This window comes from Schistocerca gregaria, chromosome 4, assembly GCF_023897955.1.
Source record: "Schistocerca gregaria isolate iqSchGreg1 chromosome 4, iqSchGreg1.2, whole genome shotgun sequence".
Lineage (NCBI taxonomy): Eukaryota > Metazoa > Arthropoda > Insecta > Orthoptera > Acrididae > Schistocerca > Schistocerca gregaria.
The window spans coordinates 710411027-710483115 of NC_064923.1; positions in this window are offsets into that span (position 1 = coordinate 710411027).

Consider the following 72089-nt stretch of genomic DNA (forward strand, 5'->3'; position numbering starts at 1 on the left):
GATTATAGACTTGAAAAGGAATGCATCTGATGGTAAGCAATGGACTCCTGCAAAACTGCTTCGCGTTTGTAATCGTCATTTGATCGGTGGTGTTCCTACAAAAGAGCCTGACAGTACAGGATGTGAACAAACGTGAACATGTCACCAAGTTTAACTTGGCTTGTCGTTGCAAGAAATGATGTTACTGCCACACACAAAAAGAGAAAAGGGAATACAGCAGGAAAGAATTAATCTGCAGCAAACTACAACGATGTACTTCTTTCTGAATCTAAATCATTCCAATCAAGTACTCAGACAGAGTACAGTAATCTAAATCCTTCTAATAGCATAGGCATTTTCTTTTATAGTTTCAAAGGTATCTTTGAGGTGAATGCTGATACTGATAGTGTTTAAGGAAACCAAACAGCTAAGTTCACCAGTATTCCTTACATCCCCCGTCTCTGCCTTCCTGGAGGAAGAAGTGTACCCAGCGCATCTGCGCATTAAGTAAATTCTGTGTCCAAATATGAGAAGGTATTCTAAATGTCCGCATAATATGTATCCCAGGCGGAACATGTAAACCAATCCGGCACTCACCTAGTGGGACGTGGAAAACCGCCTAAAAACCACATCCAAGTTCGCCAGCACACCGACCACTTCTTAATTTGCCAGGAGGATTCGATTCGGGTCTGGCGTAAACTCCGTGTCCCGGAAGCAGTAGCGTTAGCATGCATAGTTGTGAGGTGGCAGTTGAAACAAATCTGCAACGATAAGGGGGTGGGAAAATAGTGTAAAGACTGTGGCGTAAAGAATGGTTGTAGTGTTCAAGCCGAGTTATTAAATCGTAACTTGTTGCAAGGTTACATATGTATAAAAATAATTCTGAAAAAACACTCACTGTAGCAGATGGTACACGACTCAAAATAATTATGTTTTACTGGAAGGATGAACAGCGGTAAATCTAGAAGAAACTGATTTTTGTTGTTGTAGAACGATTTCAGCTATAAAATAGTCATAATCAGTGCATAGAACACCGGGTAAAGTGACACTGATATTTTATGTACTGATGATATTCTGGGTTGACATCGACCTGCAATAAAATTCAGATTTGCTCGCAACTGATCACTTTTCATCGTTCTTGGAAAACCAATGGTTGCTGCACGTTGGTATCTTATGAAATCCAACATGAATCACATTTTAGTTTCATTGTTACCCTGTGTTCACCGTAACTGCACATTAAGCAAAGAGGATGTGCTCCCCTCTCTTTAATGGAAATGACACCAGCAGTTTGCTTTTCTGCTCTTGTGGCGTTTTTTAAATATCCTTGGGCAGCAATGTCGGCTAATTTCAATGTTATTTTGTACTAGAAGTGGTTGATTTTGCCTAAAAGAATCTACGATGCACAGCATTATGCCGAATTCATGTAAAAAACGATATACAAACGAAATTCCTGTATTACACAATTATAATAAACATAATTATTTACACGGCTAACTTTGAGTTTAATCGCAAAAGGTTGCTGATTAGAGCTAGTTTGTGTTAAAAACTGCACTGCGGGACGCTTCCTTCCCCAGTAGTAAATATTCCTTAAAAAACATCACTGTTTTGAATGTCTGTACCTTTCTTTATAATGGAACACCTGAAGTACGACGAGTCACATTTTACGTTACCGAAACCAACACAACTGAGGCATGTAATATCTAACACCTTAACTAAGACGTGGACCGGAATAAAGCTGGCTCTTGGTCTCTCATTCATTAAGGTAGATAATCTTGGAGGGCCCGTTTCCGCAGAAGACTGTGAGGCTATTATGTTGCCACCGCTATGTATCTCACACTGATAAAGTTACATAAAGAGAAATACAGACAGCCGTTTTCATTCACCCAGTACCTGAATGGAATAGAAAAGAAAATAGATAAAACTGCCATGCACTCAACAATGGCTTGGGGAATGTACCTTTACATCTAGAGGTGATTAATTGACATTCGTTCCTCTATAACAAAAGATCGAAACTTCCTGACTGCATTTCGATTAATGTTACAGGTGGTTAGACCTTACCATTTAAAGAGCTTGACGCACCTCAAAAGAATGTTGGTAAGCTTTGAACGTCAAATTTATATCAGCACATACGTCAAGCTTTATGGACATCTAAGCCTCGCCATAAAACAATTGATGAATCCAAAATCTACCGAGAAACTTTTGGAAGATGTTCATGGATGTTTCCTGAGTGTTTTTTTTTTTTTGGCTGAAACCTCTGTTTTCTGATGGCCCTTTGTAGAGAAATTCCATTTCGTTGGATTCATTAACCCTATTTAGAGTATCTCTGTATGTATTTCACTGCAGTTGCCGTCGGCACGGGCTGTCTGTCTGGATTGCAAACAAACTTGTTCTGTTTTCTAGCAGTACCTACTGTTCAAAACAGTAATGCCCACTTTACTCTTCTTGTCTCTCAAGACTATATTCTGTATTTTGCGGGTCTGTTTCTGGCTTGTTTCGCCGGTAGTTAACGCTGATACACATAAGTACGGAAAAGCTTACTGATGAATTGTTGGTCGCTAAGCACTTCGTATATTGCATCGCTGATTACAATGGAACGACGATATTCTGAGCTGTTCCGCAGCGACGGCAAACCCATAACACCATTTTTAAATACAGAGGTTGTTGCTGCCCTGTGTTTCTATCTAAACCCGTGGGAATTACATATTACAAGCTTTTTCGTCGTTCTGGGAGTATTTTTATTGATCACAGAAATTGTTGTAATAGATCGAAAAAATCATAGTAACCGACCACTGTTGCACTATACCAAAATACCTGGAATACGAAACATCTACTGATATTCCCTCGTTGGGGATCTGGCCAATCATGTTTATCATGTTCGTGTTACTCAGGAACGTTTGTAATCGCTATTGATTCTGTGACAGGTGCTAACCACATATTGTAGCACATCAATGTACACATCGATTGTTACATCATTACAGCAGAAGCTGGTCTTACATGAAGACATGCTGCCAGATTTTCAGAAAATAACGCTCACAATTCCGTAGATAGTAACGACAGATGTTGGAGAAAAATGGTTCAAATGGCTCTAAGCACCATGGGACTGAACATATGAGGTCATCAATCCTCTTGACTTAGAATTACTTAAACCTAACTAACCTAAGGACATCACCCACATCCATGCCCGAGGTAGGATTCGAACCTGCTACCGTAGCAGCCCCTTGGTTCCCGTCTGAAGCGCCTAGAACCACTCGGCTACCGCGGCCGGCCAGATCTTCGAAATTCTGGGAAAAATAGGGGAAGCTAAACGAAAAGACGGGTAGCATATGTACAAGAAACAATGGGAAGCAACGAGAGTGGAAGACCAAGGACAGAGTACTCTGATTAAAAACGGTAAAATATAGAGACTGTCGCCGCTACTATTTAGTCTGTTTCTCGACGATGCAAGGACAGAAATAAAAAAAAAAGGTACCAGAGTGGGATTCAAATTCTAGGTGGAAGGCTATTAATGAATATATTCGCTGATGACATTGCTATCCTCAGTAAAAGTGATGAAGAGTTACAGGCTCTCCTGAATGAAATGAACATTGCAGTGAGTAAGGAGTGCGGATTGAGAGTGAATGATGAAAGACGAAAGTAACAAGAGCAACGAGAAACGTCAGAACTGGGAATCATGAAGTACACGAAGATAAGGAATCCTGCTATTCAGACAGCAAAATAACCTATGATGGATGGAGTAAGGAGGGCATATAAAGCAGACTACTACTTGCAAAAAGGACATTCCTGTCCAACAGAAGACTACTAGTATCAAACACAGCCCGTAATTTGCGAATAAATTTCTGAGAAAGTACGTTTGGAACACAGCATTGCAGGGTAGTGAAACATGGACTGTGAAAAAGCAAGAAAAGAAGAGCGTCGAAGCATCTGAGACGTGGTGCTACAAAAGAGTGTTGAAAATGAAGTGCACCTGATAAGGCAGGAATGAGGAGGCTTTCTGCACAATAGGCAATGAAGGGATAATATGATAGGACACCTGTTTAACACCTTAGGGAATGACTGTACTAGAAGATAGAGACTGGAATACTATCTACCTATCTATCGCTTGTGCCTTGGTCCCGCATTGTGCGCGGGGTTGGCATGTTAATGTAAGGGGTGGCTGGATGCCCTTCCTGCCACCCCCCCCCCCCCCCCCGGGACGGAATCAGAGTACCCTATCTGTCTGCGTCTAGTGTAAATCATGGAAAAGTGCGGATGTCTGTAAATGTCTGTGAGTCGTGCAACTGAGGCGGGACGTGGGGACCAGCCCGGTATTCACCTAGAGGGATGTGGAAAACCACCTAAAAACCACATCCAGGCCCTCGTCGTTAATGGCGGATTCGATCCGGGGCCGGCGCGCCTATTCGAGTCCAGGAAGCAGCGCATTTGCGCTCTCGGCTAACCTGACGGGTAAGAGTGGAATACATCCAGCAAATAAATGAAGACGAGGTGTGCCTGTGCTATTCTGATATGCTGCAGGAGAGGAAGAGGGATTCCTGGTGGGCCGTATCAATCCAGGTAAAAAACCGATGACTCAAAAAATAATAAAAATAAAAAATAGAAAATTTTTGCAACATATCGTAGAGAGAGGTTACGGCACTTACGAAGTAATACAGGACGTCATTTGTTTAGCAGAAGGCGTAGTTGTGTTCTATTCTCACCTCGCAAAAATAAAATTACCCCGCTAGATGATCCAAAGCAAAACGTTGAATTCCTTCTACACTTCATAGACATACTGGGTGATCAAAAAGGCGGTGTAAATTTAAAATCGTAATAAACCACGGAATAATGTAGCTAGAGAGGTAAAAATGGCGCTGGACAGCAAAACTGCTACCGTGATCGGTGCGTTGTACACCGATATGTTACAGAATCGCATCATCCCCAGCCTGGCTAATAAACACCTGCTGGAACATACGATTATGCAGGATGACGCTCCACCCCATATTGCTAGACGCGTCAAAGATCTCTTGCGCGCGTCGTTTGGTGATGATCATGTGCTCAGCCGCCACTTTCGTCATGCTTGGCCTCCCAGGTCTCCAGACCTCAGTCCGTGCGATTATTGGCTTTGGGGTTACGTGAAGTCGAAAGTGTGTCGTGATCGACCGACATCTATAGGGATGCTGAAAGACAACATCCGATGCCAATGCCTCACCGTGACTCCAGACATGCTTTACAGTGCTGTTCACAACATTATTCCTCGACTACAGCTATTTTTGAGGAATGATGGTGGACCTATTGAACATTTCCTGGAAACAACACCATCTTTGCTTAGTATTACTTCGTTATGCTAATTATTGGTATTCTGATCAGATAAAGCGCCATCTGTCGGACATTTTTTGAACTTTTGTATTTTTTTGGTTCTAATAAAACCCCACATCATTCCAAGCATGTATGTCAATTTGTACCTCTCTATCTACATTATTCCGTGATTTATTCAGTTCTCAAATTCATAATGACTTTTTGATCACCTGGTATATCGTCTAGCAGCGTGCTACTGTTACGTGGCACGGGAATTGCAATGTGTACAAAGACTGCAGATATGTACCTATAAACAAACAGAAAATTACTACTTATCTTCATTTTTATGGGTAATAATTGAAAGTTTATGATTACATAATATTGTTCTGTAATGATGTTTAATTAGCTGCTGCACTTACAATTCCAGAACAACGCTGTCTTCAAAACAAAGGTATCTTAACTCCCTGCCGTGATTTAACTCGTAAGATGGTACACTTCAAGTCAGGGTGGAGAACCAGAATTGCATCGAATCTAGTAGTAGGATTGATAGCCCTCGACTCTTTGGGAATATTTCCACGAGGTACTGCCACACGATCCGTAGGAAATAGGTTGGTGTCCTATCGTGCATAAAGCACAGTCGTTGTGTTTCTGGAAGGATAGCCGCCTCGAATAGCGCTGGTAATTCATCGGGGCAGATGTTGGTGATCACACCGCCTGCCCATCGTCAATATGCAGACGATACACTAGCATTTGATGCAATCCATATAGAGCCAGATCTATTTGAAAGAGTGTTTAATTCGCGGTGAAGAAGTGATGAAACATGTGATCATCTTGAGAGTGCTGCAGGTCTTCGTATTTCCGTGATTGCCAATAAACATCATAGAAAGAAATCTCCAACGACAAGAAAACATAACCACAACAAAAGTAGGAGAAATAGCAGCTGTACTCAAGCTCATCATGCAACAAAACTAAATCACATTTAACAACAAATTTTACTCCCAACAGGGACTACGTATGGGATCCCCAATCAGTGGTCTACTTGCTGACATTTTCATCAATCAGACAGAAAATTAAATCTGTAAAAAAACAGTAAAACCATAGCAGCACAAAATAAAATACTGGTATCCACGATACAATTGTAGACGATATAATCTACCTAACAGAGGCATCAGAACCTAATATGTAACAACTTCATCCACCACAAATACAGTTCACCATTGAAACACAAACAGATAGAGAATTACTATGATACAAAGACTGCAAATAAAATAAACAACAAAAGCCGTCCGTTGTCGCCGAGCGGTTCTAGGTGCTTCAGCCTGGAACCGCGCGACCGCTGCGGTAGCAGGTTCGAATGCTGCCTCGGTCATGGATGTGTTTGATGTCCTTACGTTAGTTAGGTTTAAGTAGTTCTGAGTTCTAGGGGACTGATGACCACTGATGTTAAGTCCCATAGTGCTCAGAGCCATCTGAACTAAACAACAAAATACAGAAAGAGGCAACACATAATCACAGAACACACGCACGCACGCACACGCACACGCACACACACACACACACACACACACACACACACACTCACACACACACACACACACACAACTTACGACAAATCAGCAGACAGTAAGAAATAAATGGCACATAATGACTTAAGACAACAAAGTCACACCCAGGTAACCACCACACTAAAGAGACAAGGACTCAGCATAGCATAAAGAACCATCAACACAAACCAGAAGAGAGATTTGGAAGAAATACAAGCAACACTGATTAATACAGCCAGTCTCGTAAATATCAGCTAACTTGTGACTAATGTCAGCCTGTGCATATGACTAATAACAGCCTGTTCATATGAGTCAAACATGCAAGAATTTTAGAACCAAGTATACAGAACACCTCATAGCACTGAAAGCCAGTAGTTCACACTCGTCATTTGCAAATCACCTAATAGCACAGAATTACCAACCAACAAACACTGAAACTGGCTTAAAAATCCCTGAAACCAGTAACAGCCTATACCAAAAATTAACAATAGAAGAAAACTGTCACATTCAAAAATCAGTAGCCCAGGGTAAGGAAGTACTAAGAAAACACACATCACTGTGCAGTAAACTCTCTTTGCCACAAAAGAAGAACTATACTCTTAGCACACAGAGAACTGTAAATCATCAGTCCATAAAGTTAAATTTCCTTCACAGTCTCTCTCCCTGTCTCTCTATCTCTCTGTTTTGGAACACACACACACACACACACACACACACACACACACACACACACACACACACACACACGAACTAAGCACCACAAATGTCAACAACACTTCAGATCCGCATGGCACGTCCTAGACAAACATGCCAAGCAAAAATCAACGCTACACTGCAACGTTAACACGTAATGGCGATGAAAACCCTTTGCTAGGCGAACAAATCGTAAGAAATGCATGTGTACGGGGAAAACAGAGGGAAATAAGCATGTTACGTCGACGCAAACCATTTAAAAAACACATCATAATATCAGAAACTGTAACACGCTAATTAACACGATACACAGTGATTCTCTGTCGGAAATATATAATAAACAAAAAAATGAAACAGTGTTTCGTTATTTGCTGATGGCGAGCTGTGGACATCGTAGTAGCCCAAGAGCTATTATAAATATCCATAGTTTCATGTGAGGTATGTAAACAAACGCATACATCTACTTTATTTCCAAATGTAGTACAGAACTGGAAACTTTAGACAAATCGAAAATAAACAACATAGAATGCTTCAACACAGTGATATATCTCAAATCTGTACTATATGCTAACCAATATAAATGTTTTGACAATGATGGACCAAAATTTTGAAAAACACGAGATCTAACACATTGATGTACCAACTAATTTTTGCAGATTCAGAGATACATTATCTTTCTAATTTTTACGGCTCATATACGTAAGTTAAAAAATAAACTTTTTTGGTTTTTATAACCTAGGTATTACAGCAACCAGTAATGTCATTTAATGGATTATTTCGTATATGTCTTCTTTATGCATTTCTTCTGGCATTTGTGTTCTACAGCCAGTCATTCACTAGTTGTATTTTATATCATGCTGTATCCCACTATTGTAATTACTTCATGTACACCGTTCAGGCGTCTGTTTATTTCCGTCTCTGCAGTTACGCGACATGTTTTCGAAATAGCTTGTTTTACCAATTAGCCACCAGATGAGGGTATTGTCTTGAAGCGCAAGAGTCACATGATGTTTCAGTTTTGTGTTGACTGTAGCAGAGGACACATGGCAGCCCCTAGTGGCTTGCACCTCTGTTGCATTTTATTTTAATTCTGACTATCTGACGTTGTCAGGTATGATCACAGCATTCGTATTTTTTGGTACGTTATGCTGTAACATTTAGTTTTAATTTTGTCCGAAGAAGGTGTCCCTTGTGACACCGAATCCTAGGTTACAAATTAATAGTGTTCGCGACTAAGGGTTGTGTTTTCCAAACTTTTGTATTATATAACAGTCGCTGATTGACAGCCATGTTAAAAACCTTAATGATGGATCATTTTACAGCTGAAAAAATTTATATCAGAAGTTTATTTAAAGATAACGTGTCACTACAATTTTGCCAAGCAAAATAAACAAATAACCCCACTGAAAATAGTACAAAAAATGCTGAAACATGTCTCGGTGAACAAAAACTACAAATGTGTCTTACAGAAAGCGGAATTCATCTGCAATGAAGGATGTGTCAGAATGTGTGGTAGCGACGTGCTGCACTGCCTATAGCCTACACTTCTACATATAAGAGACAGATGGAAATAAGAGGACAGACCGACCTATATCTCAAGAGGCTCTGGTTTCCCGACATATCACTACAGAAAATTTTATTCTAGTTTGGATCAATTTTACCTCCTGTACACTTATTTTAACACCACGAGGAGAAAGTTGAGCTACCGTGCAATGAAGCGTAAGCGCTGCTAGTTTTGTGCCAATAGTGGTTCCGAGGAGCAAACAGCGGTGTGGTCTGCCTACATTTCTTTTTAGTCGTGTGTGTCATTCATTTCATTGTTCTTTTTTTTTCAACTCTCGCTAGGAAGCGCGGCGTCCTATCACGTGTGTTCACTTCGGCAAATTGGTCCATTTTGCGGTGGCAGTAATTGAATTAATACTCTGGCCAACCCGGAGATTAATTGAAATATATTTGGCAGCGCACACGCGAACCTATTCTGTGCTGGCGTGTGACCGGCCGTTTGGGAAGCCCGCGGCAGAACAATAGGCTGCCGCCGTGCTCTGGCCGCTGGTGCAGAATTGAATTCGTGCAGCATTCGACTACTGCGGGCGCCCAGGGACACACACTGCGCCACAGGCAGCCAGGCAGGCCTGCCAGAGCTCCCAGCACAATACGATGCTTGTGCGTGCTCGCGCGTGTGTGTGTGTGTGTGCGTGCGTATGAGTGTGTACGTGTGTGAGGGCGTGGGAGGCTGTGTGTGAAGGGGGAGGGAGGGTCACTCAGGAAGGGAACAGGTGTTACACAGTTGTGAGTAGATCGTCACTCTCTGTATTCTGTCTATACTGTCATTCCCTACGGCTTGCTTTCTCTTACACACATACACACAAACACACACACACACATACACAACTGTAAACACACACACACACACAAGTACGCGTTCTAGATCTCTCTTTCTCTGTTTCCAATTTTCTTGGCTAAAACCCAGTATCTCTCTCATACTACACCTACATCTACATGATTACTCTGCAAATCACATTTAAGTGCTTGTCAGAGGGTTCATCGAACCACAATCGTACTATCTCTCTACCATTCCACTCCCGAACAGCGCGCGGGAAAAATGAACACCTAAACCTTTCTGGTCGAGCTCTGATTTCTCTTATTTTACTTTGATGATCATTCCTACCTATGTAGGATGGGCTCAACAAAATATTTTCGCATTCGGAAGAGAAAGTTGGTGACTGAAATTTCGTAAATAGATCTCTCCGGGACGAAAAACGTCTTTGCTTTAATGACTTCCATCCCAACTCGCGTATCATATCTGCCACTCTCTCTCCCCTATTACTTGACAATACAAAACGAGCTGCCCTTTTTTTGCACCCTTTCGATGTCCTCCGTCAATCCCACCTGGTAAGGATCCCACACCGCGCAGCAATATTCTTAACAGAGGACGAACGAGCTGTCTCTTTAGTAGACTTGTTGCATCTTCTAAGTGTCCTGCCAATGAAACGCAACCTTTAGCTCGTCTTCCCCACAATATTATCTATGTGGTCTTTCTAACTGAAGGTGTTGGAAATTTTTACACCCAGGTTCTTAGTTGAATTGACAGCCTTGAGAATTGTACTATTTATCGAGTAATCGAATTGCGACGGATTTCTTTTGGAACTCATGTGGATCATCTCACACTTTTCATTATTTAGCGTTAACTGCCACCTGACACACCATACAGCAATCTCTTCTAAATCGCTTTGCAACTGATACTGGTCTTCGGATGACCTTATATACGGTAAATTACAGCATCATCTGCGAACAACCTACGAGAACTGCTCAGATTGTCACCCAGGTCATTTAGATAGATCAGGAACAGCAGAGGTCGCAGGACGCTTCCCCTGGGAACACCTGATAACACCTCAGTTTTACTAGATGAATTGCCGTCTATTACTACGAACTGCGACCTTCCTGACAGGAAATCACGAATTCAGTCGCACAATTGAGACGTTACCCCATAGGCCCGTAGCTTGATTAGAAGTCGCTTGTGAGGAACGGTGTCAAAAGCTTTCCTGAAATCTAGAAATAAGGAATCAACTTGAGACACCCTGTCGATAGGGGCCATTACTTCGTGCGAATAAAGAGATAGCTGCGTTGCACAAGAACGATGTTTCGAGGTGATTGATAATGTTGTGTGTTTGTGTATGTGTGTTTTCTCTCTCTCTCTCTCTCTCTCTCTCTCACTCTCTCTCTATCTATCTATGTGTGTGTGTGTGTGTGTGTGTGTGTGTGTGTGTGTGTGTGTGTGTGTGTGTGTGTGTGTGAGAGAGGTCTTGTTATTAAAGTAAACAATTAAATAATGATGAGTTAGTATTTTTTAAACGATCACTTCATATAAGTACATCAGAAGATTGGGCGGTAAAAGAAAGAAGTGCGTTTGAAGCGTTTTCACACGAAATGTGCATATAAAAATGTTGGTTAAAAACTGTTATTGCAAAATTTTTGATCTCACGTAAGTCTCAGGTGATGATTTCCACACTTTGTACATTAGTACACTGTTCCACACCGGCGCATTAGTTATAGTTTTAGAATTAATTATTCACTCAGACATGAGTACAGTTTATGCTAGGGAACAAGAATTAGGCGATTATTATACTCAAATCAGTTTTTCAGGGAACGGTTAAATCACTATTTATTGGTGTTGTCCTTTTCTTTCACACAGTGAAAGTAGCACTGGTGACACTGTTTACAGCCTTACATTAGTAATAATTTGACTCCGAGCCCCCCCCCCCCCCCCCTCCCAATAGCAGTAATATAGGCAGCTATAAACAAAAATTGCCGAATCAATTCGAACAGAACCACATGTCCCACTGCCTCTTTGTTCTAACGAGTTTTTGCGAGAAATTACAGTTCACCACATGTTCACTTACGACGATGTATACCTCGTAAATCGCAGTCACACAAATAATCGTAGCACTTGCAGTTCACCAAACATATGCTTGCACACTTGCACTATTAAACAATACTCTTTGTCGAAATAAATCGGCGCGAAAAAGAATTCTCAAATGACCACATGGGCCACCCTAAAGTGTGGCTTGCTCGCCACTCACGACTGACCCCTGGCCAAGATGGCCGCTCGCTTAAATAGGCTCGGACGCAAACCCCCTGGTTATGCAAGTACCAATCTCAGCAGTTAGGGTTGCAAATTTTGATACATACATCCATCGACAGAAATAAGTACACTATGTGAACCGCACTAAAATGTACATCTTATTTACTATTTTACATTAGTTTCTAGGATTATTCTATCACCCGTAAATCAAGTTTTAGTTTTTGCAAAATTTCGCCAATTAGCGCAAATTTGTTTGTTGATATCTGTGCTGCAAAGTTTTCACACAGAACTGCGTATAGCAACGTTTTTAGACGTAATCTATAGCGATCTATACATTTCGCTGCTAAAAATCTTCATTTCTATAATTATTAATTGGTTATGGGTGATAAATGTTAATAATAATTTGCAAACAATGACAAATATTGCAAGTAACGTGTATAGTATAACTTAACTAGTTTAAAATACGTGTGATGCCACCCAAAGTATTATATAGTGCAGTTCTTTACGTCATTAATTTTCAATTGAACTTTATAAACAATTTTTCCTCAAACTTTGTTTATTGATCTTTACGGGCTTAATTATTCATGAATCTTAACTTATGGCTACGGCACTCGATCCGCTATGACGAAACGTTTCTAATGAGTGCTCGCTCATCTCTGTAAGTGGATATTTACTATTTTTATTAATCTTTCAGTATTCGTGATATTAACCGATTTTGAGGTTACTACAACTTTTGCGTCTCGTGACTTGAAATAAAGATCGATGTTTGAGAAGGCGCATATTACTGACCACAACCACTGCCGCATCGCTCTTCACCGTAAGCTACATCGTTTTCGCGTAATGCGTGAAAACACAAAGAATGCCCCAAGCTGTGGGCCACGTGACCGTTCGGCGGCGGAGACCATCCCACCGACCGTTGCAAATATCGCGCGGGTGCGCCACGCGCTTCCGCCAATCGCGTACCATGTCGTACCCTCGCTCTCCACAAAGCAATCCTTGCATACTAGACCTATTCATTTAATAATGGGGGTTTGTACCGTCACAATTGTCAGTTCAAAAGACAAGGCTCGGTGCAGATGGACAACTTGCAACCAACGCAGATATGAGGATCATACGAGGCCGAATAGCAGCGGCATATCATCGCTGATCGCTATCGATAAGTCCTCCTTGTCGGTAGTCCTGCAGCCCAGCTTGGGTGTACACAAAGCCCCGCAGAGGGCAGTCCACCATAGTTTTAACTGATACCATTACTTGATCATTTATCCCTTTCTCAGCCTCTGGCTACAATTCTGTATATTAACTTCTACTGTGCCTTAGCTGCAACTGATTTCTTCCCCCAGTAGAAGCCTGGAGTAAACATTTGTGAATGTTCAACCTTTTCATCACAAGCAAGTGCTGTGAACTGATGGACATAACTATGAAATTTTAAGAAAGTCAATGCGGCAGTGCGCAGCAGCTCGTGACCACGAGAATGCAAGGAAGTGATAGGTTAGCTACACTTCTCTGTATAACTGAATATTATTATTGTTACTGTGCACGGTACTTACTGAATAATCATTTCACTAATTATTACAGTAGAGAATATTTCTTAGTTATTTTAATCTATAAAACAAGAGTGTATAAAGTATGATTTCAAAATGGTTACATATTTCTGTGTAAATCTTGCATCTTAAATCATTAAAAGATCACCTGAGAGCATTACCACACAAACAAAAAATTTCCTTCCTCCAGAAAAAATTCAGGTCTGGAACAATTCAACTTATTCACATTTCAGTATGAGCAGTTTTAACTGTACAACGTACAAATTGTTATTTAAATACAATTTACGGTAATTCCAAGCACAGCGTTAAGGTTTTATTCATCCTGCCTGGATGTATCGCATAATTCGTATCTTATCATCTTAATGACGTAGGGCAACAGGCAATGGACAGGTCATCCGCTATTTAATCCCGTAACACCGCCACATAGTCAACAGTCGACATTACTGGGTGGTATCCAAAGTTCCTGCTTCGTGTTGTCGTCTCCACACATAATCACTGGGTATAATATAATTAAATTATAAAATTGTATTACATGTGTCTCTTCTGTAACACTGTACTCTAAATTACAGTGTATCATCCGCAGATGAACGACATAGGGTCGAAACTGGCCAACACTTGTGAATAAGCCCTCAGCTCGTGGTCTAGTAGCTATCGTTGCTGCCTCTGGATTACGGGGTCGCGGATTCGATTCCCGGCCGAGTTGGGGATTTTCTATGCCCGGGAACTGGCTGTTTATGTTCTCCTCATCATTTCATCCTCGTCATCAATATTCATGACAGTGGCTCGAATGGAGTGTGAACGAATTGGGACTTCGTACGGTCGCTGATGACCGTGGAGTTGAGCATCCCACAAACCAAGCACCATCGTCATCAACTTGTGAATAAAGATATTTTAAGCCATCAAGGCTGTTTTTTTTATAATACTTCTGTTTTACTACTGTTCATTTTCATCGCTGCTATTGTCAATACGTTTACAAAGATCGTAGATGACGGGGCTACCTGAACTGAGACAAGTAAAATACCTTACCTACTCTCCATCCATTCTTTGCCCCACATTACAGTTTTATTTTTTTCTTTCTTTTTTGTCTATTATTGGGTACTCCATTGCGTCTTGTACTGACGTTAAATCATTACCGCTTCTAATGTAGTAATTGCGCTGCTGCGAATGAAAAATTCAAATGGTAGCTTTGTTCTAGAGAGTCTCCCTTCATAGTCAGTTTAAAATGAAATGAAATCCAGAAAATAAGACAACAAATAACGTTTTTAAGAGGCCTGAACAGTTGTTTGAGTAGCTAAAGGCTTAGATAGTTTGGGATACTTTAAGTAGAGAGGATCTGAAACTCATTTCCACTGATCCAAGTAAAGACGTGAATCAGAATGTTTCTTCATTCTACTCGTATTTTCTGCTGAATGACGGCAAATAAATATCTCCTAACATAGAAGGAACAGAGAATCAACGCATTAGACGTGTACGATAGGTATGCTATCTACGCTTTCTGTTTATCAGAGTTGGTAGTCTCTTAGTTAAATTGGGAAATATTTAATCTGTGTTCAGCAAGTTCACAGCAAAAAATTTCTATGATGAAAAAGGCAATTGTATAGTTTTTTTCTGATGCAGAGATAGAAGTTAACAGCGTGAGACCTCCTCAAACAATTTAGGTTTATGTTAATCTCACTTCAGAGCAATCATATCATTTATATTGTTATGTACTGAATCAGTATGTGAACCCCACAAACAAAATGTAATCCCTTTTATGTTCGTTTTCCTTTCGGTTTAGAACAGATCTTGAGAGGGCGGGAGACACTGCAAGATTAAACGAGCAAGAAATTCGTTACAAGCAGCGACAATGTATTTTGAATGCGTGGTGTCCATTCTTTTGACATGTCTGAAAGAACAGGTATCATCCATTCATATAACTGATTTGCCTCGATGGGAAATGAGTCCACCACCTTCATTGCGGAGGCACAATTATTTTCGACTTGCTGTGGGAATCTGAAAAAATCGAGGATTGTGGACATAGATGGGGACTGCAGATAGGTGACGCTAGGTGGCAATGTGGGTCAGCTTAGAGTTGTGCTGAGATACTCCACACAACACTGTCAAACGCTGTTTCAGGATGGCACAGTAGTTAACGCAAGTGACCAACATTACAGACCTATAGGTGCACTGTGACTGTGGAATTTCAATACGGAGTGGCACCACAAAGTGCTGTAATCAGCGTTGTTTTAGGCATAACGGCATGGAATCAAAGAGCGCCTGAATATACTGCTTGGGAATGTCATGCGTTTTTTTGTGCGTCAATATTCCATCAGGCAGCTGCAGTATGACCTGAACGAACACGCTGCCGACCGACCATATCTCAGACATGTTCGATGGGCCACCTGTCAAGCGAACAAGGCTTGCACATTTGTCTCCTTAGGCGGTTGTGCGTTATCCTGCTAAAATATGGCATGTGTAACGGCCTGCAGGAGGGGCAGTGCCTAGGGCAAAAAAACATCCATGATGTAGTGGTAGCTGTTCAGGCTGCCCTCATGACATAAGAGGCGAGATCGCGTTTTACAGTTACTGGCTCCCCAACCATCAACTTAGGCGTTTGTCCACTATGCCGCTCAACTACACTGTCTGTCCCACTGAGTTCGCCACGGGAACGTTGAACACATATTCGGCCATTGCTGTGGGGCAAGTAGAAATGGGACTTGTCCGAAAACACTGCATTTTGCCACTCAGCCCGCCAGTGTCGGCTTTCACATGCTCATAGCGGTCTGTGGCGTTGGTGGAGTCTGGTCGATCGGAAACGACACAGTAGCATGCGTGCTACCACTCCATCCCAGAGAAGACGGCATCGAACGTAGGCGCAGTTATGTCCACACAGGAAGCTGTGGTACAAGGTCACGACAACACTGTGGACAAAGTTCTATCTGTTACGGCCAAGTAGACAATATGGCGGTTATCTTGCGTTGTGGTCACATTGTATCGGCAAGTAGGCTGGTGGCGCTGTGTATGCCCTCTCCCCTTCACTGGTTCTACATTCGCACCACTGTTGAAGCAGCGTGCGCTGTACGCTCCAGAATATCGACAGACCCGCTTCCCAGAGACCACATAATTCTGTCCAATGTTTGGCCTTTGATCACACAGAGAGGATTTACAGCTATCTTAGAATCCCAGCCTCTGCTGGTTCTCTGCCACCAGAAAACAACATTGCTTTCCTCACGACCGCTTTGAGCACTTGTATTTTTTCCCAGTCCGTTTTTACCTTCTCCCCAAGGACGGCATTCCATCTCACGGGGGAGTCTCGCTCCTCATACAGGCTGACGTTCATAGCCAACCCCTCTCCCTGACTACCAGCCTTCAGGCTGTTGCAGTTCGCTTTTTCCTTCGTCACTTGAATTATTTCCTTTGTACCCTTTCCGCCGCTCAGTGACTTTAATGAGAACCATCCCCTTTGGCGTTATCCCAGAATCTCTGCATATCGGCAGACTTTCTCAATCAACTTAAGCTCTTCTACCTTAACTCAGGGGCACCCATGTTCCTTTGAGTCTCCTCGCACTCCTTTTTCCACCACTTGGATCTTGTTGTTGTTTGTTATTTGGGGTTTAAGGGCGCTCAACTACTGAGGTCATAAGCGCCCAGTCACAATTGTAAGAGCACGTAGAGTCTAATAAAACTCAAGGGGGGGGGGGGGGGGGGTGGACACCTGAAAGTTCTTACAAAGATGCAGATAAAATAAGTTAGATGTATTTGGACAAGACAGTCTAAGTAATAAAACGAAGAACACGAGCAGCTGCTCGAGCGTCATCAGCTAAAATATCCTGTAAAGTAGATGGCAGAGACAGGACAACAAGAGATTGACTAAAACGGGGACACGACAATAAGACATGGCGCACTGTCAATGCATGACCACAAGGGCACTGCGGGGCTGGGTCACCGGAGAGCAGGTAGCAGTGGCTAAACCGGCAATGCCCAATCCGCAACCTGGTCAGAAGGACCTCTTCTCGCCGAGATGGTCGGGAGGAGGTTGTTCAAGCAGTTGGGAACGGTTTTACGGCCCGGAGCTTGTTTCCTTGAAGTGATGACCAAGTATCCCACCACAATGACACAAGCCTCATACAAACAACCCCACTAATGTCAGATGACGGGACACAATGGTAGGCTGGCCGAGGCAGGAGGACTGCAGCCTTGACTGCAGCATCAGCAGCCTCATTCCCAGGCACTCCTACATGGCCGGGAACCCACAGAAAGCTGACAGGAGAGCCACCATCAGCAAAACAATGGAGAGACTGCTGGATCCGTTGCACCAAGGGATGGACCGGATATGGAGCTCCAAGGCTCTGAAGAGCACTGAGTGAATCAGAGCAATTACATACGATGAATGGCGGTGGCGGCGGGCATACTGAACGGCCTGATGGAGAGCAAAACGCTCGGCCCTAAAGCTGGAACAATGGTCGAGGAGCCGGTATTTAAAAGTGACGGCCCCGACGACAAAGGCATAGCCGAAACCATCGTCAGTTTTGGAGCTATCAGTGTAAATAAAGGTGTGACTGGCAAGTCGCGCACGAAGTTCGTCAAACGGTGAGCAATACACTGCAGCCGGAGTACCCTCCTTTGGGAGCGAGCTGAGGTCGAGGTGAATATGAACCGGAGCCTGGAGCCAAGGTGGTGTCGGGCTCTCACCCTCTCTGAAGGTGGTAGGGAGGGCAAAATCCAATTGTCGAAGCAGGCGACGAAAGCGGACTCCAGGGGGCAGCAGGGAAGACACGTACAACCCATACCGACGGTAGAGAGAATCGGCGAAGAAGGACTGATAAGAGGGGTGGTCGGGCATTGACAACAGCCGGCAGGCATACCGACAAAGCAGTACGCCGCGCCGGTAGGTCAATTCGGCAGCTTCAGCATAAAGACTCTCGACGGGACTAGTGTAGAATACTCCGGTCGCAAGACGTAACCCCCGATGGTGGATGGAGTTGAGACGGCTTAAGAGGGATGGACGAGTAGACGAGGCTCCCATAATCCAGCTTTGATCGGACTATAGACTGATACAAGCGAAGCAGGACAGTACGATCCGCTCCCCAAGATGAACCACTAAGAACTTTGAGGACATTAAGGGAACGTGTACAACGGGCAGCAAAATAAGAGACGTGCAGAGACCAACAAAGTTTCCTGTCCAGTGTGAGCCCTAGAAACTTAGTTGTTTCCACGAATGGGAGAACAACGGGACCGAGATGTAAGGATGGCGGAAGGAACGCTTTATATCGCCAAAAGTTGATGCAAACCGTCTTCTCTTCAGAGAACCAGAAGCCATTAGCCACCCGCCATGAATATAGGTTGTCAAGACAACGCTGAAGGCAGCGCTCCAGGAGGCATGTTCTCTGGGCACTGCAGTAGATCGCGAAATCATCGACAAAAAGAGAGCCTGAGACATTATGTGGAATGCAATCCATGATTGGATTGATCGCTATGGCAAAAAGGGCTACCCTCAAGACGGAGCCCTGAGGCACTCCGTTCTCCTGGAGGAAGACGTCGGGCAATACAGAACCCTCACGTACCCTAAACTTTCGATCTGTTAAAAAGGAATCAATAAAAAGGGGCAGGCGCCTGTGCATAGTGCGGAGGATACCTCCTCTCCAACAGGTATCATAAGCCTTCTCCAAATCGAAGAACACGGCTACCGTTTGGTGCTTTCGAAAAAGTTGGTCATGATGAATGTCGACAAGGTCACAAGGTGGTCAACAGCGGAACAGCGGCGACGAAAGCCGCATTGAACATTGGTAAGTAGCCGTCGAGATTCAAGAATCCAAACTAACCGAGCGTTAACCATGCGCCCCATCACCTTACACAGTTTGTAAGAGAAATGGGGCGGTAACTAGAAGGAAGGTGTCTATCCTTTCCGGGTACGAGTATAGGAACAACGACGGCGTCACGCCAACGCATGGGGACTTGACCTTCGGTCCAGATGCAATTGTAGGTACGAAGAAGAAATCTTTTGCCTGCCGGTAAAAGGTGTGTCAGCATCTGAACGTGAATGGCATCTGGCCCTGGAGCAGAGGACCGGGACAGTGCAGGTGCACGTTCGAGTTCCCGCATAGTAAAGGGGGCATTATAATTTTCCAGATTCAGCGAGTGGAAGGAAGGCCGCCGAACCTCTTCTGCCTCTTTCCTGGGAAGGAAGGCAGGGTGGTAATGGGATTGAAACCTCCGCGAAAAAGCGGCCGAAGGCGTTGGAGAAATCCACAGGATCAACAAGTACCTCATTACCTGAAGTTAGGCCAGGTACCGAGGAGTGGGCCTTAATGCCCGACAGCCGGCGAAGGCCACCCCAGACGACAGAAGAGGGAGTAAAACTGTTAAAGGAGCTGGTGAAAGACGCCCAACAAGCTTTTTTGCTGCCTTTGATGACTCTACTACTTTGCGTTCGGAGTCGTTTGTATCCAGTACAATTCACCAACGTAGGATGGCGGGAGTAAAGTCCCCAGTCATCTTCGGTATGTTCCAGCTCGAAGGACGTGAGGATGTGGTGTGGTGCATGGGACGAACGACACAGGGGAAATGGTCGCTCGAATAGGTGTCAGAAAGGACATACCACTCGAACCGACGGGCAAGAGTGGTAGAACAGATCGAGAGGTCCTAGTGGGAGTAGGTATGAGTAAAGTCTGAGAGGAAAGTCAGGGCGCCAGTATTGAGGCAGACAAGATTGAGATGGTTGAAGACATCCGCCAAGAGGGAGCCTCTCTGACAGGATGCACGAGAGCCCACAAGGGGATGATGGACATTGAAGTCGCCAAACAATAAAAACGGTGGAGGAAGCTGAACAGGTGCATCACGTCAGCCCGACCAACTGCGGTTGACGATGGAGTGTAGACAGTACAAACAGAAAAAGTAAAGGCAGAATGAGTAATATGGACAGCTATTGCTTGGAGTGGGATGGTCAATGGGATGGGATGGTAATAGACATCGTCCCGAACGAGCAACATGACCCCACCATGAGCTGGAATACCATCCACAGGGGTGAGGTCAGACCGCTCCGAGGTATAGTGGGTAAAAGCAATACGGTCAGTTGGGCGCATCTTGGTTTCCTTGAGACCAAGGATGAGCGGACAGTGCAGGCGGAGGAGCAGTTGTAATTCCTCCTGATTAGATCGAATACCTCTTATGTTCCAATGTAACAAAGCCATCGCTAGTCAGAAAAAAGGGGGAACGAAACGGGTGAAGAGCTCGTCACCTCGACGGCCGCGGAGGACCAGGTTTCGAGGGAACAACGCTACAACCGGCGGGAGGCGGATCCTGTTCCATCGACTCATCGCCAGCTGCGGCCGCATTTCTGGGTTGCGTAGGAGGGGCAGCATCATTCGCCGACGACAGGCCAGCATCAGAGTGTCCCGGCGAGACTGAGGAAAGCCGGGAGCAGCGACTCACGGATGGAGCGTCAGACAAAACGCGCCGGGGTGGAGAGGGGGATAAAGACTTCTTCTTGGAGGCCTTCTTGGAAGTCCGATGAGGCACGGGGATGGTGGGCTGGACCCGAAGAAGGTCCTCACGCGCGGGATGCGTTTTGGAACGCCGGACCTCGGAAGCCGGGGTCCGGAACGTTTCCCCGATGAGGATCGCTTCTGAGGCGGCGGGGGGGAGGAGGAGGAAGGGTGGCCCCTAGGGCAGAGGGGGCAGGGCCCGCGAGGGAGGAGGATTTGGAAGGGAGGGATTTGGGAGGCGGAGGCATAGACCCCGGATGGGTGAGGAAGTGGAGGGGGACATGATAGGGGTGGGGATACTGTGGAAGGAGTGGACATGACTGATGTAAACGAAGTTGTCAGTGTCACGGGATGGAGGCGGTCATACTTCTTCCTGGCCTCAGAATAAGAGAGATGGGCCAAAGTTTTTAATTCTTGAATATTCTTCTCCTTCTGATACGCAGGACAGTCTAAAGATCTAGGCGAGTGGAGGCCAGGACAATTGACGCACTGAGGTGGTGGGGTGCATGTATGTTCCTCATGAAGAGGACGTCCACAATCGCCACAAAGGGGCTCAGTCTCACACCGTGACGACATGTGCCCAAAGTGCAAACACCAAAAGCAGCGCATAGGAGGTGGGACGTAAGGTCGCACGTCGCACCGGTAGCACATCGCCCTTACCTTCTCCGGGAGAACGTCCCCCTCGAAGGCAAAGATAAAGGCCCCGGTCTTTGGAGCTGCGCTGGACTCGCTGGACGGAATGCACGCCTTGGCGCTCCAGGTTAGCCCTGAGCTCCTCATCAGATTGCAGCAGGAGGTCCCAATGAAAAATAACCCCTTGCGTCCTATACAGTGCCAGATGTGGGACAATGGACACTGGGATGTCCCCTAGTTGGTCGCACGCCTGGAGCGCCGCCAACTGTATGACGGAGGTGGTCTTTATAAGAACGGACCCCGAACGCATTTTACTGAGAGCCTTGATTTCCCCGAAGATGTCCAAGATGTGCTGCACAAAGAACATGGGCTTGGAGGTGGCGATCGTCACCCCCCCCCCCCCAATCGGTCCGAGAACAGACTAAATAGCGGGGGAAGTACTTCGCCCCAAGCCGGCAGGCCTGTACTTCCTCCCAGGGAGTGGCCAAGGGGCAAAAGGCAGAGTCAGTACCTTTCTTTTTAAAAGCCTCGGCCGCAGATCGACCTGATACATGTTGACGTTTCATCTGCGAAACGTCCGCCCCAATACCACCCACTCCGACCACGGGCTCTCCCCATGGGTGCCACCCAGCCTCAGTAAGGACCACCTGGCAGGATGGCCATTGCCGGGAGTTCTGATGCCCCAAGGAGACGGGCATCTACTCCTTGGCCGACGTGGGGAGGGTACAGCTCAGGTATCGGCAGTACGATCCCTGTGTTGTCAAGGGGCTACAACCTAGAGAATACATGATGACCGCACCACAATGGGCTGGCTACCGTGCTGGATTTCGTGTGCCATGGAAAGTCCATCATGATCGTAGGTGCAGATGGGGACGCACTATGGGCGTAACTTGTGCAACCCATCAGGCGTTTAGGCCCAATTTGAGGAATAGTGGGTGTGGTTACAACGCCGTTACAATGCTGAGTGCCAAGGTCTTAGTGCACTGAGGACCAGTGATACACCATGTAAGGAGTCCTTCCCCAAAAGGCTCGCACTTCTGTAGAATTTTGAAAAATGGAGGTCAAACCCCAAGGGGGACCATGATATGGAAGGCCGAAACGGTTGAAACTCCTTTTAGTCGCCTCTGACGACACGCAGGAATACCTCGGGCCTATTCTTACCCCGGGCCTGCAGGGGGCCACTTGGATCTGTCCTTCTGCACTGCCCAGCCTGCCCATCGTCTCGAGTGGTCCGTTCTCTCTCTCATCATACTCGAACGACCATTTCCCGTGTGCTATCCGTTTTCTGCCTCCTACCCCATCTACGTGCAAATAGAAATGGGAGCTAACTAATGCCGACAAGAGGCTTTACTCCTCCCTGGCTACCTTCGACGAACAACATTTCCCAATTTGTGTTGACCAGGTGGAATATCTTACAAACGTTATCCATCCCTCACATTTCTTCTTTATCACGTCATGTCCCGGCCCCTTGGTGGACTGAGGCGTGCAGCGACGCAATTCACGTGCGGAGACGCACTCTCCGCGTTTTTAACTTGACCCAACGATGGCAAACTCCATTCATTATGAACAGTTGCGTGGACAGTGTCGTCGAGTTCTTCGGGATAGCAAAACTGCTAGCTCGATTCCATTCCCTAGTTCTTCTAACAGCTCCACTCCCTCTTCCGTCTTGTGGGCCAACCTCTAGCGGCTCTCTGTGACTAAGATCCATTCCCCATTTCCTGCCTAACAGTGGCAGACAATGTCTTATTGGACTCTATTACAATCTCCAAGAACCTGGGCCACCAATGTCCGGAGATTTCGAGCTCCTCCCACTATCACCTTGCCTTCCTCCAAAGGAAACGAGTTGAGTTCCGGGAAATACCGTTCTTTTCTCAGAATGGTGTGAGTGCTACAATGCCGCAATTACTATGAGGGAGATAGGTCATGTCACTTCATCCTACTCCTCCGGCCCAGATCCAGACGATATTCACATTCAGATGTTGCAGCACCTTTCTCTTGCGGACGAGCACTTCTGCTTCATACGTACACGTCATCTGCGCAGAGGACACTTTTCCGAGACGCTGGCGTGGAGCCACTTTCGTACCATACCTAATCCCTGTGAGGACAAACACCTTCCTTCTAGCTGCCGCCCCATTTCTCTCACCAGCAGTGTTTGCAAGGGGTGGAACCTATGATTCATGCCCACCTGATCTGGAGGCTCGCGTCTCGCAATTTACTGACTACTGCACAGTGTGGATTTCGGTCCCACCTTTCTGCAGTTGACAATCTCGTCACCTTATCCAACCATGTTATGAATGGTTTTCTACAGAAATCCCAGATTGAGGCCGTGTTTTTCGATCCGGAGGAAGCCTACGACACCTGCTGGAGCATTGGTATCATCCGTACACGGTCGCTTCCATGGCCGCCTGTCCAGTTAATTTCAGGAATTTTTAAAAGACCGAGCTTTCAAGGTAGTTGAGAGTTCTGCCTGTTCGGACACCTTTATGCAGTAAAACGGTGTTCCTCATGTTTCCGTCCTGGGCGTCGCTGTTAACCCTATCACGGCCTGTCCTCTGCCAGTTATCTACGGCTCCATTTTCGTTGACGATTTTGTCATCTATTGCAGTCCTCCACGACTTCCTGGGGAACAGATAGTCTGACCCTCCTCCCTTTGTACCGGTTCCTTGTCCGTCCGAAACTAGACGGTGGGTGTCTTTTTTTATGCGTCTGCACGCCCGTCCCTCTTACTCCGTCTCAACACTATCCATCATCGTGGCATCTGTTTGGCCATTGGCGCCTTTTTCGCTAGCCTGGTTGAGAATCTGTATGCAGAAGTTGCCGACCTACCGCTGTCCTACTGCCGTGACTTTCTCTTCAGCAGACATGCATGCGCTTTGTCTAACTTGCGTGACCACCCATCCTACGTCTCCTTCTTCGATGGCTCATTCGATCGCCAGTATGGGTCACTTCCCTCTTCCCTGTTACCTCCTGGAGTTCGCTTTTGGCTCTTGCTCCGGCAGCTTAACTTCACGCTACCTGCCACTTTCCCGGTCGGTGTAAACCCTTCACCTCCTTGGCTTCGTGCGACGGCCCATGTTAACCTTGGCCTTCATTCGCTTCCTAAGGACACTACTCCAGCCTCGCTCTATCGCTTTCAGTTTCACGACCATCACACGGAACTTTGTGACAGTATGTCTGTGTGCGCTGATGGCTCTCGGACTGACTGTGGTGTCGGCTGTACATTCGTCATTAGCAGCGACGTTTTTCGGAATCGGCTTCCGAAACACTACTCAGTATTTACAATAGAGATTTTCACCCTGTATCCTGCCTTGCAGTACATCTGGCGCCACAGGCTTTACAACTGAGTCATCTGCTCCGACTCTTAAAAGCCACAGTGTGCTGCACACCGTCCATCCCTTTGTGCAATGGGTCCAGGAAAGTTGTCACTTGCTGACTCTTGATGGAGCCACTGTGGTGTTATGTGGGTTCCTGATCACGTCGGTTGCACAGTAAACGAGGCTGCTGGCGCTGCTGCCACTGTTTCAGTCCTCATACTTCCGCCCTCTAGTTCTTACATTCCACCCGATAATCTCTGTGTTGCCCTCTGTCAGCAGGTAGTGCCCCTTTGGCATCACAACCGGTCCTCCATTCATGAGAACAAGCTCTGAGTTACTAGGCTCTCCCAGCGGCTTGGAGGACCTCCTCTCGGCCCACTCGCCGAGAGGAGATCGTTTCACCTAGGTTGCCTACCGGGCACTGTCTTTTTAGCCATCACCATTTGTTAAAAGATGCTACTCCACTACTTTGTACTCTGCGCTCAGCCTTTGACTGTCCACCATTTCCTGACGGAATGCTCCTTTTATCCCCTTACGTTCTCGTTTGCGTTTACCGTCTGACTTATCTGCCGTTTTAGCGAACGATGCGTGAGCTGTCGACCGTATGTTACTTTCTATCTGTCGTAGCAATATGACGAAGGCCATTTAATTTTTAGTTTAGCACCTCCGTTTCTCCATAGCGTATTTTATAGACCTATCCCCACATCCCTTTTTTCTTTAGCTGTCTTCTTTCCCTTCGTTTGGGATTAAACTGTAGTCGTTTGTAACTCCTCTCATTTTCTTCGTCTTCCACAGTTCTGACGTGGGCGCGTATGATCCTAGTTGCTTTTGCGCCCTAAAACAAACCAAACACGCACCCACATGCTGATAGTCCACTCCGTGATGTCAACGGACCACAGTGGCATTTGGTTACACGTTTCTATTTCGTACAACGGCTCCGCCCCGATTGAGCTTGTGTAATACTAACTTGTACAGTCATAAAAAAGGGAATGACCTCGGGCCTACGTGCACGCCACCTCTATACCTTTTAAATCACTTACTATGGTTCCGCTATTCTACGTTCTCTTAAAGTGGCGTGTTACAGACCATTACTTCTAAACATGTTACTTTTTTAAACAAACAGTAGTGTACATTTATTACTGAAACAGGTTTCAGATCAGCGTATTTTATTAATGGTTAGAATGAACTGAAATCAACATTACCGCCGGATGGGGGTAAAGGGATCAGACATCAACACGAAAAACATGCCACAGGCATAGCCAGAAGACTTTATGTCAGAAGTCAGTGAGTTACTGAGAAACACTTTTGTCTGTAGTGCTGTGCCATATTTCTCCATCAATTTCGTTTGGTATACGCAACACGAATCGGCGGCTTCTAGTGTATCTACCCTTCCGGTATACTGTCCAGTATTGCTTTCCTGCAACAGACGGGATCATTCGTGAATCTGGCGGGCTTTGCACGGAAGCCCGGCTGCACAGACGTGGCAGTCAGCACGCTATGTCGAACACCGAGACAGCCAATGGCGGTCCCCCGTTGCACATCTGTGGACACAGATTCGTTTGTTGTCCGGGAGGCCGCTACGGCCACTTGGTGGCCGTATGAGAGCTGTTTGAGTAGTACACAGGCCAGTTTGCACTCCCCGCACAGCCAACCGAACCAGCAGGAGGGGAACAATGGCCATGCCTCGGTCCAGCTGCCGCTCGTGTTGTCCCGATTGCCGAGTAAATCTGTACCTCATTCTCCAGTAGCGTACACTGCAGGCTACTTGCTCTCTAAATGACAGGATAGACGAAGCGCCTGTTTCCATGTCCGCATTTATTCAGAATCATCTCTACTCAGCCTCACAATTTGTGGCAGTGGGTACTTCTGGAATGACTTTCTGTCCCCTCCTTCCCTGTACTGTTCGCGAATATTGCATGGGAAGAGTGATTGTCGGTAAATGTCCGAATTAGCAGATGTTCTCGTTGTGATTGTTTCGCGATAGACGCGTGACATGAAGTAACATGATGACCCAGTCTTTCCGGAATGTACTGTCACGGAACTCCTACAGTAAACCTCCCGTGAAACAAAAAACCATCTCTTGTGGCGCCTGCCATAGGAGGTTTTTAACATCCTGTTATGGTCTCCGACCGATTCCGCGACGAAAAACGCCGCTCCTCATTGTATTCCGGACTGAAAAGTGAATAGAATCTGTCTGCCGTAACACACTTTCTAAAGTAATCCCGTTCAAGACAGATTTTATTTAATTATTTTACCAATTTTACAATTTTTCAAAGTGGAACGTCAGTTTTGGCGATACGAACGTAAATACAACACAAAATGCACCCTCCACAGCGAATAAAATCTCCGATCGAATGGAGACTCCAACCTGGGCCCCTATATCAGTAATTCACCGAGAAAGACATGAAGCTACTCTGGTGACAACAATTAAAAGTCTGATGATGGCCTTGCAGGATGAAAACCGATTAACATAATAAATCAATCATGCAGAACATACTCAAATAGTGCTTTCATTTATTATAATGTTGTTCTGCAAAGAAGAAACAGGTAACATTAATAAATTCTGTCTCGTTCCCGCCCCCTATCCTTATCTTCTGATATAATACGCAACGCCTTCTTCCTATTTCCTCGGGTGAAGAAACAACTGCGTCTCAAAGATTTTCAGAACAACAAGATGATGTACAAATGTGGAATTTCTGTCTTTGATCGCAATTTTCTTTTATTTTAAATAACCGGTTTCAGGCTAGCTGCCCATCTTCAGATCTGTCAGATAAAGTTATAGATGTAATTAACAAGTGAGATTATATAGTTACTGATAGAACTATCTTAGTTTACAAAACGTTTCTTCGGAATGAAGTGAAATGCAAACATACCATATATTGCAGTTACAGAACTACTGGTTCGCTGTCATAACTAAAGTAATTTTTAGTCTGTTAAAAGCTTAAGGTTTTTAATTTTACTTTATTTACTTTAGTTATTAATAATTACTTTAGTTATTACTTTAGTATTACTTTATTACTTTAATTATTTTATTACTTTAGTTATTATATTATTATTTTAGTACTTTAGTAATTATTTACTTTAGTTATTATTACTATATATTCTTATGGTATATTATTACTTTAGTTATTACAGGAACCAGTAGATCTGTACTGACAAGTTACTCTGTAACTGCAATATGTGTTATGTTTGCACTTTAATTCAATCCGCAACAATGTTTTCTAAACTAATATAGTTCTATCAGTAACTATATACTTTCACTTGCTAATTATATTTTTTTAATTTTCTGACACATCTGAAGATGGGCAGCTAGTCTGAAACCGGTTACTGAAAATAAAAAAATAGCGCTCAAAGACTGAAATACCTTATTTTTATTCAAAGAACGATCGTGGCTATCCCAGTTAGACAATCATTTATAGTGTTGATAGAGATGATGTACGACACGAAACGTTTCCTCAACAATCAGCACACACACAGTTCTACATTGAGATCTACACCAAGTCGATAAACGTTGCGAAAAATGTCTCTTTATGAAGACAAGACGTGTATAGAAGGTCTAAAACCATAACCAGGTTTCATGGCAGCAGTGTAACGTTTTCTAGACGATAATGAAAACTTTATGACTACCTCGTACAGAGACACTGCCAGGTTGACGGATATACGTTTCTGGCCCTGGAGCAGGCTTTTTACACTTCGTAGGAAACGAACGGGTACCTTGCGGCGCATACCATAAAGCCGCAGTCCGCGCCACTGAAATCCCACCGAGCAAAATCGACAGAAGCGACGGGGGAGGAAGTGCGTTTTTACCGCAGGCGGACTTCCCCCCTGCTCGGTGGTTGGTACAGGCGGAGGCAGATGTGTCCGTGTGTGGCTGGTGGAGTGGAAGCGCGTCGTGTGGGGCTGGCTGGAGCTGGAGTGCGCGCGACGGACCGGCTTTGTGCTCCAGCGAGCTCTCCGGCTGCTGGAAGCCTCTCAAAGATGCGCGACAACCCGGTTACGCCTGGCGTGCCGTCGCGTCTCACAGGGGACTGATGGGGCGTCTACAAATTCCGTTTTTCATGCGAGGGGCTTTCTTACGCCGTGGCCGAGTTCATTCCGAAAGGAACGGAACGTTTTTAACAACCTGGAGCTCAGCATGCGGTTTGCTTTCATTAGAAATCTGTCATACGCACTGACGGGAAAAAATCGCAATACCAAAAATATCAATAATGTAGAGCAATGATATTTCGGGAATACATATTTAAGAAATGAACCTAGCAAGGTCGCAGGTAAATATTGTTATTGCTCTAGTCTTTAGTCCAGAGACTGGTTTGATACAGCTCTCCATGCTACTCTATCCTGTGCAAGGTTCTTCATCTCCCAGTACCTACTGCAACCTACATTCCTCTGAATCTGTTAAGTGTATTCATCTCTTGGTATCCTTCTACAATTTTTACCCTCCACGCTGCCCTCCAATACTAAATTGGCGACACCTTGATGCCTCAGAATATGCCCTACCAAGCGATCCCTTCTTCTAGTCAAGTTGTGCCACAAATTTGTCTTCTCTCCAATTCTATTCAATACCTCCTCATTAGTTTTGTGATGTACCCATCTAATCTTCAGCATTGTTATGTATCACCGTATTTCAAAAGCTTCTGTTCTCTTCTGGTCCGCCGGCCGGGGTGGCTAAGCGGTTCTAGGCGCTACACTCTGCAACCGCGCGACCGCTAGGGTCGCAGGTTCGAATCCTGCCTTGGGCACGGGTGTGTTGATTTTCTTAGGTTAGTTAAGTTTAAGTAGTTCTTAGTTCTAGGGGACTGATGACCTCAGAAGTTTAGTCCCATAGTGCTCAGAGCCATTTGAACCATTCTTCTGGGCCAAACTATTCATCGTCCATGTTTCACTTTCATAAATGGCTACTCCATACAAATAATTTGAGAAACGACTTCCTGACACTTAAATCTACACTAGATGTTAACAAATTTCTCTTCTTCAGAAACTCTTTCCTTGCCATTGCCAGTCTACATTTTATGTCCTTTGTACTTCGACCATCATTAGTTATTTTTCTCCCCAAATAGCAAAACTAATTTACTACTTTAAGTGTCTCATTTCCTAATCTAATTCCCTCAGTATCCCCCGACTTAATTCGACTACATTCCTTTATCCTCGTTTTGTTTTTGTAGATGTTCATCTTATATCCGCCTTTCAAGACACTGTCCATTCCGTCCAGCTGCTCTTCCAGGTCCTATGTTGTCTCTGACAGAATTACAGTGTCATCGGCGAACGTCAAAGTTTTTATTTCTTCTCCATGGATTTTAATTCCTGCTCCGAATTTTTGTTTTGTTTCCTTTACTGCATATTCAATATACAGCTCGAATAACATCGGGGAGAGGCTACAACCCTGTCTCACTCCCTTCCCAACCACTGCTTCCCTTCCATGCCCCTCTACTCTTATAACTGCCATCTGGTTTCTGTACAAATTGTAAATAGCCTTTCGCTCCCTGTATTTTACCCCTGCCACCTTCAGAATTTGAAAAACAGTATTCCACTCAGCATTGCCAAAAGATTTCTCTAAGTCTAAAAATTCCAGAAACGTAGGTTTGCCTTTCCTTAATCTATTTTCTTATATAAGTCGTAGGGTCAGTATTGCCTCACGTGTTCTATCATTTCTACGGAATCCAAACTGATCTTTCCCGAGGTCGGCTTCTACCAGTTTTTCCATTCGTCTGTAAAGAATTCGCGTTAGTTGATGTAAGAACGAGAAAAGCAACTGAATATGTTAACTGCTGCTACATTAGTAACTAGCGTAACCAGCAGAGTCACGAATACAAGCATGCAAACGTGCATGCATTGTGTCGTTCAGATGCAGGATGTCAGTTTGTGGGATTGAGTTCCATGCCTGTCTCGCTTGGTCAGTCAACACACAGGCGGTTATTGCTGGCGGTAGATGACGCTGTAGTTTTCCGATATGAGCCCGACTGGAGACAGATCTGGTGGTCGAGCAGGCACAGGCAACATGTTGACGCTACGTAGAGCATGTAGGATTCTAACAGTGGTATGTGAGCGAGTGTTATCCTGTAGGAAAACACCCTCTGAAATGCTGTTTATGATTCGCAGCACAACAGGTCGAATCGTGAGGCTGACGTACAAATTTTGAGTCCGGTTGCGTGGGACAACCACAAGAGCGCTGCTGCCTTCATACGAAATCACCTCCCAGACCGTAACTCCAATTGCCGGCCGCGGTGGTCTCGCGGTTCTAGGCGCGCAGTCCGGAACCGTGCGACTGCTACGGTCGCAGGTTCGAATCCTGCCTCGGGCATGGATGTGTGTGATGTCCTTAGGTTCGTCAGGTTTAAGTAGTTCTAAGTTCTAGGGTACTGATGACCACAGTAGTTGAGTCCCATAGTGCTCAGAACCGTAACTCCAATTGTAGGTCCAGCGTGTCTAGTACGACAGGTGGATTGCTGGCTCTCAACTAGCCACCTTGTACGCAACATACTGCCATCACTGGCACCGAGGCAGAACCAGCTTTCATCAGAAACCACAACAGACCTCCACACTGCCCTCCATTGAACCGATTTGTAACAGTTCTTTGTGTCACTGTGGTGTCAATAGCTGCTCAATTTCCTGCTGCAGATGCAGTAAGATGCGCCAGAGCCGTCAGCCGAACACGATGGCCTGCCCTTTCCGTAGTGCAACGTGGCACTTCTTTCGACCGTACACTCTCTGCGTATAGTGGCTATGTTCCTGCCAACATTTTCGTGACCACCGCTGCCAGCAATCATGTATAGTGGCTATAGTCATGCAAAGACTTTCTACAGTATCGTAGAAGGAACAATGAGCTTCTCGTAGCCATATTACACGACCTCGTTCGAACTCAGTGAGGTAATGATAATGGTGTCATTGTCGCCTTAAAGTAATTCTTGATCAACATCAGCTTACCACGTCCAGTCTCAAAGGCAACTAACTGTTACGACCGTATCATTGTGTATTTAAAGCATACCTGGTTAGTGTCGTAGCGCCACTCTTATGCACAATGGGTACATATTTGAATGGACATCGTATTTCAGATGATGAAACGCGCATACCAACTTTTATTTGTGTCATACAATTCCTTCGTTGTGTAGCGGTTTCTTTTTCTTTTCTTTTTTTCATCGTTATATATATTTAGTTCAGCGTATATAGCGTAGGAGGTGGTAGTACGGGCTAATACTAATGAAGCATTCCATATGAAATAAGTCCAGTACTCATCGTTTAAAGAGATACACATAGTTGCAGAGATTAGTTTTAATTTCAGGCCTTAATACTCTAGCTGAAACTCATCAATGTCGGTCGTGGCGTGCCAAGCAGTATGCCAGCCCGTCTCAAGCCGTCGCCACACGGTCCGTGCATTCGCACGTTGAGCATTGAGCACGCCGACCTCATATCGTACAACAGAAAACTGGAGTGATTTTCCAACCGTGCAGACCAGTGTCCTGCATGTTAGATATTGTGCACGTGCTTCTGAATGTAGACCAATGAGATGGAAGAAGTCCACGTATGTCACATGCGCGCCATCGCTCTTCAATGTAGGGCCGCGAGGCGCCACATTGGCTTTCAGTTCAAACCCAAATGTGAAATGCGGTTTCTGAGCATCAGTAAATTAAGAAACTCTCGAAAAGCCATTGTCCATTGCGCATTATGAGATTATGCCGTTTCAGTGCAACGACCTATTGAGTACCCGTCAAAATCGCATTGTCATTGGTACAATTTGTTATAATTAAATATCAGTTAGTAACACATCTGCTATTAAAGCTTTCACGTGATGGTAACATGTAAAAAAAACCGTCGTCGATCAGTTAATTAGTTGATGTGTCCCTGCCGACGCAGTGGCCAGGCGGTTCTAGGCGCTACAATCTGGAACCGCCCGACCGCTACGGTCGCAGGTTCGAATCCCGCCTCGGGCATTGACGTGTGTGATGTCCTTAGGTTAGTCAGGTTTAAGTAGTTCTAAGTTCTAGGGAACTAATGACCTCAGAGCTATTTGAACCTTTTTTTTTTTTTCGTGATACTTGTAATGGAACTCTTATAAGCCGATGTCCTTATTGACTGGACATGGTACTTTCCTGTTTCTTTATAACATATTCACAAATATTGAAGTTTCATTTATGTACACTAAAGACTGAACATCATGACTAGCAACTGGGAGGAAATGTGCGCTATAGTAGTGCTGATGCAGGAAATTTACGCCCGTTCATTTTGTAAACAGTGCGACTTGCGAGCCAAACAGAACCGACATCTGCCGCTGGAGAGCATTGCGATCGAGTATACCACGTTGTGGCGCACGTACCGTATGCACGAGTAACGTCGTTTCCGAGCGTTCAGCAGCACGTCGAATCCGCCACGATCAACGTTGGCATTCGAAAGCACGGTCGATGCAGCGACTGCTTAAGGGGCGTCTGTGGGCCGAGGCTGCGACTCTCACGACTTTGCTTCGTACTTCCCGGAAGCACTCGAAGCAGCAGAGCATATTATTTAGCACTGCACTGCTGTACTTTTCGGTCGACACGACTTCCCTCAGTTAGGCTGAATCATGTGTCAGCGTTTTTCACACATCACAATCCGCTCATACACTCACCGAGCGAGGTGGCGCAGTGGTTAGACACTGGACTCGCATTCGGGAGGACGACGGTTCAATCCCGCGTCCGGCCATCCTGATTTGAGTTTTCCGTGATTTCCCTAAATCACTCCAGGCAAATGCCGGGATGGTTCCTCTGAAAGGGCACGGCCGACGTCCTTCCCCATCCTTCCCTAATCCGATGAGACCGATGACCACGCTGTCTGGTCTCCTTCCCCAAAACAACCAACCATCATACACTCATGGTACAAAAGAAGGGACGGTCCACCGATCCAAGATTCAAGAGAAGTATAAAAGTTCTCAATTTCTGTTATGGGAAGTACAGTCGCGAAATCGACGGGGTCCGCTAATTTGCTGTGGAACGACGTTTCAGCACCATGCTAAAAAGCTGAGTGATTTATTTGTCGATGAAAGAGCAAAATTCTGTAACAATAGACAGACCAGATTCATTGTTGTGCATATCAAGCAGCTCAATGTGCTAAATTTGCAGCCATGGGGCACGTGATGAAACTGGGTGTACGATTAGAAAAAAAAAGTGAAATTTTAGGCGTTATTATACAGTCACTTGCAACCGTTTTCGATGGAAATGAAGGAAGAGTAAGGAGACGTTATACATTACCGCAAAGTACGCTGGTTAAGTTAAGTGGCATGCCTGGAACGATATTTCGATTAAAAACCCGCTGTTGTTGAACTTACGAAAGAGGAAGGATAGCTTGAAGGGCAATTACAACATCCACAGTGGGTTGGGGACGTTGCATTTTAAATGGACTGCATCCTGCCCACAGTAAGACACTGCCAGTTGAGAAATATATCTCTGATTTTACGGGGATGCATTTAAAAAGAAAATGACGTTCTCATAAGGACGCTGTTCATTTTCCAAAGCGTTAAAGAAAATGAGAGGTTCGAAGAATTCATTCTGATCACAAGCTGGTGGTCACTGCTACATTGATTTGTTAATATTTTTATAGTGAAGCCCAACATTTGGCAGTACTTGTTCATGATAAAAAGATGGGCGATCCAAGAATGTGTAAATCAGCTTTCCATTTTGGAAGAATATTTCTGTTGCAACTAAGAGACAGTAAAATTTAATGTACACAATTGTGACCGAAGGGTCTGAAAGGGCTAAATTCGCGGACTGTTTCGTAGGACCGGTCTCCCACCGGCAGTGACTGAAACTGTCCAGGATCTTAACCTTGTTGAAGAGTAATTACATGATAATCCGTCCTGCCTGGCAGCAAAATTGGGCTACTAGTAAACGAGGCCATCTGCAGTACACTGGTCCTATGTTTCCTGTCCCCTTATGAGTTGCTGAGGTAGAACATATCATCTGCCTAGGATAGATATGTCAGGTTCTTCCAATCTACTTCGAAGTTCTGTTTAAAAGTCTCACTTGGGATCTTCTCAACGGCAAAACTGAACAGGGTAGGACATAAATCATTTCACAGCCAGAGACATGTCACAGTTTCAAAGTCATCTGTTGCGCGATTTTCCATATTCACCATAGGCTACTACGTTTTCTACTCAGGCCGATGTTTACCATCATCGCTGAAATCGCTGAATCGCAGTCCTGTATCACTAACGTCGATTGCAGTAGGGTTTTGCAACATATACTGTATTCGAACATTGTGAAGTACCTCGAAGAAAACGATTTATTGACACATAGGAAGGTTTCAGAAAATATCGTTCTTTTGAAACACAACTAGCTCTTTATACTCATGAAGTAATAAGTGCCACCGACAAGGGATGTCAAATTGATTCCATATTTTTACATTTCCAGAAGGCTTTCGACGCCGTTCCTCACAAGCGTCTTCTAACCAAACTGCTTGCCTACGGAGTATCGCCTCAGTTATGCGACTGGATTCGTGATTTCCTGTCAGAAAGGTCACACTTCATAGTAACAGACGGAAAGTCATCGAGTAAAACAGAAGTAATATCCGGCGTTCCCCAAGGAAGTGTTACAGGCCCTCTATTGTTCCTGACCTATATTAACTTCATAGGAGACAATGTGAGTAGCCGTCTTAGATTGTTTGCAGATGTTGCTGTCATTTACCGTCTTGTAAAGTCATCAGATGATCAAAACGAGTTGAAAAATTATTTAGATAAGATATCTGTATGGTGTGAAAAGTGGCAATGGACCCTGAATAAAGAAAAGTGTGAAGTTATTCATATGAGTACTAAAAGAAATCAGCCAAATTTCGATTACGCGAGAAGTCACACAAATCTGAAAGCTGCAAATTCAACTAAATACATAGGGATTACAATTACAAATAACCTAAATTGGAACGATCACATAGATAATATTGTGGGTAGAGCAAACTAAAGACTGCGATTCATTGGCAGAACACTTAGAAGATGCAACAGGTCTACTAAAGAGACTGCTTACACTACGCTTGCCTGCCATATTCTTGAGTATTCCTGTGCGGTCTGAGATCCACATCAGGTGGGACTGACGGATGACATCGAAAAAGTACAAAGAAGGGCAGCTCGTCTTTTATTATCGCGAAATAGGGGAGATAGTGTCACAGACATGATACATGAATTGAAATGGCAATCATTAAAACAAGGGCGCTTTTTGTTGCGACGGGATCTTCTCCTGAAATTTCGATCACCAGTTTTCTCCTCCGATTGCGAAAACATTCTGTTAGCACCCACCTACACAAGGAGAAATGATCATCACGACAAAATAAGAGAAATCAGAGCTCTCACAGAAAAATTTTAAGTGCTCGTTTTTCCCGCACGCCGTTCGAGAGTGGAACGGTAGAGAGACAGCTTGAAGGTGGTTCATTGATCCCTCTGCCAGGCACTTTATTGGGAATAGCAGAGTAATGATGTAGATGTAGATCGGTGACAAGATCCTCCACAGTTGTAAATTTTTTTGTTTCCTAAGGGGAAAGCGCAACCCGTATTCGCGAAGCCCATCTTCAGTAGCATATAAAATGTCGAATAACAGAGGCTAAAACTTTGCACGTGGCCTAAAACAGGGGATCCTCTCAGTTACTAGGCCTGGCGGAAAGCCACTCACAGAGCAGAGTGGAAGTCCAGGCTGAAGGCCGTGCCATCCACAGTTTCCGAAACCGGGTTGTGCTTTCCTTTCCTGAAATAAAAAGAATTACAACTGTAGCGCATCTTATCACTGCTAATGAACATCAAACCCTGTTAAGAAAATCGATGTTTACCAGACTGATGAGCTTCTGTGGCATTCCGAAATCTCCCAGCTGAAGAGGTTCTTGCGGTGTATGTAGATATAGGCCTCACTGAAACCAACTAAAACAATACGCAGTTCTTTCCCGTGTTCTCTTAATTTTTCAGTGAGCTGACGGAGAACGAAGACGTGACCTACAGCTGACCGCCGAGGCCGAAAACCACTATGGTTCGATAGGATCTTGGACCACGCACATTTATGAATCAAGCAAGCGATATGTCACCCGAGTGGTTTTCCCTGAGTCTTTGCTTATTCGCTTAGAGGAATGTCTTTTCCTTGAGGAATGTCCTAATGGAATATACTCTGAATCGCTTATGAAAGACCTTGACAGCGCTGAAGAACCTAACGACGGTTTCGCACGGGAGATGCAAAAGTTTTCAAACTAGGCGCCCTTTGCGGTATGGCTCAGGAACACTGGGATGAGAAACACGTGCGGAGGCAGTGCCAAGTTTACAATGTGGCGACACTCTTACACGTCGGGTGGAAGGAGTGATTGGCGGAGGGTGAGCCGGAGCACTTCCGGCACGGCACCTGCTGGCGACTTGCCCTGCGGGCTGGGTCACGTGACGTGGCTCCTCGCGACCAACGCCGCCGCAATTTCCGCGCCGAGCCGTTAGCTGGCGCCGGCAGCCCAACCATTTTCCGAACCATTTCACGGGTCGTATGTCCGTGGAGACAGGACGATGTGCACGGAGGAGAGAGAGAGAGAGAGAGAGAGAGAGAGAGAGAGCGACAGCGGATACCACATAGTCATGACAGAGCCCGAGGAAGCAACTGAAAATTGTTGCTCTTGCCGGAATGTAAGCTTGCAACTTAACGTATCACATACTGTATGTCAGTCCGTTGCATGGAATCAAAACAGTAAGATACAATGACACGAAGTATCTGGACAACCCTACGTAATTTGGAATTGACCATTATTTGTCACGAAAGGCGAACTCGCCATATTATAGTGTGTTGTTATTCGTCATCATATCATTCAGATATTCGAGCAGCTCATGGAGGCAGCTGGATGCCGCCGTCCAGCGGGTAAAATATTTCGGCCAGCAACCACGCTGGCGTCATCAGACGCCATCATCTATTCTATTTCTCCTCCCCCCTCCCCTCCCTCCCGCCGACCTTCGTTCTAGCTCTTTCTCTTGTAAAAACCGACCCGTTGTTTGTCCGATTTTTGCTTGTTTGACCCTGACAAACAACTTACAGAGAAATTGGAAGTGGAGCTGTACACAAAAATGGATAACGCTAACTTTAAATGTGGCCCTGTAACTCCTAATTAATCTGCGGTAGTAGTGTTGACGATAAATCACACCTATTTTTACTTCCAAACATGAACGATCCAAACACTTAGGGTGTTCCGTGGCATCAAACACATACACAAAAATAAAATAAATTAAAAGGGTGAATTCAGGATCAACTACTGAAAGTAAAGGTTCTACTGAATCATAATAATTTTACTATAACCTGCAGATCAATGCTGAATAAAACACAATGAACAATTTACAAATTATCCTCCTATCTGGCATTGGCAGTAGCTTCGTTGAAATCGGTCCAAAACGCGATCTCTTGTAACATACATACGAAGAACCACTACACTCTAAAGTAGCGTGAAACCTCTGTGGAAACAGAAATTGCAATTGATCCAACTATTTAACGTTACTCCTAACACAGGCCGAAGCGGGAGCGATCTCACCGTAATATTCCTGTTGTAGCGGCGGTCTCCGACGGCGACGGCGCGGCCGTGCGGTCTGCGTGTGGCGTCTCGGAAAGTACAAGCCTACAGTTTTCGAACGCCAGACTGCTGTGCTTAAACTTCTCTAATTGCGACAGTGTTTCCGTCAGCAATGAGCTGGCGCGGCTAACGTCCTCTCAGAATGAAAGACCAAGAGGGGAGACGACTTAGCTAACGCCCTCTCATTACGAGAGCCCAGCACGGAAGACCTCTACCAAGAGTCCAGCAAGATCGCTCTTCACCTTCGTTTTCTACCTCAACTTTTACCGAGTGAATCACATCACTAGAAGCTCTCAAAATACCCAGTTTGCCAGTGCCCACCAATGTACGGCCTGGGAATAGAACTCTTTTTACACAATTCTTTTATTTCTACAAAATTTCACAAGTAAACTCCACCCTCGCTGGCTGGGAAGAACCACAGCTGTGGACAAAAGCATTTTTACTGGAAGTTTTCTCCCAAGAGACCATTCGAGATTTTCCTGGCAAGATTCCCCGTCGTAGTGAACACAGATTCTTGCATTGCAAGTTTTTTATTCGAAACTGTTGGCCTGCCCCACTTGAGTTACTCGACGGTGTAGAATTAGTGAGACATAGGCGGGAGCACACACAGGAAAGCCCGTCCAGCTATCCACTGCTCTGTTTCGGTAAACACTTGAATACCTGAATCTGCGCGACCCTCAGAGGTTGGCGGCCGCTGTGGCCTTTCTAAACAGATTACAGTAATCCTCCAGTACACCATTTATACTGTCGGCTGTGGCCTTCGTCGGCTAGGCGGGGACGTAGCAGAGCTCTGTCTCATGTACTGCCTTTCCGCAAAATCTTATAATTACAAAATCGCGGAATTCTCGCATGCCGATGCGTTTCTAAATACATTTCCTACACTGTAATTTAGAGTATTACTCCAACAAAACTTAAAGTGTCACGTTAAATGGACTCATGTAAGGTGCAAGGCCGTTGTCACCTTACACTCTGTCCAGCACATTCTCCACCATTCTTCGCGCCAACACGTTGCTTCGCCCTGGATTCGTGACCTAGTGTGCGCGTTGGCGTCGGCTCTTTTGGTCCTCTGCCTAACCGCGAAGTACGTTCGTCGCAGGGTATCTCATCCTCTTCTTAATCAGAGTAATTGTGAGTTCCCGCGCCTCACTGAGGTTGTAGCCACTATCGTGATCAAAGAGCAGGTCTCTTACTGGAATCTTTCGTGACACAGTATCAGAAGTTAGATCTCTGTTTCAGGACATTATCGTGATCATAACCAGTTCCGTGTTGTGGTACACAAAGTGAAATTCGAACTTTTTCCTGCGAATTTCACGTTCGAAAAAATGTAAGGCCTGCTTCCGATCGTTGTCAACTACTCGATGTTTCTGCTGGGCGCGTAGCACTCTTCCTCAGGTGCGCCATCGAAGCAGTCCTCGTTGACTCACCTGAGGATGAGTGGCAGGTGAACACTGAAATACCTTGGGATTCTGTAGTTGACGACGACCGGACGTAAGCCAGACATTCCACCGAATTGATAGACGATATCCCGCGACTGCTCACTTTTTCCACCGCTGCAATGTGGCGTGCCGTTGGTGTTCTCGGTAAAGATCTTTGACGTCTGACCTGTTGAAGTCACACCACATTGGAAGGGGATCTGATGGACCCCGCATTTCCGTAGTCCGAGGTCATCCCTGACACCAACAAGCTGCTATGCCGAAGACCATCTTCACTTGTTATTTCCGGAGTATTCGCCCTATATTTTCGCACAACGCTCCACAAAAGGTAGTAAAAGCAATGGCCGCCGCCTCCTGACGTTCCTCTATCATTTCCGCTGGTTGTACAGTGGGTGTAGGACGTAGTGTTCTCCGGATCTTGCCTCTCCTTGCAACCGTTCGGCTGTTCTTCCGGTACTGTCCTAAGATGTCCAGACATCCATTGTCAGAGAGTGGTCGAGCTGTTCCTTCGCTCCGGGTGGTGGTAGCTGTCCACGTGTAAGTATAGTGAACTTCCTAGATTCCTGCTTTCTTTTTTTTTTTTTTAAAAAAAAAAAAAAAGACCAGGTTGCACGTTAGGTCAAAGCTGGTACTGGAAGCAGATGCACACCGACTATACTTACACGTGGACAGAATTTAAAAAAAAAATCTGTTCACGTGTAAGTATAGTCGGTGTGCATCTGCTTCCAGTACCAGCTTTGACCTAACGTGCTACCTGCTCTTTTTTTTTAAAAAAAAAAAAGAAAGAAAACAAGAATCTAGAAAGTTCACTGAGACTTTTTGCAGATGATGCTGTGGTGTATCGAGAGGTTGCAACAATGAAAGATTGTACTGAAATGCAGGAGGATCTGCAGCGAATTCACGCATGGTGCAGGGAATGGCAATTGAATTTCAATGTAGACAAGTGTAATGTGCTGCGAATACATAGAAAGATAGATCCCTTATCATTTAGCTACAAAATAGCAGGTCAGCAACTGGAAGCAGTTAATTCCATAAATTATCTGGGAGTACGCATTAGGAGTGATTTAAAAAGGAATGATCATATAAAGTTGATCGTCGGGAACGCAGATGTCAGACTGAGATTCATTGGAATAATCCTAAGGAAATGCAATCAGAAAACAAAGGAAGTAGGTTACAGCACGCTTGTTCGCCCACTGCTTGAATACTGCTCAACAGTGTGGGATCCATACCAGATAGGGTTGATAGAAGACACAGAGAAGATCCAACGGAGAGCAGCGCGCTTCGTTACAGGGTCATTTAGTAATCGCGAAAGCGTTACGGAGAAGATAGATAAACCCCAGTGGAAGACTCTGCATGAGAGACGCTCAGTAGCTCGGTACGGGCTTTTGTTAAAGTTTCGACAACATACCTTCACCGAAGAGTCAAGCAGTATATTGCTCCCTCCTAAGTATATCTCGCGAAGAGACCATGAGGATAAAATTAGAGAGATTAGTGCCTACACAGAAGCATACCGACAATCCTTCTTTCCACGAACAATACGAGACTGGAATAGAAGGGAGAACCGATAGAGGTACTCAGTGTACCCTCCGCCACACACTGTCAGGTGGCTTGCGGAGTAATGGATGTAGATGAAAGAAAAGTACTCCATTCGCTTCGACTTCCATACTGAAATTGATGTTTGCTGTATGGAATTAAAATGTATGAGGAAGTCATTCAGCTTGTTTCTTGCTTGTGGCCATATGACGAATGTGTCTTCTTCGTAATGGAAGAATCAAGGAAGTAAGCACTGGGCTGATTCCAGGACTTCTTCCTTGAAATATCGTAGGCAACGTAACAGTGGACTCGCCACGGCTACTCCGTCCGTCTGCTCATAGAATCACGGTCGGAACGAAAGTTTGTCGACGACAGGACATGCCTAAAAATGTTGGTCGCCGCACTCATATTTCTGGCAGTACGTTGAAACGATGTGTAACTGAAGACTGACGGCTTTATGCAGCTGTTGATGTCAGAAGAAAATAATGAAGATTTACAGCTCAATAACGTGTGATTTGGCAGACAGCAACCAATGTTCGTGTTTAAAACAGAACCGATCGGACTGATTAGAACATCATTCCGAAAGAAACGGTGCGAAGTGAAGCTGCGTTGAAATAAGTTACAAATCCTTCGTGAATACTGTCATCGAAATAGAGAGTGGCTTAAAAAAAACGAACCTTATAAAGGTACAAATAAGAGTTTTCTTACAGTTCCGGATTAAATTACAGCTAGCAATATGCCTCAAACTTCTGTAGAACGTAACTATTCGGACGGAATTTTTGGGTGATACTTTTTCTCCTGCATTTTTGCTCTCTGTGTTGTGTGACACATTTAAACTTATACGCACGTGACAGATTATGTACAAGAGTGCGCTGAAATGTAATGCCTCCTAGTTTTTATATCAGAACTCTTAAAGATTTTTAAATAAATTCAACTTTATTAACTATTCTTAAAGTCTACGTATTTATTATTGAGAAAAGATGCCAGTTTGTTGATACTGTCACTGTAGAATGTTTCTGTTTTTGACGGAGCAACAACCTCACCTCTGCTTGCATCGCTTTATCACCATCAAAGTGAAGTCCTCGAAAGTGTTTTTTTTTTAATTCTGGAAACAGATGAAAATCGGATGGGCCCAATTGGGACAGTGTGGGGGGACGTTCTATGACATTGAAACCAAGGCGTCGTACTGTTGCAAATATCGCAGCGCACGTGTGCGGTCAAACAAGGTCATGCTAAAGAAGAGGTTCTCCGTATGTGGACGACTCTTTGTGCTTCCCCGATTACAGCAAGCTGTTCCTCAGGCACCGACATTGTCACGTTACCCACCGCCATGTTACACGCTATAAATCGGAGCCCTCTAACGGCAGAGCCAGGCAACTTGGGTCAGGGAAGCGAGAAGTCGAGTGATTAATATTAATCATTTATAACAAATCAATCGATATCGACAACAGAATGATGAATTCGGGAACATTGCTTTTCAACACAGCCTCGTCTATTCCCTATGGAAGGGTTCTTTTCGTACAGAGATTAATATAATCATAAATGACTCCACGCCGCCTAAGCAACGTTAGCGAAGGCAGAAACTGCAGCATCAGTCAGAATCACCATACGCTACGAGGTAAGAGCGACGTCTTTTCTATATCTACATCCATATTCCGCAAGCCACCTGGCGGTGTGTGGCGGAGGGTACCTCTGTTGGTCTTCTTTCTATTCCAGTCTCGTATTGTTCGTGGAAAGAAAGACTGTCGCTATGCCCCCGTGTGGGCTCCAATCTCTCTGATGCTATCCTTATGGTCTCTTCGCGAGATATACGTAGGAGGGAGCAATATACTACTTGACTCCTTGGTGGAGGTATGTTCTCGAAACTTCAACAAAAGCCCGCACCGAGCTACTGAGCGTCTCTCCTGCAGAGTCTTCCACTGGAGTTTATCATCTCCATAACGCTTTCGCGATTACTAAATGATCTCCGTTGGATCTTCTCTATCTATTGTATCAACACTTTCTTGTACGGATCCCACACTGCTGAGAAGTATTCAAGCAGTGGGCGAACAAGTGTACTGTAACCTACTTCCTTTGTTTTATTTATCTCTGGACAACGAAAACCACTGAGAGCACAAGGGACAAAATAAAGGTTGTCACGTGTACGTAGCAAGGACCAAACTAGAGTTTAAAAAATCATTTATTAAATTGGTGCGTAAGTTCGTAGCGCTTTTCCACGAGCTCAGTAAACGCAACATACACACATAACAAAAATTTGAGTAATCAATAATATATTATCCTCACTAACTACAACAACCTTCCAACTTATCGATTCAGTGGGTGTAGAAATCAAGTGGTTTTGAGGTGAAGAACTCGTCAACCATTTTTGGAACTCATTATCGTCCACAAAGGAAGTTGCTTGAAGGTTGTTCGGTTTACAGCAGAAAACGTGAAAATCTGAGAGTGCAGGATCATGTGAATAAGGTGGTTGCGAAATGTCTTCCCAACCCAACTCCTGTATAGGGTTTTTTTTTTTTTTCAGTCTAACAAAACGTGGTCGTGCGTTATGGTGGAGTAGTATCACTTCACGGAGTCTTCCTCGTCTTTGCTGTCGTATAGCGTCTGCAAGACGTCTTATTTATTAACAGTTAAAGTCAACAGGTGGCTGTTATAACTCGAGGAAACGATTGGTAATACACCACACTGCTGCTGTTCTACCAGATGCACAACATTAGAGTTGTGAATAAAATTGTGCAAACTGAAGTCAAAATAAGTAATAGAAGGATTTTAATAGGAATGTAAAATGAAATGAAATAAGAAAATACATATACTGTTGTGCAGTGAACAAAGTCTTGAGAGACGATCGGATGTCGCATGTTCTCGAAATCTGTTGTCATCGTGACGCGTTAAACAATGAATGGGTGTCTGATTATTGGATAATGGGAATATCCATGGGTAGTATCTCTTCAGGTGCGGCTATTTGGGGCTGTTCGCTGAAGTAAGAAAGTTTAAATACCAAATTTTTTGCTATAGGACTAATAAGGCGAGGGCACATATTCTGTATAATACTGTTGATCCGCAGACAGCTATGTACAGGGGCTCTATGAGGTTACAGGATTTTGAATTGATCTGCATGTGCAAGTTGTTTTTCCTGTTACTGCTGATGGATGGCTACGTGTATGGACAACACAAGCAGGACGCACTAGAGTTTGCATTATTTGTTTACAAAAGCTGCCTTCGTATAACACTTATACTTAAGAGATAATTCTTGCACTACTCATATTCGCTGTGCTGAAGTTATCAACACTTTCCATCAGCTTGCCGCTATTTCTGGTGGAAGACGCGAAATGGGGTGTGTTGTCATTTGAATCAAACTGTGCTGTAAACCGGATTTCGATTTAATTACGCCTTCAATCAGAGCCGACTGGAATCAAAAATTTACTTTTGACTGACGTTGTAATTAAAAGGCAATCTGGGATTTGGGCGTTTTGGTTAAATGTAGCAACTTGTATTTCAACATATTTCAATTTAATCGTAAATCGATTAAATCTCGTAAACGATTCTCACAAATGGGCTGTCTGTACAGAGGAGTGCATCGGTCAACGTGCGGGATGGAACTGCTGCCTGTGATGTTCACCATGAAAATAACAAAGGAGTGAAAGGAACCTGCAGTTGGTCACTTTTCTTTCCATGCGGCGTATGTTACGTGATATCTTCTTCAAATAAATGGTTTCGATATTCGCCTTAGAGGGCTCAGGAAAACAATTCAAAATCAAAATAAGGCTGGCTGGATGCGAATTCGCGACGCACATATTCTGAATTCATGCTTCTTTTCATCTCTTTAACTATTAACTTCACAATGGACACTGTAGAGTAACATCCGTTACTGTACAATAGATCAGAATCTTTTGAAGCACGAATTCATAATAAGTGGGTTGGAAACCCGCGTCTGGCCGTCTTGATTTAGCTTTCCCTCAATAATTTAGAGCGAATACCGAAACTATTTATTTGAAAAGTATAGGACTGATTCCTTCACAATTTCCTCTGAATCAGGAATTACTAACCATCAGAAAAAGAAATCAGTATTCGCTAAGGTTAACGTCTCATTGTCTATAAACCCTAGTTTAGACAGGTGACCAAGTGCCAGATACTCCTCTTCCTTGTTTCTCCTGAACTTATCCCACATATTCGCGTGTGTGTGTGTGTGTGTGTGTGTTTGTGTGTGTGTGTGTGTGTGTGTGTGTGTGTGTGTGTGTTTGAGGTTTACGGGCGCTAAACAGCGTGGTCAGCAGCGCCCACACATATTCGCGGTATCAGTATGTCAATCTGGACTCGATAATGTTAACCCTCCGTTACTCGCGCGAAAATTCGTGACATGGTCATTCGCACGGATAACAGGTGTCATCCACAAATCAAGCGGTCTATTTCTATACTGTGAACGGTCTTTATGACTGATTTTTGATTTTTTATTACATCTAAATGTAATACATTTAATATTCGTACTCAGTATTATCTATTCTAATATTTGAAACAGTTCGACCCCTCTAACAACAATATCTTCAGCTGAATTACTGGCATTACATGATCCCTCTGGTTGCTTACCGAAGAACGATTCTAAATTCAAAGTGTAAACTGTTTTTACTTCAACCAAAGCAAACACTTTTAACCCATACTTTGCTGGTTTCCTAGGGATATATTGCCTGAATGGAATGGGCAGTTTCCTTTAAATGCCAAAAGCTGTTCGTCAACAGTAAGATATTCACTAGGTGAAAAATATTTTTGGCAATTGTTCGTGAATAGTTCAAGTACCTCTCTGATAGCAGCCAACTTGTCTGTCTCTCTGCGAACACTTCTATCACAGATATTATCAAACGTAAGACATCTCAACAGAAACGTGAAATGGTTTTTATTTATGCATAAATAACATGATTCAAGTCCGTTATCCCACAATTTAGATATACTCTTCCAAGAACGTCTCAAAGATCCACACAGATATAACAAACCCACGAAAGCTCTGATATCTATCGCACTTGTTTCTTTAGCATCCCTTTTTCCTAGAGAAGATACACGAACTTCACTGATGGATATACCAAATGAACCGGTATGAAATGAGCCTTTTTTTGTGAAAATGAAACACTAATTTTAATTGAAAAGAAAAACCATTTTATTCAAAGTACTGTCCATTGCTTTCTATACATTTTGACCACCTTTCGGACAATTTGTGGACGCCACGCCAACAGAAATGTTCGTCTTTTGAAGCAAACCTGACATCCAATTTTCGTCTTCTTCGTAGGAATCGAAGTGTTCCTCAGCCAATGCGTGTCCCATTGATGAAAACAAATGGTAGTCGGAAGGGGCCAAGTCTGGTGAATACGGCGGGTGGAATAGCAGCTCACAGCCAAGTGTTTTGATTGTATATTGAACCAGTTTTGCTTTGTGTGCAAGTGCATTGTCGTGTAAAAAAAATTGCTTGGCCATGTCTTCTGGCCGATTCTGGTCTTTCTTCGATCAATGCATTGTTCAAATTGATCAAATTGCTTTCTGTAATGATTAGTATTCACAGTTTCACAGGGTTTTATAAGCTCATGATATACCACACCTTTCTGATCCCACCATACACAGAGCATTGTCTTCTTGCCGAATCGATCTACTTTTGCAGTAGATGTTGATGGTTGTACCGGATTAGCCCATGATTTTTCCCGTTTAGGATAAGTAAAATAAATCCATTTTTCATCGCCAGTAATAATTCGATGCAAAATTGATTTTCTTTCACGTCTCTAAAGCAAAATTTGACAAATGGTTTTTCGGTTTTCCATCTGTCTTTCATTCAATTCATGTGGCACGCTTTTTTAACACTTTTGGGTCTTTCCCATAGCTTTCAAACGATCAGAAATTGTTTATTGTGCAACATTTAGCATTGATGCCATTTGCTTCTGACTCAAAGTATCATCTTCATCCAATATTGCTTGCAATTCAGCGTCTTCGAACATTTGTGGTGGTCTTCCACGTTCTTCATTTCTTACATCAAAATCATTATTTCTGAACCGTTGAAACTATGTTTTGCATGTTGCATAGACCATGATCAGCGTATGCCTCGACAAGCATTCGATGCGACCCTGCAGCACTTTTTTTCAAATGAAAACAAAAAATTAATGCTTTCCGCAAATCATCACTTTCTGGTACAAAATTCGACATTTTTAACACGATGAAAACATATGATGATGTTTATTCCATGACTTTATGTACACTAAATATCATTGACAGATGTCATAGCAACCAAACAAAAAAAAATCAAGGCTCGTTCACAACAAATGTATCTTAACGCTCATTTCATACCGATACACCTGGTATTAGTGCATGTTGCGATAACGCTTATTATGTTTTCATCCAAGAACAAATTCAGAATTTCTATTTCTGTCTTCTTTATACGAGCTTGATTTGTGGGTCCGGGAGTATGCGTAATAATATTACAAAATCTGCTTCTAACAATGGTAGCATAATTATTTTTCGTCCGTTTAGTTATTCCATCTTTCCGTAAAAGAAATGCATCATCTAGAGTTACTTCTTCCTGTGACTATTAATCATTCTCTGGCACTTCTTGTTCTGTTCCTGAATCATGACGGCTTTCATGAACACAGTCCTCAGTCTCTTGGGCCACTGCTATCACTGCGAGCATCTTCATCACTCAGCTCACTGAACCATTCCAACCATACATTAGGATCTCTACTAAACTCTGTCTGAGGGTTTTTCTTTTTTTGCTTTTGACATTTTTCCACAATCTAAAAATAAAGAGAATCTAGGTAACACGGAAGGCAACTGCAGTCAGTGTCAATAAGTCCTAATTTACGCACATGAAAGATCGATTGAATCTGTTGTTGTTGTTGTGATCTTCAGTCCTGAGACTGGTTTGATGCAGCTCTCCATGCTACTCTATCCTGTGCAAGCTTCTTCATCTCCCAGCACCTACTGCAGCCTACATTCTTCTGAATCTGCTTAGTGCATTCATCTCTTGGTATCCATCTACGATTTTTACCCTCCGTTCTGCCCTCTAATACTATATTGGTGATTCCTTGATGCCTCAGAACATGTCCCACCAACCGATCCCTTCTTCTAGTCAAGTTGTGCCACAAGCACCTCTTCTCCCCAATTCTATTCAATGCCTCCTCATTAGTTACGTGATCTATCCATCTAATCTTCAGCATTCTTCTGTAGCACCATATTTCGAAACCTTCTATCGTCTGCTTGTCTAAACTATTTAACGTCCACGTTTCATTTCCATACATGGCTACACTCCATACAAATACTTTCAGAAACGAATTCCTAACATTTAAATCTATACTCGATATCAGAAACGCTTTCATTGCCATTGCCAGTCTACATTTTATATCCTCTCTACTTCGACCATCATCTGTTATTTTGCTCCCCAAATAGCAAAACTCCTTTACTACTTTAAGTGTCTCATTTCCTAATCTAATTCCTTCAGCATCACCCGACTTAATTCCACTACATTCCATTATCCTCGTTTTCCTTCTGTTGATGTTCATCTTATACCCTGCTTTCAAGACACTGTCCATTCCGTTCAATTGCTCTTCCAAGTTCTTTGTTGTCTCTGACAGAATTAAAATGTCATCGGCGAACCTCAAAGTTCTTATTTCTCCTCCATGGATTTTAATACCAACTCCGAACTTTTCTTTTGTTTCCTTTACTGCTTGCTCAATATACAGACTGAATAACATCGGGGATAGGCTACAACCCTGTCTCACTCCCTTCCCAACCACTGCTTCCCTTTCATACCCCTCGACTCTTATAACTGCCATCTGCTTTCTGTAGCCGACCGTGGTGGCCGAGCGGTTCTAGGCGCTACAGTCTGGAATACGCGATCGCTAAGGTCGCAGATTCGAATCCTGCCTCGGGCATGAACGTGTGTGATGTCCATAGGTTAGTTAGGTTTAAGTAGTTCTAAATTATAGGGGACTGATGACCTTAGAAGTTAAGTCCCATAGTGCACAGAGCCATTTTTTTGTGCAAACTGTAAATAGCCTTTCGCTCCGTGTATTTTACACCTTGCCACCTTCAGAATTTGGAAGAGAGTATTCCAGTCAACATTGTCAAAAGCTTTCTCTAAGTCTACAAATGCTAGAAACGTAGATTTACCTTCCCTTAATCTTTCTTCTAAGATAAGTCGTAGGGTCAGTATTACCTCATGTCTTCCAACACTTCTACGGAATCCAAACTGATCTTCCCCGAGGTCGGCTCCTATCAGTTTTTCCTCTCGTCTGTGAAGAATTCGCGTTAGTATTTTGCAGTTGTGGCGTATTAAACTGATAGTTCGGTAATTTTCACATCTGTCAACAGCTGCTTCCTTTGTGAATGGAATTATTATATTCTTCTTGAAATCTGAGCGTATTCATTGAGGAGTAAATATACTGAAAGGCAGTAGTCAGTATACCCAGTTCTTTGGAGAGGTTTCTGCAGGACGTCCATGAATTTACTCTACAAATAATACGTATTACACGTTTTTGACTTTGAAAACTTTTGTTTGACTTGAAGAGTTACCCCAAAATGTTATACCGTTTGCTAGTCGTGTGAGACGGGATTTGGTACCTCCTCGGTTGTGGGAAACCGCCTAAGACGACATCCAGACAGGCCCTCATAACGGCCCTCGTCGCCAATCCGCCGCCACACCACCTAAAAATCCGGAAAGCGGCGAGCTAAGCGAGCGACCATGTGGGCGGGTCGCCAAGTGTCAGATGTTATGGCGTGAAATGGAAGACGGAGAAACAAGGACGACTCTTTCATAATGCTGATGACCTAAAAGAGAGTACAAAAGAGAGAGTAGGAGAAAGAGGATAATGGAGGTCGTATTGTGGAGCACAGAGAACGCCCTCGGCGCCTCCAGCAGATTGAAAGTGAAGAGGAGGCGACGTCCTTCGCGCTATCGGTTACTTATTGGCTGTTGTTGGGGCTCCATTAGGGGGCGCGTCCTCAGAGAGGAGCCGGGGAGACGGCACGGCCACCCACTCACTGTGCCCTCCATATTTGATGGGCTGCTCCTCGCTCCCTGGCCTGCAGGGCCCGCCCCAGGGCCCGCGTTCTCCAGGTTTTTTGTCAGTCTAGCAGAGCGTGTAAATGCGTCAGGACACTGTGACACAGGACCATCCTACTGCAAACAATATGCCATCACCTTCAGGTCCTGTAAAGATAACAACGGGTCCAGTTCGTTTCGAATTCTCGCTGGATAAAATATTGGCCTTACCCTGAAATCAGCACGCTGATCGTTTTGGAGCGCTGTAAAATCCTTAAAATGGCAATAACTAATAGTACGTCCATCCATGGCTGACGTAACAGAGAGATGTGTACAATGTGGCGACTACAGTCATAGGATAGCGACATGCATGTATACCGGGTGGTCTATTGATAGTGATCGGGCCAAATATGTCGCGAAATAAGCATCAAACGAAAAAAAAACTACAAAGAAAGAGACTCGGCAAGCTTGAAGGGGGAAACCAGTTGGCACTATGGTTGGCCCACTAGATGGCACTGCCACAGTTCAAACGAACATCAACTGCGTTTTTTTTAAAAAATAGGAATCCCCATTTTTATTCCATATTCGTGTAGTACGTAAAGAAATATGAATATTATAGTTGGGCCACTTTTTTCTCTTTGTGATAGATGGCGCTGTAATAGTCACAAACGTGTAAGTATGTGGTATCACGTAACACTCCTCCAGTGCGGACGGTACTTGCTTCGTGATACATTACCCGTGTTAAAATGGACCGTTTATCGATTGCGGAAAAGGTCGAAATCGTGTTGATGTACGGCTATTGTGATCAAAATGTCCAACGAGCGTGTGCTGTGTATGCTGCTCGGTATCCTGGACGACATCATCCAAGTGTCAGGACCGTTCGCCGGATAGTTACGTTATTTAAGGAAACAGGAAGTGTTCAGCCACATGTGAAACCTCAATCACGACCTGCAGCAAATGATGATGCCCAAGTAGGTGTTTTAGCTGCCGTCGCGGCTAATCTGCACATCAGTAGCAGACAAATTACGCGATAATCGAGAATCTCAAAAACGTCGGCGTTGAGAATGGTACATCAACATCGATTGCACACATACAATATTTCTAGGCACCAGGAATTGCATGGCGACGACTTTGAACCGTCGTGTACAGTTCTGACACAGTGCACAAGAGATATTACGGGACGATGACCGATTTTTTGCACACTTTCTATTTAGCGACGAAGCGTCATTCACCAACAGCGGTAACGTAAACCGGCATAATATGCTCTACTTGGCAACGGAAAATCCACGATGGCTGCGATCAGTGAAACATCAGCGGTCTTGTCCGGTTAATGTACGGTGCGGCATTATGGGAGGAAGGATAATTGGCCCTCATTTTATCGATGGCAATCTAAATTGTGCAATTTATGCTGATTTCCTACGTAATGTTCTACCAATGTTACTACAAGATGTTTCCCTGCATGAAAGAATGGCGATGTGTTTCCAACATGATGGAGGTCCGGCATATAGCTCGCGTGCGGTTGAAGCGGTATTGAATAGCATATTTCACACAGTTGGACTGTTCGTCGAAGTATCATACCACGGCTCGCACGTTCACCGTATCTGACGTCCCCGGATTTCTTTCTGAGGGGAAAGTTGGAGGATGTTTGCTATCGTGATCCACCGACAACGCCTGACAACAGGCGTCAGCGCATTGTCAATGCATGTGCGAAGATTATAGAAGGCGAACTACTCGCTGTTGAGAGGAATGTCATTACACGTATTGCCTAATGCACTGAGGTTGACGGACATCATTTTGAGGATTTATTGCAATAATGTGGTATTTAGAGGTAATCACGCTGTAACAGCATGCATTCTAAGAAATGATAAGTCCACAAAGGTACATGTATCACGTTGGAACAACCGAAATAAATTGTCCAAACGTACCTATGTTCCGTATTTTAATTTAAAAAACCTACCTGTTATGAAACGTCCCCTTAGAAAAATTATACATGACTGTGCTTAAACTGACCCACAATATTTTTTAGCGCAACGCAATCTGACTTTCAATAATCCCTACAAAAGCATGGCCCTGACTAACATTAACCTGTACCTTTCACAAATCACTTACAAAAACTTCGTTACTCGAACTACTGCAATACAGCGAGCGCCACTACTGCTAGCTAAATAAAAGATTCAAACTACTGAAGGTACTAACTACTGATAGGCATAGTTAGCAAATTAAAGATTTTGACAGAGAAAAAAAAATGTATTTACCTTAATAGTGTTCAAAAGTCATAATGTATATAGCAGTTCATGACATCCAGTCTTAGAAATTTCAAAACTCCGCCACCTCTCTCCCCACATCCACCACTGCTGGCGGCTCACCTCCAACTGCACAACGCTACGCGTTGTTAACAGCCAACTGCCCAACGCTACAATGGCGAGTATTACCACAATGCCAACCAGCCACTGACTGTACACAGCACAGCCAGTGATTTTCATACAGAGTGCTACGTGGCGTTACCAATATAAAAAACCTAAACAACCTACTTACACTGTTACCAAATGTTCGTCTAAAATTGTGAGCCATATGTTTGTGAATATTATAGCGCAATACATCACAAAGCGAAAAACTCGTCCAACTAAAACACACATTTCTTTACGTGCTACACGAATATGTAATAAAATGGGGGTTCCTATTTAAAAAACGCAGTTGATATCCGTTTGACCTGTGGCAGTGCCATTTAGAGGGCCAGCCATAGCGCCACCTGGTTTCCCCCTTCAAGCTAGACAAGTTTCGATCTTTGTAGTTTTTTCGTTTGACGCTCATTTCGTGAGATACACTCCTGGAAAATGAAATAAGAACACCGTGAATTCATTGTCCCAGGAAGGGGAAACTTTATTGACACATTCCTGTGGTCAGATACATCACATGATCACACTGACAGAACCATGGGCACATAGACACAGGCAACAGAGCATGCACAATGTCGGCATTAGTACAGTGTATATCCACCTTTCGCAGCAATGCAGGCTGCTATTCTCCCATGGAGACGATTGTAGAGATGCTGGATGTAGTCCTGTGGAACGGCTTGCCATGCCATTTCCACCTGGCGCCTCAGTTGGACCAGCGTTCGTGCTGGACGTGCAGACCGCGTGAGACGACGCTTCATCCAGTCCCAAACATGCTCAATGGGGGACAGATCCGGAGATCTTGCTGGCTAGGGTAGTTGACATACACCTTCTAGAGCACGTTGGGTGGCACGGGATACATGCGGACGTGCATTGTCCTGTTGGAACAGCAAGTTCCCTTGCCGGTCTAGGAATGGTAGAACAATGGGTTCGATGACGGTTTGGATGTACCGTGCACTATTCAGTGTCCCCTCGACGATCACCAAAGGTGTACGGCCAGTGTAGGAGATCGTTCCCCACACCATGATACCGGGTGTTGGCCCTGTGTGCCTCAGTCGTATGCAGTCCTATTTGTGGCGCTCACCTGCACGGCGCCAAACACGCATACGACCATCATTGGCACCAAGGCAGAAGCGACTCTCATCGCTGAAGACGACACGTCTCCATTCGTCCCTCCATTCACGCCTGTCGCGACACCGCTGGAGGCGCGCTGCACGATGTTGGGGCGTGAGCGGAAGACGGCCTAACGGTGTGCGGGACCGTAGCCCAGCTTCATGGAGACGCTTGCGAATGGTCCCCGCCGATACCCCAGGAGCAACAGTGTCCCTAATTTGCTGGGAAGTGGCAGTGCGGTCCCCTACGGCACTGCGTAGGATCCTACGGTCTTGCATCCGTGCGTCGCTGCGGTCCGGTCCCAGGTCGACGGGCACGTGCACCTTCCGCCGACCACTGGCGACAACATCGATGTACTGTGGAGACCTCACGCCCCACGTGTTGAGCAATTCGGCGGTATGTCCAACCGGCCTCCCGCATGCCCACTATACGCCCTCGCTCAAAGTCCGTCAACTGCACATACGGTTCACGTCCACGCTGTCGCGGCATGCTACCAGTGTTAAAGACTGCGATGGAGCTCCGTATACCACGCCAAACTGGCTGACACTGACGGCGGCGGTGCACAAATGCTGCGCAGCTAGCGCCATTCCACGGCCAACACCGCGGTTCCTGGTGTGTCCGCTGTGCCGTGCGTGTGATCATTGCTTGTACAGCCCTCTCGCAGTGTCCGGAGCAAGTATGGTGGGTCTGACACACCGGTGTCAATGTGTTCTTTTTTAATTTCCAGGAGTGTATTTGGCATGGTCGCGATCAATGGACCACGCTGTACAGTTGCAGTAGTATCGCCCACACAAGGTATAACTGGGCAGAGTACGCTGGAGCTGTCATTTGTACTCAGCCGATTCATGTGAATAGTTTCTCGAACTCATTATAGGCGCATAGACTTTGACCGCAGAATGGTAGTTAGAGCTAGAGGCATCGGACATTCTGTTTCGGAAATCGTTAGAGAATTCAATATTTCGAGGTCCACTGTATCAAGAGTGTGCCGAGAATACCAAATTTCAGGCATTATCTCGTACCACGAACAGCACCGTGGCTGACGGCCTTCACATAACGACCGATAGGAGAGGCGTTTGTGAAGAGTTGTCACCGCCAACAGACAAGCAACACTGCGTGAGATAACCGCAGAAATCAATGTTAGACGTTCCACGAACGTATCTGTTAGGACAGTGCAGCGAAATTTGCGGTTGTGGCAGCACACGCGAGTGCCTCTCGTAACAGCACGACATCCCAGGAAACAGCTTTCCTGGGCTCGTTATCATTTCGGTTAGACCCTAGACAACTAGAAAACCATGACCTGATCAGATGAATTTCGATTTCACTTTGATAAGATGTAACGGTACAGTTCGAGTGTGGAAAACACCCCACGAAGCCGTAGAACCAAGTTGTCCAAAAGATGGTTCAAATGGCTCTGAGCACTATGGGACTTAACATCTGAGGTCATCAGTCCTCTAGAACTTAGAACTACTTAAACCTAACTAAGGACATCACACACATCCACGCCCGAGGCAGGATTCGAACCTACGACCGCAGCGGCTGCTCGGCTCCAGTCTGTAGCGCCTAGAACGGCACGGCTACTCCGGATGGCACCAAGTTGTTAACTAGATACTGTGAAAGCTGGTGGTGACTCTATAATCGTATGGGCTCCATTTACATGGAATTGGCTGTGTCGTATGGCCCAACTGAACCGGTAATTGACTCGGAATTGTTATTTTTGTCCACTTGCAGATCACGTACAGCGATGTATGGATTTGACGATCCCAAACAACAATGGAATTTTCAGTAGACCACATTTGTTCGCGATTGGTTTGAAGAACATTCTGGACTATTTGATCTAGTGATTTGGCCACCCAGATCGCCCGACATGAATTCCATCGAGCATTTATGGTACATAATCGGGAGCTCAGGTCATGCACAACATCCCACACCGGCAACATTTTCGCAATTACGGATAGCTATAGAGACAGCATATCACAAAATTTCTGTAGAGGTCATCCAAAGAGTTGTTCAGATCATGCCAAGTCGAGTTACTTTCACTAAACTGGGTTAGAGGAGATCCGACAGGATATTTGGAGGTAGCCCATGACTTTTGTCATCACAGTGTATTCCAGTATTCTCAGTGGCCAAGTGTTGCCTACTCTTCTGATGAGTATGCTGTGGACACTCCCGTGTTCTAAGGCTTACAAGCCTTCTGCCGCTGCAACAGGACAAGTTTCAGCAGCTTGTAGGAATGCCAGCTGGTGCCGACGCTACAACCCAAACTACCAACACTGGCGCTCCGACGAGTCTAGCAATGAGACAGCCGATGTTTGCCGCAAGGAATTCGCAACTGAGTTTGTGTTAATGTCCGCAGTTAATGACCGTAGTACGTTCCTGGTTTGCACAACACTCAGGCACTCTGTCAGGCTTCGAATGACCCACATAACATCACGGTCACAATCCCAGCGAAACCCTGTGTCTTTTTACAACAATAGCGACCACAATCCCCGTAGTTTGGGAAGCCTACGAAATCTAATCATTAATGACTGGTGTCAACTTGTCTTCCATCCACATGCATACGCTGCGAATCACTTTTAAATGCCAGGCAGAGGGTTAATTCCAGTTCCTTCACAACGGTTCTCTATTATTACACTCTCGAACAGCGCGGAAATAACGAACACCTATATTTTTCCGTGCGAGCCCTGATTTCCATTATTTTATTATAATGATTGTTTCTCCCAATGTAGGTCGACATCAGCAAAATACACTCCTGGAAATTAAAATAAGAACACCGTGAATTCATTGTCCCAGGAAGGGGAAACTTTATTGACATATTCCTGGGGTCAGATACATCACATGATCACACTGACAGAACCACAGGCACATAGACACAGGCAACAGAGCATGCACAATGTCGGCACTAGTACAGTGTATATCCACCTTTCGCAGAAATGCAGGCTGCTATTCTCCCGTGGGGACGATCGTAGAGATGCTGGGTGTAGCCCTGTGGAACGGCTTGCCATTCCATTTCCACCTGGCGCCTCAGTTGGACCAGCGTTCGTGCTGGACGTGCAGACCGCGTGAGACGACGCTTCATCCAGTCCCAAACATGCTCAACGGGGGACAGATCCGGAGATATTGCTGGCCAGGGTAGTTGACTTACACCTTCTAGAGCACGTTGGGTGACACGGGATACATGCGGACGTGCATTGTCCTGTTGGAACAGCAAGTTCCCTTGCCGGTCTAGGAATGGTAGAACGATGGGTTCGATGATGGTTTGGATGTACCGTGCACTATTCAGTGTCCCCTCGACGATCACCACAGGTGTACGGCCAGTGTAGGAGATCGCTCCCCACACCATGATGCATGGTGTTGGCCCTGTGTGCCTCGGTCGTATGCAGTCCTGATTGTGGCGCTCACCTGCACGGCGCCAAACACGCATACGACCATCATTGGCACCAAGGCAGAAGCGACTCTCATCGCTGAAGATGACACGTCTCCATTCGTCCCTCCATTAATGCCTGTCGCGATACCACTGGAGGCGGGCTGCACGATGTTGGGGTGTGAGGGGAAGACGGCCTAACGGTGTGCGGGCCTGTAGCCCAGCTTCATGGAGACGGTTGCGAATGGTCATCACCGATACCCCAGGAGCAACAGTGTCCCTAATTTGCTGGGAAGTGGCGGTGCGGTCCCCTACGGCACTGCGTAGGATCCTACGGTCTTGGCGTGTATCCGTGCGTCGCTGCGGTCCGGTCCCAGGTCGACGGGCACGTGCACCTTCCGCCGACCACTGGCGACAACATCGATGTACTGTGGAGACCTCAAGCCCCACGTGTTGAGAAATTCGGCGGTACGTCCACCCGGCCTCCCGCATGCCCACTAAACGCCCTCGCTCAAAGTCCGTCAACTGCACATACGGTTCAAGTCCACGCTTTCGCGGCATGCTACCAGTGTTACAGATTGCGATGGAGCTCCGTATGCCACGGCAAACTGGCTGACACTGACGGCGGCGGTGCACAAATGCTGCGCAGCTAGCGCCATTCGACGGCCAACACCGCGGTTCCTGGTGTGTCCGCTGTGCCGTGCGTGTGATCATTGCTTGTACAGCCCTCTCGCAGTGTCCGGAGCTAGTATGGTGGGTCTGACACACCGGTGTCAATGTGTTCTTTTTTCCATTTCCAGGAGTGTAGTTTTGCTTTCGGAGGAGAAAATTGGCGATTGAAATTTCGTGAGAACATCCCACCGCAACGAAAAACGCCTTTATTTTAATGATGTCCACCCTTGACCTGTATCATGTCTGTGAAGGCCTCTTCCCTCTTTCTCGGTAATACAAAACGTGCTTCTCTTCTTTGGACTTCATCTAGTGAGGATCCCACACTCGCAGCAGTAGTACAAAAGAAGAGTCACCAGGGTAGTTTAGGCAGTCTCTTTAGTAGATCTGTTGCATCTTCTAAGTATTCTGCCAATAAAACGCATTCTTTGGTTCGCCTCCCACACAACGTGTCTGTGTGTCCTTCCAATTTAAGTTGTCCGTAAATTTAATTCGTAGGTATGTAGCTGATTTTACGGCCTTTAGATCTGACTGATTTATAGTCTAACGGAAGTTCAGCCGATTCCTTTCAGAAATCAACTGGATGACCTAAGACTTTTCATTGTTTAGGGTCAATTGCCAATTTTCGCACGATATGGATATCCTTCCCAAATCGTTTAGCAATTGGTTTTGATCTTCTTATGACTTTACCAGACTTGGCGTTCTTTGAGTAAATCTGGACCCACTTGCTCACCAAAATGAGGCAATCTGAGCCGTCTTGATTGCTTTATCAAATTATTTTAGCTGCACCTTCTAACTTCTTCGATAATTCGAGGGTTTCCTGTGCAGCGAGAGCGTAGCAATTCCGGCGCGTGCGTGTTGCCGTTGGCTTCAGTGGGTTCAGTGGTGGACCTTCACGAGGTGTCGCGGCTGACGCAGATTGTGACCAGAGGTGGGGGGCAATCGGCTGTAGTGTGCCCAAGTTGGCATTTACGTGTGTAATAGCGTGGTCCGGTTTGCCATTGCCAGAGGCACGTGTGTCTCGAAAGGCTCTATTAAACTTTAGAAAGAGCGGACCAGGCGGCTGTGCGGTGTTTTGCAATTCTGCGGAGCGGGCTCTCGTGGACTCTACAATGAATTTGTGACGTTATGGTAGACTGTTTTGGAAGTCTCGTCAGTTTTCTTAGTCTGGTACCCTGTCACCGCCGTGTTCATTCTAGCTAGTCTAGAGATCTAGGCTAATTGCCGGTGGTTTCCTTCTGCCAAGACCTCTAGAAAGCGGTGATAATTGCTGCACTAGTTATGCAGTTCCAGCGCCTTGGTTACATCTGCAAGCCGAGTTGTATTTACTCTCATGTCAATGTTTGAACAGTGCTGTGACCTCAAGTTGGTCATGTTTTGTAAATATTCTGATCAATAGCTACTGCTAGTAGCAAACGTTTTAGTTACGTTCGTTGCTTGTGGTAACAAATCTATATTTTAGATATTTCTACCAAGGCCACCTTATTACTAAAGTTTTGTTAAAAGCAGATGAAGCAATCATTTCACAGTGCAGCTTGTACAAGTGTGTTATTATTTGGAACTAAGCTCTTAAGTAATCTGGGTTTTAATTTCTATTGTTGTAAGCTAGTCAATATTTTAATTTGTCATGCTGTAAGCTGGTCAATGGTAATCATTATATGATGTTAGATAGAGAAAACCGCTGTTCAGTTCTAATCTGTCGCTGCTGTTTTCTTGGAACTACCACTGTTTCTAATAAGATGCTTCAGATCCTATACGTAGTTACTGTTTGAAAAGGTTGTGTGCCTGAGATTTACGTTATTTGGTATTTGTGCATTTAATCTTTAAATTTTAAAGTGTTCCTAGCTGAAGTTACATAATTATCGCAGCAAAATCGGTTCACTGCAGTGAAGTAGAATGCATTTTACAGTTGTACTTATTTACGAGGGAGTTGCAACTTAATTCTTCTGGAATCCAATTACTTCCAAATTTTTAGGCTTTAACTTAAATAATAGTTTCCTAATCTCTATGAAACCTTCCTCTCGCGAACTATAGCTAGAGTGTAAAATTTGTAGTTTCCGTTTGGTTTGGAGTCGATCACCATCACACAATTAAACTGCTATTTCTTGTAGTGTAGTGTCACCATAAATGTTAATCTGAAGTACACAGCATATGTTATTCATCCTGCGAAAATTAAGACAAGTGTGGGTTTAAATATTCAAGTTCGAATTTCTATGTACTAAATTATTTTAATCAAAGTGTGTAAAGTAATTTGGGCCCAGTATCTTATCACTTCTTCCTCGCTCCTAGTAATAAACCGTTATTAGAAGCAGACATAGTGACGTAATGTATTAAGGTAATGAGTCTTGGGGGACTCGTGTGCTTATTCTGGACACTTAACTAAATATAGAGTGTATAGAATTAGATCTTAATTTTTCTTTTTCGAATGGTAAGCGTGCCTGTTACTGACAGGGCAACAAGACACAAAACATCAGCTTCAGACAGTTATAAGAAAAACTGTGAACCAGGTGGGAGTCGAACTAAGAACTCTGCCTTCCACGGCCAACACTCTTACAAAACTCCTTTTCTCATGTGGTCTGCTATATTAATATAGCCACAGGGAGCACACAATGTTGAAAAAGTGCAGTTAACTGACTTGCTATTGTTGTGGTCTTTAGTGCCACGCTACTGTATCTTGTGCAAGCTTTTCATCTCCGAGTAACTACTGCAACCTACATATGTAAACAAAACAATAGAAAAAAAACTCTGACTCCAACATAGTCATATTCCTCCATCGCATAAAAATATTTTAGGAACGATAAAAGAAAAACACATTAAATATACCAAAAAAGGATAAAACACGTTAAGGGAATAAAACATTGTGTTTTTTCAAGATGGCGGTCACCTATAATTCATTACTATTTTCTGAAAGCACAGAACCAGACCTCAAACTCTATTGCGGTAGTTACATTTAATTTATTTTAGTAAAAAAAACATTTATTTGCGCAAGAGATTTGGGTACTATTTTGAAAAATTTTGTGAACATAAATGACGACCCTAATTAGCACGGTAATCCCCGTTGCGAGTAACGCTAAATGAACAGTTGGAGAGCCAGAAAAGCATTCTTCTGACTTTGTGAAAAATTTATGGAATTGCTCTGTACCTACCCGGGAAAGAAAGGGTATTGAATTTCTTGAATAATATCTCCATGGGTCCGTGTACATATCATGGAATCAACAGCGTAAGAAAGAGGCAGCTGTGTTCTGGAAGGTGAAAGATACTAATTTTTTGTGATAACAAATTAAGTAATGTAAAAGAGAAAATTGAAATTTTTAATATTACATGCGAGATGCTGATCCTGTGCAGTTTAGTTGGCAATGTATGATCACATTGTATACTTTTTTGATAGTGGAGGGGTGCAAAATGCTTCTCAGAAATAAATAAAATTTACTATAATGCGTTTCATTTGGAGTAATCAGAATGCTAATTCCAAAAGTGGTTAGCAGCGAAAGGAAGAAATGGTGACGCTGAAATTTAACAAATACGTGTTTCCTTTCTTTTATTTACTTCTATTATTGGGCGCTTAAAGCAGTACTGCAAATAATTGTGTGGCTTTAACTGAAGATGTTTTGTTTCTGATTGATAGGAAGAAAGCTATATGATAATTTATTAATCAAGACCAAACCAGGATTCTTTATTAAAAACGTTAAAAATAAAAACTGAAGAAAAGACTTTCGTAAGATGCCGTCCAATAGTACCAAGTGACGCAGTAGCTGGAGTAAAATTAATGGGCTAGTTAAAGCTTTTATATGGTACTAAGTATGGCTAATGACAAAAGGTAAATAAAATTCATATCAGCACGATAATACTCGTCCTCCGGAAGCTTAGAGAATTAAAAGGGAACAAGTTTCACTTGACTACGATTTTTCACTAAAATAGATAATTTTCTAATCAATAAATAAATAAATCCATAAGTGACTTACACTTAAATAAATTATATGAATTTAATTTGTATTTTTGCAGTGGTATGTGCTGCTCAGCAACAAAAGCAACAGCATACGATTCGATCTGCACTGAGAATGAATGGCTAAACTAAAGTACTGGTCCTTGCTCCGATAAATATAAATTTGAACATTTCAGTTCGGCAGGTTTTGTACACTCGCTATTGTGCAGTTGTCTAGGTATGGTACTCTATAAAATCCTACACCAAAATCTGAAAATTTTAAGTTCGAATATTATGGATAAGACAAAACAACCTGCCAAGGTGGTATAAAACTTTTCCCAGGTAGCTACCTACCTAGAGCTGTTAGCTCCATAATCCAATGGACGGGGTTGGATTTGCTGGCAACTGAAGGCGCTGAGTTCTTTGACGATGTTCAAACACAGATGAGAATCATAAATTTAGTTGTGATCTGAAGTAAATGAGGAGGCTGATGTGAACTTTATAGTGTCATAGCTTGTATTTTATCTGTCACTACCAGTTGCAATATTGCCATAATTCAGTTCAATGTCTATGTTTAACTCCTTCACCTCTTAATAACAATGGCTGCATAGATGATTATAGCCCAAAATCAACATTTCTTGAATTATAAGACAGCTTAGGACCATTTGTGATACAGTTTCAACAACAACTGTTAGCAGTTAGAAGAGATTACAAAAGAAAACATCTATATCCACAGTATATGATCAGTGAACCGGTTAAAACAATAGTTGATATCAAACAATTCAAGCATGTATCATATGCAGGAGCATTAAAACAGCCAGAGAAGGAGGTAAAACTTTTATGGACGCAAGAAATGCCATGAAATGTCTGATGAATAACATGAGTTGAACGCTAGATGTATAATGCAGAAGGTGAGACATTAGTTGAAACTGATTACACAACAGAGATGGTATCTTAGAAGGACTTTAATAATATATCAACAAACTCCAATTGAGAAATCGCTTCAAAAATGTCAAGTATTGAAGTTATAGGTATATGACATACGACCCTGAAAAAAACTATACATTGTTTCTGACACAAGGTACAAAATAGAGAACTGAAAAATCAATATCAAACACTGACATACCAATACAACGCAATCTCCAGCAGTACCATACTGTAGTGAAGTTGATAATGGACTCATCGATTAAGTAATCATGAAATGTTGAAAACTATTTCTTGACTGAAATTAATTTATTGTTTACTTCCAAAAATGTGCACTATTGAAAAAGGGTTATCAGTAGTTTTCATTTGTTTTCTCGTTACTAAATTACAGAAGCCAAAACATTAAAATAAATTACGAAATAATATAACTTTTTAACTCTAATAAAGCTTAACGAAAGATAAACAGAATGTCGTTCGAAGTAGAGCATACAATATTTTTTTTTCCACTTTTACAATTTCCTTGAAAGTAGACCTACCCTTCTGGATCATCCTGTGTAGTTATGAAAAATGACAAAAGCACATTATTTACCAAAAAAGAATGTTTCAATGTGAAATCTACTATACAAGTGTTGAGCGTACCGTTACTAAGGCTTTACAAAGCCTCCAGTCGTAACGATAGAGAAAGGAAATCGGTGTACGACGGATTTCACGCCAGCTGTCAGTGCTGCCAACAAACTGCCGGCTACGCGCAGCGGCGGCTCTCCCAGCACTCGGAGCAAAGCCTTTATATTTCTTTGCTGTCGCTCGGAAATCGAGTTATCTGGCCGCGCTTTGTTACTGCAAACACGGCGCATTCCGCAGCAGCCATTTGTTCCGCGGCGCGGAGCCTAACGAGACGAATGGCGGCATTAGGGGCGGCTGGAAGCCTGGTCGGGGAAGCCCCGTCGCCGCAGCACAGTGTTGTACCTACCACGAGCTCAAGTCTGCCACCGTTACGGTTCCACTGTCTGACTTCCAGCTTACCAGGTGACAAAAACAAACGGGATCATGCGAAATACGTAGCAGAAACCGTGCACTGTTGAACAACTCTTCAGAACCGGTGCAATGTGCCCCATTCAGACTCATCATTTGGTAATTCTCACTGAGCAGCACAAAGTACAACATTCAGAAGCCACTATGAGGATCACCGGAAAATGTCCACTCAGCTTTGGTCTCCCTAAACTAGTTCTATTTGCTAGTTTTCTAACTAATGTTTAAGAGAAGATTTGTGCTATTTTGATCCCAGGTGCCGCCATATTTTCTTATTCTGCAGTCAGCTGGTTCTGCTACAACTCAAATCACACTACTCCCTTAATTATTAGGTATGCTTTTGACCTATAATTTTTTTTCTCAAAAATTTCACATCCTCAGATTGTATTAATTTTACCCAGCATTTACCCTCTTGGAGAACTGTTAGGAATCTTAGTTTTATAATTATACTCCCCCGTCTATCGTCCAGTGACAAGCGTGGCGTTATTATTTAACGTAGTAGGAGTGACGCTACAAATTTTCCCCAATCTACTGGTTTCACATTCAGCTATTCACAACGATTTAACATTCTCTGCTGTGATTTTGCTGTCCCAGAAACATATCATTTTATTCTTTTCGAGATATCTACATCGTTGATGTAATTGATTCAGCTGGTGAAACGAATGTTGCTCACCTTTTTTGTTGTTATAATGTGATGTTTATACATAAAGTAAAATACTGGAAGTATTGGCATTCCATATTCGGTATCCCTACCAGACACAGACAAGTTAGATAAAGAGTTGTTCACGATCGCGCCGAGCGGTGTAAAGCGCTGCAGTCTAGGAGTGTGCGGCTGGTCCTGGCGCAGGTTCGACTCCTCCCTCGGGCATGGGTGTGTGTGTTTGTCCTTAGGATAATTTAGGTTGTCCGCCGCATGTTAGTATTTGGTCTGTATCCTTGTTTGCCAGGCTACTTTCACTTTCATGTCGTGTTGCGGTTTCCTCCTGCTGTCACGCTCCAGTATTTCCTTGTTTGGCTGTGATAGTGCCTTCGAACTATCTGCTCGCCACTAATGTTGGCTTTAGATGTACGTCGTGGGGACTACGCGAAGTGGCCTCAGCGTTCATTATGAGACAATTTGGAAATTTGTGATAGTGCCTTATGGGACCAAAGTTCTGAGGTAATCGGAACCTGAACCTACACAGTACTTAATCTAACTTTAACTCACAGCCGGCCGATGTGGCTTGACTCTTCTTTAGTCTTGATGTTACTATCGACCGCAACGTTAGAATTGCCTCTCTGGTGTGCCTTCACCTTTCCTAAAGCCAAATTGGTCATCATCTAACACATCTTCTATTTTCTTTTCCGTTCTTTTATGTACTATTCTGGTCAGAAACTTGGATGCATGAGCTGTTTCAGCTGACTGTTCGGTAGTTCTCCCACTAGTCAGTTATTGCAGTCTTCGGAATTGCGTGGATCACAATTTGCCGAAAGTCAGATGATATGTCGCAGACTGAAACATTCTTAACACCAACGTCAATAGTCTTTTTATTGCCACTACCTCCAATGAGTTTAGAATTTCTAATAGAGTGTTATATATTTCTCTCCCGTACTTGATCTTAAGTCATGCAAAGCTCTTTAAATTCTGATTCTGATATTGGATCCCCTATCTGTTCTAAATGGACTCTTGTTTCTTCTTCTATCACATCAGACCAATCTTCCCCCTCATACAGGCCTTTTATATACTCTATCCGCTATCTCCTCCATAGTTAACAGTGGAATTGTAAGAGCACTCTTTAATGTTACCACTCTTACTTTTAATTTCGCCGAATGTTATTTTGACTTTCCTACCGACAACTTTCTTTTTCGATTTCGTCTTAACTTCCCTGCACTTCCTATTTATTTCATTCCTCAGCAACATGTATTTCAGTATTCCTGAATTACCCTGAACTTTTTTGCACTTTCCTCTCTCATCGATCAGCTGAAGTATTTCTTCTGTTGTCCATGGTTTCTTTGCAGTTACCTATGTACCTATGTTTTTCTTTCCACTTTCTGTGATTTCTGTTTTTAGATATGTCCATTCCTTTTCAACTGTGCTACCTACTGAGCTATTCCTCATTGCTGTATCTATACACTCTGAGAACCTCAGGCATATCTCGTCATCCTTTAGTACGTCCGTATCCCCTATTCTTTGTGTATTGATTCTTTGTAACTACTCTCGTAAACTTCAGCCCACTCTTTATCGCTACTAAATCGAGACCTGAGTCTATATCTGCTCCTATGTACGCCTTATAATCCAGTATCTATTTCGGAATCTCTGTCTGACCATGATGTAATCTAATTGAAATCTTCTCATATCACCCGGCCTTTTCCAAGTACATCTCCTCCTCTTGTTGTTATTGAACAGAGTATTCGCTATTACTAGCTGAAATATATTACTATACTCAATTAGTCTTTCTCCTCTGTCATTCCTTGTCCTAAGTCCATATTCTCGTGTATCCTTTTCTGCTACTCCTTTCCCTGCAACTACATTCCATTCTTCCACGACTATTAGATTTTAATCTCCCTTTGAGTACTGTATTACCTTTTCAATATCCTCATATAGTTTCTCTATATCTTCGTGTATACCTGAACTATCAATGTCAGTATTGATTTGCTGTCGATTCTGGTAAGAACAACCCTATTACGGAACTCTCTGATCTACCTTTCTATTCATAACGAATCCCACTCGCGTTATGCCATTTTATGCAGCTGTTGATATTACAGTGTATTCATTTGGAAGGTAACTCTCGTCGTTTCTCCATTTCACTTCACTGATCCATGCTATATCCAGATTGAGCCTTTGCATTTCAGTTTTCAGATTTTCTAGTTTCCTACATCGTCCAAGCTTCTGACATTCCACGCTTCGACTCGTAGAACGGCATCATTTCGTTGGTTGTTCAATCTTTTTCTCAAGGTCACCTGCCCTTGGCTGCCCCCTGCCGGAGATCCGAATGGAAACTATTCCGGAATATTGTGCAATGGGGATCATCAAAACATTTTTTTTCAATTGCAGGTCATATGTCCTGTGGATACAAGTCATGTGTCTTTAATAAAGGATAGTGGTATCCATTGCATTTTGCATAGTGGAGGTCAGTGAAGTTAAATAGAAGGAAGACAATGATTTACTGTCAGATGATAGCAGGGATTGTCAAAAGCAACAGAGAATGGTATTAGGGGATGGAAATCGTTATCAATAGGAAGATAGAGTAGAGAGTAGTTATTATGAACAGCTCAGTGGCTGAATCGACACCAAATACACATCCACAGCAGTAGTTCAGATATACATGTCGACATCACAAGCTGTGCATGAAGAGGTAAAAAAAGTATATGAGAGTATGCAACGGATAATTGAGTAAGTAAAGGGAGACGAAAGTCTAATATTAATGGGAGACTGGAATGTGGGTATACGGAAGGATGTAGAAGAAATGGTTAAGGGAGACTATGGGCTTCGTAGCGGAACGAGAAAGGGTAATTGAGTTCTGCGATAAATATCATTTTGTAATGGCGAATACTCTTTCGAAGAATCACTAGAGGTGGAGTTATACTTGGTAAAGGCCGGAAGATGCAGGAAGATTTCAGTTTACACTAAGGTCAGGTAGAGCTTCCGAAATGAGGGGTATTGGAATGTAACGGTTACTCAGGAGCGTATATAGACTCAGATCACAATTTAGTAATGGGGAAGAGTAGGCCGTTGTTTACGATATTAGTCAGGAAGAATCAGTGAGCAAGGAAGCGGTAAACGAAAGTAATAAGTAATGAAGAGACGTGCTTGAAGTTCTCTCAAACTATAGATCCCGTGATAACAAACAGCTCAGTAAGTATTTCAGTTGCAGAGGAACGGACGTACGTAAAAACGCCGAGCACAGAAGCTGGCAAGAAAACCGTAAGTACAGGGAAGCTAACTGCGAAGAAACCATGAATAACAGAAGAAATACTTCAGTCGATAGATGAAAGGAAGAGGTACAAAAATATTCAGGGAAAGTCAGGAACACAGAAAAACAAGTCACTGAGGAACGAAATAAATGAGAAGTGCAGGCAAACTAAGGCAAAATCGGAGCACGAAAAGTGGAAGGAATTCGAAAAAGGAATGACTGTGACAAGGACGAACTCGGCATAAAGAAAAAAATCCTCGGAGAAATTAAAAGCAAGGGAGGTAACAGTAAGAAACCAAACTACAGTAGACAGGGAGAGATAGGATATCCAGTATTAGAACCAGAATTCAAAATGGCTATGGACGACTTACAGGGTGTTTCAAAAATGACCGGTATATTTGAAACGGCAATAAAAACTAAACGAGCAGCGATAGAAATACACCGTTTGTTGCAATATGCTTGGGACAACAGTACATTTTCAGGCAGACAAACTTTCGAAATTACAGTAGTTACAATTGTCAACAACAGATGGCGCTGCGGTCTGGGAAACTCTATAGTACGATATTTTCCACGTATCCACCATGCGTAGCAATAATATGGCGTAGTCTCAATGAAATTACCCGAAACCTTTGACAACGTGTCTGGCGGAATGGCTTCACATGCAGATGAGATGCATTGCTTCAGCTGTTCAATTGTTTCTGGATTCTGGCGGTACACCTGGTCTTTCAAGTGTCCCCACAGAAAGAAGTCACAGTGGTTCATGTCTGGCGAATAGGGAGGCCAATCCACGCCGCCTCCTGTAAGTTTCGGATAGCCCAAAGCAATCACACGATCATCGAAATATTCATTCAGGAAATTAAAGACGTCGGCCGTGCGATGTGGCCGGGCACCATCTTGCATAAACCACGAGGTGTTCGCAGTGTCGTCTAAGGCAGTTTCCTTAGAATTCACGAAGAATGTCCAGATAACGTGATGCAGTAATCGTTTCGGATCTGAAAAATGGGCCAATGATTCCTTTTGAAGAAATGGCGGCCCAGACCAGTACTTTTTGAGGATGCAGGGACGATGGGACTGCAACATGGGGCTTTTCGGTTCCCCATATGCGCCAGTTCAGTTTATTGACGAAGCCGTCCAGGTAAAAATAAGCTTCGTCAGTAAACCAAATGCTGCCCACATGCATATCGCCGTCATAAATCCTGTGCACTATATCGTTAGCGAATGTCTCTCGTGCAGCAATGGTAGCGGCGCTGAGGGTTGCCGCGTTTGAATTTTGTATGGATAGAGGTGTAAACTCTGGCGCATGAGACGATACGTGGACGTTGGCGTCATTTGGACCGCAGTTGCAACACGGCGAACGGAAACCAGAGACTGCTGTTGGATCACCTGCCGCACTAGCTGCGCGTTGCCCTCTGTGGTTGCCGTAAGCTGTCGCCCTACCTTTCCAGCACGTTCATCCGTCACGTTCCCAGTCCATTGAAATTTTTCAAACAGATCCTTTATTGTATCGCTTTTCGGTCCTTTGGTTACATTAAACCTCCGTTGAAAACTTCGTCTTGTTGCAACAACACTGTGTTCTAGGCGGTGGAATTCCAACACAAGAAAAATCCTTTGTTCTAAGGAATAAACCATGTTGTCCACAGCACACTTGCACGTTGTGAACAGCACACGCTTACAGCAGAAAGACGATGTACAGAATGGCGCACCCACAGACTGCGTTCTCTTCTATATCTTTCACATCACTTGCAGCGCCATCTGTTGTTGAAAATTGTAACTACTGTAATTTCGAAAGTTTGTTCGCCTGAAAATGTACTGTTATCCCAAGCATATTGCAACAAACGGTGTATTTCTATCGCTGCTCGTTTAGTTTTTATTGCCGTTTCAAATATACCGGTCATTTTTGAAACACCCTGTAAGATCAAATAAGATCATACAGCGCTATTTGGAGGCGAATTTAACCTACCAAGCATAGACTGGGATGTCTCTGTACTCATTGCGGGGGGTTACAGACAGACATTCATGCGAAACACTTTTGAACACGTTTTCTGAAAACTGTCTTGAGATCTACCTCGGCACCCTACACGCAATGGAAATATCTTAGAACTTGTAGCTACAAATAGGCCGGGCCTTATGTACTATGTCAGTACAGAAACTGGAATTAGAGATCATGATGCCATTATAGCAACTTTGATTATGAATGTTAAGAACGCTAGGGAACTGTTTCTGTTAGAGGGAGCAGATACGCATTTGTTATCATCTTAATTACATAGTGAATTGACCTCACTCAATTCCAGTACGATGGATGTAGAGGAATTATGGGAAAAATTTTAGCAGTTTGTAAAACGCGGTCTGGAGAGTTTTGTGCCTAGTAAGTGAATAAAGGATGGAACAGAACCAGCATGGCTTCATAATGAAATTCGGAAGATGCTGAGGAAGCAGAAGCCGTTGCACTTTCGGTTCAAAAGAGAACGCACAAATGACACGCGAAGGTTAGTGGAAATTCGTACGCGAGTGTAAATATCTATACGCGAAGCACACAACATGTACCACCGTCACAGCTTAGCAAAAGATCTGGTAGAAAAAATTCTGATCCTGTGGAAAAGAGGTAAGCGGGTCTAAGACTTCCTATCAATCTCTTGTTGATCAGTCTCGTGTGGCAGTTGAAAATAGCAAAACGAAAGTTTTAAATTTCGCGTTCAAAACATCTTTCGCACAGGAATTTGAATATTGGACACATTTCCATACGAACGACACAGTAATAAGCATCCCTGGAGTAGAGGAACAACTGAATAATTTTAAAACAAATAAATGACCAGGTCCGGATAGAATCTCAGATAGCTTTGACAGAGAGAACTCTACAGGTTTTTCTCATTACCTAGCTTGCATTTATTGTGAATCTTTCGACCAGCACAAACGCACGAGTCACTGGGAAAAAAAGCGCAGGTGACTGCAGTATATGCGAACGATAGAAGAACGAACCTGCAAAATTACACACCAGTACACCTAATTTCAGTTTTCTTCAGAATCCTTGAACATATTCTGAGGAGCTTCCGTTAAGGAATCATGCGAAACTCAGCTTGCCCTTTTCTCACATGATATACTGCGAAATACGGATGTAGGGCTACAGGCATATTCCATATTTCTAGATTTCCGGAAGCACTTGACACGGCGCCCCTTTGCAGACTGTTAATGAAGGTACGAGCATATGAATTAAGTTCACAGATATATGAGTGGCTCGAAGACTTCTTACGTAACTGAACCCAGTATGTTGTTCCGACGGCACCGTGTTCATCAGACACAAAGGTATCGTCAGGAGTGTCCCAGGGAAAAGTGATAAAACCGCTTTTGTTCTCTATATTCATACGTGATTTAGCTGTTGTTTGCTAGTGATGTTGTGGCGTACAATAAGATACCGAAGTTGAGTGACTGCAGGAATATACAAGAGACACAAAATTCCAGTTGGTGTGATGAATTGCTACTAGCTCGAAATGTGGAAAGATGTAAGTTACTGCCGACGAATAGAAAGGAAAAAATCTATAACGTTCGGTTACTGTGTTACTAGTTTCCTGCTAGACACGGTCAGATCGCTGAAGTATCTCATCGTAACGTTGCAAAGCGATATAAAATGGAACGAAAATGAGAGAACTGTGGTACGGAAGGCGAATGGTCGACTTCAGTTTATTGGGAGAATTTTTGGAAAGCGTGATTCACCTGTAAAGGTAACTGCGTATAGAACTCTCGTGGGACTTATTTTTGAGTACTGCTCGAGTGTTTGTGATCCGTACCAGATTTGATAGAATGAAATTATTGAAAGAATTCAAAGCTTTGTGACTCCTGGACGGAAGGCGACGTTTCTTGCAGAGAAACACTGTTGAAAAAATTTAGAGAACCGGCATTTAAAGCTGACTGCCCGATGATTCTGCAACCGCCCACATACATTCCTCTTATAGACCAAGAAGTTAAGATACGACAAATTAGATCTCATATGACGGTATGTGGATAATCTTTTTTTTTCACTTCATAGTGGAACAGGAATGAAAATTACTAGTAGTGGTAACGTATGGTGGCTTGTGGAGTATCTAGTAGGTGTAGATGTAGAAACAGAAGTGATACATGTAACATTCCAACTGAATTTCTAAAATCATGTATCATATACATAATTCCGATGATAGCAACAGCCGAAAAGTGAGAGAAGCATGGCACGTTCAGCTTACCAGCTCATGCATCCAGGTTCCTGACAAGAGTAGTATATAGAAGAATTGGAAAAGAAA